The following is a 60,948-nucleotide window of genomic DNA, read 5'->3' on the forward strand; positions in this document are numbered from 1 at the left end:
GGGGATATCAACAATTCTTTTTTGCTTGTTGAGAAAAGATCTCTCAACTTGTTGGGAGAGTTCTTTAGGAATGGAAGTTAAGGAAACTTGTTTCAAATTCGGATCAGCTCCTAGGCCGTAAAAGAGTTTAATCATTTCTTTGTAATGGCGGTCTAGGTGCTGTTTTTGAAGAGAACAACATTTTCTTTCAAAGTATTCTCTTCTTTTGAGTTCAAGAACATCAGCAGGTTTTCCTATGAAATATAGATAAATGATTTCAATAACTTGGGAAAAGTCTTGCAGAAGAAGAAAAGTCATTTGATCTGTCTTAGAGGTTGCTTGCCACCAATGTTTAAGACTTCTAGTAAACCTTGTGGCAAATTCTAAAAGAACATCATATTTGCTTTCAATAACAAGATCTCTGGTGTTCAACCAAGTATGGAATTCATCCAATTTTTTTGGTCATTTGGAATAAGGAGTATCATCAAGAGTGAAGAACTGTTTGGATGGGGAAATAGAAATCTGAGATGGGTTATTAATTTGAATAACCTCTGGTTCAGATGAATTTGGTTCCATGTTTTGTTCTGGTGGATCAGCCATGAAAATCGGAGGAGTAGTTGGTAGTATATGGAAAGATTCAATAGAAGGAATTGGAAAAATAGAGGAAGAAAAAGAGGATTAAGAGTCAGATTCCAAGTCTGAATTTAGCAAATTTGATACCTTTGCTATTTTCTGGAGTACACTCTTGTGGATATTGTTCTGAATCAGCTTCTTGATTCTTTTGTTGATATTTGCTTAAATCCCTCAGAAAAGATTCCAAGGGGTTTGAGATCATCATCTGCTAGTCATAATTCTTTTTAGGTTCTCCAAAGGACTCAGCAACAGATTTTGCTTTTTCCTTCATTCTTTCCTTTCAGAGCTTTTCCATTTTTCAAATGCGATTTCGCATTTCTGTCATATCACTTCTGTCTCGTTGGGTAGAAGTTTCGGCTGCAAGAGCAGCTGCAGCAAAGACTGGAGAGTTTTACGGTGGTGGAGAAGAGTATCCTATTCTTGGAATAGAGAAAAAATCAGTAGGCTTAAATTTTCCTTTTTCAAGGAGATTGATTTGTCTTTTGAGTTTCTCTATTTTATTTTTCAGACTTTCAAGATAATGGTATCTAAGATGCTGTCCTAACTCCAGAGCATGAAGCCTTTTCTAGAAATCCACAAGCATCTTTTTTATAGACTCGTCATATCTTCGAATTTCTTGTTGCACATCAACAATTTTGGAGTTAATAGTCTTGAAAGCCTGATTTTGCGCCAAAAGAGTTTCCGATTGCCAATTTAGAACAATCTCAGCAACATGTGTTCTTTTTAGTCTTCCACATTCATCTACATCAGTGGGAGAACGAATTTTTGGAGCATGAAGGTATATTCACTGTGGGTCAGTAAATTTCTCAGTAGTAGGAAAAGAAAGCTGAGAACTTTCAACAGGATTTAAAGGAGGAAAATCAGCTTCATTGAACGTGGAAATAGATGGAAGTTGCCTGGTGCTTGGGTTTTCAGGAAGAACTGGGATTTCAAGTGGATAAGAATTCTTCTTTACCCACTTATAGATTGGTTTGTAAAAAGGGAAAACAATCGATTTTTTATATGGAGGTGAAACTGGAGGTGATGGAGGTGATGGAAATGATAGAGGTGATGGAGTTGATGGAAGTGATGGAGGTGATGGCGAACCATATGAAACCCTAAACTGGTATTCATATGGTTCTTATCTATATGGTGATGCACGATTGTGTGTGTGTGTGTGTGTGTGTGTTTTGGTTAGTGGTAAAATTAATAGTGAAATAAGTTCGATGAAGGGCTTATTGTTGGTTTATAGACACTTATATGCGGCAATACTTGTCTCTTCACGGGAGTATCAGTAAAATCACCTTGAGATTTCTTCTCGGATTAAAGGCAAGAATAGATGATGAACATGGTTCTTTAAGTTAGACCAATTTGGTGCATAAATTTCTGTGTAAAGAAGACCTTAAATGCAAGTTCGTATATTTCGTAGCTAATCATATGTTGTTGTGAATTAATTGCTTCATACCTGTAGAGTAAATAGAGAATGTGACCGATAATTATCGATATCATTGTGATGGGGAATTCCTGGATATGGATAGGTATGAATAGTCAGCATCATTGTCATTACTGTCTGGGATGAATTAAGCCCTTATTGGCACAGTTAGGTTAATTAAGCCCTTACTTTCTTAATAGGCTAATATCACGAAAAACTCAAACTAATAGGACAAATTTATTCCAAATTAATTTTTTTATCACAAAAAATCTCAAACTGATACACCTGTGACAAATTTACGCTCTGCTAGTTTCCGTTAAAATTTACCGTCAAATTATCAAGTGGGATGATATGTGGCAGTTGATGGGTATATCAGTTTGGCCAATGAGAGGATCTATGTTGAGAATCAAGAAAAACAAGGTTAGTTTGCAATAAGTATGCTATCCCGCACGGCGAATCTCTTGTTCAAGCCCTTCAGGGACAGCATTTTAACTGCAAAACTACGCGGAGATTTAATTTAGAGCATAGAGACACTCAGAGTTACCAGGATGATGTTATGCTTAACTGACCGAGCTACATTTCTTAGAGGATCATGCCAAGTTTTGAAGAAAATGATTTTTAGAGAGATATAGAAAGTAAGAACTCTGAAATTTCACAAATTAAATTTCACAAATTTCCTTCTTATTCCAAACTAAAGAATTACATGGCCTTATATAGACGCTGGGGAGTACATTGTTAGACGACGGTCCAAAACACACCTAAAACACATTCGTAGGACACCTAAAACACACTCATAGGGTTAGGTGAAACAGTACCCCGCTATTATATGTTACAATGAACAGTATCGATACTCTGAAATTTCACAAATTTCCTTCTTATTCCAAACTAAAGAATTACATGGCCTTATATAGACGCTGGGGAGTACATTGTTAGACGACGGTCCAAAACACACCTAAAACACATTCGTAGGACACCTAAAACACACTCATAGGGTTAGGTGAAACAGTACCCCGCTATTATATGTTACAATGAACAGTATCGATTATGTGAAATAGTATCCGGCTATTATATGTTACAATGAACAATGCCGGTTATGTGAAACAGTACCAGTTTATCTCCATCCAGAATTATAATCATAGTCTGAGCTGTTTGCATATTCATGTTCTCGCTATTTGTCTCTGTTCGTAATTTGTTCAAAATTGTCTTTAGTAATGATCGGCGTTTGGTTTGAGGAAGAGGATGCATATGTAGAAAAGTCTCGGGAGAGATAAGTTTTAATTGGTTCTTTCAGGCATGACTGGCTGGGGCCAATTTCTTATTTGAGCGTAATAGGAACTTGTACTAGTGTCAAGTCCAATGGATAAGGATAATGGTCCATAGTCGTAGGGATCTTGAGAGAGCAATTCACCCCATGGGTTCTGAGATGCTCGTGCTGGATTTCCTGTGTCTGACATTTCTTGATCTTGTGATGATCCGAGCTGTACTTGTGCCTGATTGTATTCTCTGAGTGCTTGTCTCGTTGCAGATGAAGATCCTTCGTGATCCCATGAAACAGGTGTGGTGTAATCCATGCTTCTTCTGGGATAATAAGATTTTCTTGGCATAGGATCCTCCGGAGTTCCCCGTAATTATATTCAACATGAGCCAATGCGACTAGGAAACGAATTATAAACACGTGCAACTTGAAGATGTGACTCGGGCTTGTAGATAGCAGTACCTACTACTGCAATAGTATCGGAGACTATGCCATTGTTGTGCACAAAAGTCCATGGACGATGGAGGAGTACAACAGTGTGTGTTTCTGGATTATCTAGGATTTTTTTCAACTCTTCGAGAAAAAGCCGTTTCTAATAAACAGGAGAGTAAAACCATTTGAGCACAGTTAAAAGGTTTTTCTTGTGTTCATTTAGCTCAATGTGATCAACCATAAGTAATCCGGTTAATTTGAGAAAAAAATTTCTAGTGGGAAACTCAATAGCTATTAAGTACTTACTGGTTAGGTACCATAATAGCCATTTAAGTTTTTCAGGAAAATCATTTTTTTCAAATTAATGGGTGAATGAAAGGGTACCTCGAGTGTAATCCAAAAGAGCTAAGAATACAGCCTCCATGTAGTCTGAAAAAGGTCTGTGTGACATTGCCACATGAGGTTGTCAAAATTTTCAGTGAGTTTATCCTTTTGAATTTGCTCAACTATTTCTTGAGGATATTCCAAGCTTAGCCATTCTTGAAATCTTTGAATTTTGTACTTGTCTGGCTGAAGAGGAAAGAAATGCCTAAGAATATACACGTTGATTTCTGCCGATGCTTTTGGTCTGGAGAGAAAATCTGCAAGAACATTCTTATTTCCTGCAATATGTTTGGTTTCGAAGGAGTATTTCGAAAACCATTCAGCCCATCTGAGTAGTTGAAGATGAGGAATCTGCTTCTGTTTGAATTTGATCATCTGGGGAAAAGAAGTCATATCCAGTTCTACTAAAAAATGATGGCTAATTAGATGGAACTCAAACTTTTTTATTCCATTTTTTACTGCCAAAATTTTCTTGAAGGTAAAGTGATAGTGCATTTCTGCCTGAGAAAACTTGCCACTTTTGTAAGAGCAAAGATGTCGCTTACCATGAAGTTCTTCGAACAATATGGCCTCCCAATATTCATCACTGGCATTAGTCTGCAAATTTCTCTTTCCTGTGGATGGGATTTGCAGAGAGGGAAGATCTTACATAATTTCTTTGAGTTCCGTAACTGCTATGGTTTGTGCCTTTCCCCATGGCACTGGATGCTTTTTGAACATCAGTTGCAAAGGAATTAATAACTTTGCCATGTTTGGGATAAAATCTCTAAGATAATTAACTATCCTGAGAAATTGTTGAACTTGCTGGGTTGTAAAATCCTTTTCAGGAAATTTTAGTAATTCCTTGGCGATATGGGGCCTTGGATAATATGTACCTTTATTAAGGTGCATGCATAGGAATTCAACTTATGTTTGGGCAACAATCATCTTTTTCTAGGAAAGCATAATGCTATATTTCTTCACAATTTCTCCAAACTGCTCAAGAAGTTGGCAATGAGATTCTTCGTCTGGGCTATAGAGTAATATGTCGTCAATATAAATAGCAGCACTGGACAAGATCGGCTGGAATATGCGACACATAGCCTTTTGGAATAAGGAAGGAGCAACCTTGAGATCAAATGGAAGAACTCTCCATTGAAAGTGTTGGTTTGGAATACAGAATCCCATTTTAGGTCTGTCATCAGGATGATTGCCCAATTGCCAAAATCCGGATTTAAGATCAAACTTTGAATAAATACGGGCTTTAGTGATTCTCGCCAAAAGGGAATTTCGAGAAGGCAAAGGAAATTTGTCATCTTGGTGAAAAAGATTAAGAGACTGGTAGTTGATAACTAATCTCATCTTACCTCTATTTTACTCAACACGTTTATTGGCATATAAAGCTTCACAAGCCCATTGAGAATTTGAAGTTTCAATAAGGCCTTGTTGTAACAATTCTGAGCATTTTTTTTAGCAAGAGCCAAATGCTATGGATTCATTCTCGAATAATTAGCCTTAGTAGGATTTATATCCTCATTTTTCTTGAAGGGTAGTCGAACATAGAATTCTGTATTTTTTTCACAAAGGATGAGAACATTTATGAGAGAATTCGAAATGATTTTCTAAGCATGATTCTAACAGTTTCTGCATGATTGGATCTAGCAGACTCATCTGGATAGAAAAGAGCCTTTGGATATTGACGAATTCAGAGAATTGGTCTTTATACCTAAGTTCTTTTCCAGAAACAATTCTCAAGTCTGGAAGTTGGGTCATAATATCCCGTCTAATAATCAAGTCTTTATTGAGAAGATTAGATCCAAGAATTCTAGTGATAATTGAGCATTGAGGGAAAAATTGAATAGACACAGGTGTGATGCGAACATTTATAGAAAAAATATCTGCTGAAGCAGAGTTGAAATATTGAACACAGGAAATCCAGTATTCTTAAGGAAGAACTTGAGTATCTAAAATTAAAGCACTGGCATCAGTATCTATAAGGGCAATGACCGAAATTGGTTTGGCAAACTTTGAGAGATAGATTCTGACTCGGAAATGGGGACAATGAAGTTGATTGGAATGTATACTAGGGTCCAGATTTTCAGGCTGTGAAGATAGATGGAAAAGTTCTTCAGGTTCTGAGTCAGAGTCTGTTTCATTAGGGGTGAAATAATAAGGAATGATAAAAAGTATTTGGTCAGTGGGATTTTCATTTACAGAGAATAGAGATTCGATATCATTATTGTCAATAGAGATTCCTGTCTCTAGTTCGATATTATGAATGAGATGATTCTGACTCGAAAATAGGGACAATGAAGTTGATTCTGACCTTTTTTAGCCTGAGGATAATTTTTGGCAAAGTGGCCCTTCTTGTCGCAAATGAAGCAACGGTTTGGTTTCTTGCGTCCTGTGAAGTTTCTTCATTTCCGCAGAAATCGCCATTTCTTCTTCCTTATGAAATGCGTAGATCTTTTTACTCGATACTTCTTGAAGTGCTTGTTTTTTTTTTTAATATTCTCCTCAGAAACCGTCGCAATCTTTCTTTGAACATTTGATCTTCAAATATTGTTTGTAGCAAACACCATTAAGTTCACGATTGTCACTGATGTAATTTTTCATCATCTATTTTTAAAGGCAAAGTTCATCAAGACAAAGATGAATTTCTTGTTGTAGCTCTCCAAAGGGGATATCAACAATTCTTTTTTGCTTGTTGAGAAAAGAATCTCTCAACTTATTGGGAGAGTTCTTTAGGAATGGAAGTTAAGGAAACTTGATTCAAATTCGGATCAGCTCCTAGGCCGTAAAAGAGTTTAATCATTTCTTTGTAATGGCGGTCTAGGTGCTGTTTTTGAAGAGAACAACATTTTCTTTCAAAGTATTCTCTTCTTTTGAGTTCAAGAACATCAGCAGGTTTTCCTATGAAATATAGGTAAATGGTTTCAATAACTTGGGAAAAGTCTTGCAGAAGAAGAAAAGTCATTTGATCTGTCTTAGAAGTTGCTTGCCACCAATGTTTAAGACTTCTAGTAAACCTTGTGGCAAATTCTAAAAGAACATCATATTTGCTTTCAATAACAAGATCTCTGGTGTTCAACCAAGTATGGAATTCATCTAATTTTTTTGGTCATTTGGAATAAGGAGTATCATCAAGAGTGAAGAACTGTTTGGATGGGGAAATAGAAATCTGAGATGGGTTATTAATTTGAATAACGTCTGGTTCAGATGAATTTGGTTCCATGTCTTGTTCTGGTGGATCAGTCATGAAAATCGGAGGAGTAGTTGGTAGTATATGGAAAGATTCAATAGAAGGAATTGGAAAAATAGAGGAAGAAAAAGAGGATTAAGAGTCAGATTCCAAGTCTGAATTTAGCAAATTTGATACATTTGCTATTTCTGGAGAAGTGCACTCTTGTGGATATTGTTCTGAATCAGCTTCTTGATTCGTTTGTTGATATTTGCTTAAATCCCTCAGAAAAGATTCCAAGGGGTTTGAGATCATCATCTGCTAGTCAGAATTCTTTTTAGGTTCTCCAAAGGACTTAGCAACAGATTTTGCTTTTTCCTTCATTCTTTCCTTTCAGAGCTTTTCCATTTTTCAAATGCGATTTCGCATTTCTGTCATATCACTTCTGTCTTGTTGGGTAGAAGTTTCGGCTACAAGAGCAGCTGCAGCAAAGACTGGAGAGTTTTGCGGTGGTGGAGAAGAGTATCCTATTCTTGGAATAGAGAAAAAATTAGTAGGCTTAAATTTTCCTTTTTCAAGGAGATTGATTTGTCTTTTGAGTTTCTCTATTTTATTTTTCAGACTTTCAAGATAATGGTATCTAAGATGCTGTCCTAACTCCAGAGCATGAAGCCTTTTCTAGAAATCCACAAGCATCTTTTTTATAGACTCGTCATATCTTCGAATTTCTTGTTGCACATCAACAATTTTGGAGTTAATAGTCTTGAAAGCCTGATTTTGCGCCAAAAGAGTTTCCGATTGCCAATTTAGAACAATCTCAGCAACATGTGTTCTTTTTAGTCTTCCACATTCATCTACATCAGTGGGAGAACGAATTTTTGGATCATGAAGGTATATTCACTGTGGGTCAGTAAATTCCTCAGTAGCAGGAAAAGAAAGCTGAGAACTTTCAACAGGATTTAAAGGAGGGAAATCAGCTTCATTGAACATGGAAATAGATGGAAGTTGCCTGGTGCTTGGGTTTTCAGGAAGAACTGGGATTTCAAGTGGATAAGAATTCATCTTTACCCACTTATAGATTGGTTTGTAAAAAGGGAAAACAATAGATTTTTTATATGGAGGTGAAACTGGAGGTGATGGTGGTGATGGAGGTGATGGAAATGATGGAGGTGATGGAGTTGATGGAAGTGATGGAGGTGATGGCGAACCATATGAAACCCTAAATTGGTATTCGCTATTTTATCCAAGGGTATCAATGGTTGAGCTTCCATTCAAATATCTTTGATAGAAGCTGTCCTTGGCCTTCCTTGTTTTTCGCTTTGGCCTGGTAGCTGGATCTACTTCATATGGGGAATTTGTACATGGAAAACACTGGCAAAAAGGATTTCAGAAACAATGATCATAGGGGTCTTTGTAGTGATGGACAGGATGTCCGTCACTTTTGAAGTATTGAACCAACTTTTTTGGGTCTGGTTCCTCAGGAACTGGATTAGGAACACAACATTCTATCATAAAGATAGTAGGAAAGATGGAAGGAGTTTCTTTTTTTCCTTTACTGAATTTGATGGTTACAGTACCATATCTTTTCCTGACGAATTCGAATCTGAAGATTGCAGAGGTTTCCTATTTTGGTGGAGCTTTTCATGATTTGTTATCCAAGATTCAGGGAGAAGCTTGGCTAACTTTTCTTTTGGAATATGCCGAGGAACGTGGATGCAAGAGGCCTGATCATTTTGCATGGATATGAACAGTGCATCTTCATTTCCATTTTGGAAATTAAGATCTAGGGCATGATTTTGGACTCGATACACCATTTGGTAACGAAGAGTTGTAGCAATTGAATCAGCAGTTTAAGGTGCTCCCGTAAACTGAAGTTGAACTTTCAAGAAGGAAAATAGCTGGGGATCTAAAAGGGTAATATTAAAATTTGGATAAAGGGTTATAAAGACTGTTTCGGGATTTAAGGTAGTTTGAACAGTACCAATACAAGCATGCTGGTATTTTAGGAATCTAGTATCCAAAATAGCCATTCTTGCCACAATAGGCAAGCCTTCTCTCCCATAAAAGGTGAGAGCAAGACAGACTGCTCTATAGTGAATATGCGAATATCCTTGTTGGATCCACTGTTTTGGAAATTCATGAGGAATTTGAAGAGTAACAAAGTACTCCTTTTCAGTGGCAGGAATTGGGTGTTGGCCAAATTTGGAAGACTGGACATATTCTTGACCTCTTTCGGAGTATGATAGATGAGATGTCTTATAGACCTGATGAGGGAAAAAAATGAAGCGGGTTTGGCAAAGGCTGAGTATGGATTCCTGAGAGGAAGTTGTGTTTCGGAAATCTTTATTTCATCGTTAAGAGATACTTCATAGAGATAGTCCATCTTAGAAGCATTTGAAGTACGAAACTTTGTTAATGATGATGAAGAAGATGATGGAGTAAGAGAAGCAGTAAGAGTGATTGGAGTTGTATCTGGATTAGCCATGATGAAGAGAGAGGAGATCTTCGCAGCAGTGGACAATCACCAGCTAAGCACATTAAACGAACCAAGCTAGACATAAAACCATGCTCTGATATCAATAAGGGGATCTATGCTGAGAATCAGAGAAAACAAGGTCAGTTTGTAATAGGTATGCTATCCCGCACGAACGAATCTCTTGTTCAAGCCTTTCGGGGACTACCTTACCAATTTGTGATTTTTTGTGGTGATAATTCAATTTAATGGAGGGTAAATTTATCACAAGTGTACCAGTTTATGATTTTTGGTAATCAAAATATTAGTTTTGGATAAATTTGTCACAGGTGTACTAATTTGAGGTTTTTTATAGTCAAAAAATTAATTTAGGTAATTTTGTAATAGATGTACCAAGTTTTTCGTGGTGTTAACCATTTCTTAAAATATGGCTTAAAAGTGCATGTCATTTCAAATAAAACCCTAACGTGACCATAATAATCTCAAATAAGGTCTAATCTCGTCAGTCAATCAAGGGCATTTTCGTTCACATATAATTTCTTTTTATTTTTCCTTCTCTTCTTTTAAGTTCATCTTCTTCTTCGTTCAACAAGATGAATAGGGAAGAGCCACGTATTTTTTTTGTTCATATTCTTCTTCGTCGAAGGATTCCAAAGATCTAGCATTGCAAGACGCGAAGCCATACGGCAGAGTGAGTCCGGATGAGTAGAAGCCGAGGAGGTCGTGCCTTTCATTACTCGCGATCGACGATGACCAAATATGAGACTTTCGGATCGGGTCGGGTCGTGTCCGATTGTAACCATTTTATGATGTAGATTTGGACCGATTTAGAACAAGTTTAGTGACTCACAAGAAACGGCTCACACCCTCCGTTTGGCATTTGTGAGCGACGGGTGCAATTGGGCCGAGCGTGAGGGCTTCGTTTGGAGAATGCCCGCCGAAAAGAACAAGAAGAAGCCGATCGATGGTGAGCTCAACGGCCAACACTGCACACTCAATCTCTCATGGTGTTCCTCCATCCTCACGAGGTCGCCGCTCTTCCTTGTTCATCTTGCTGGAAGAAGAAAGAAGATGAGCACTTGAATAGGAAGAAATTGGTACGTCGATCAATTGGTACATCCATACCACATTTACTCCGAATTAATTTTTGTGTAACAAAAAATCTCAAATTGATATGCCGACCAATACGAAAAATTTAATTGATCGGCCACGAAAAATTCCAAACTAGTACACATTTACTTCAAACTAACATTCACATAGTAAAAAATCTCAAACTAGTATAGTATGACAGTCTACACGTGGTAAATAACGCAAATGATCGACGTGTGAAAATTTACCATAAAAGGGTATACTGAACTATGGTGTTATGGGAAGTCGGATCTAAAAAAATTAACTACCACTGGGAAATCAAATTTTACTCTAAGAGCTCTCTAATATTTCGAAAATTTGCTAAAACCCCTAATTTTGCCGGGCTTTCACAATAAGATTTCAGTGGAATTCTCACATTGTACCGGTTCGGGATTTTTCGTGACACGAAAATCAATTTGAAGGTAAATGTGCTACTGCGTGTACCGGTTTAAGATTTTCAGCGGCACGAAGTGTATTGATTTGTGATTTTTTTAGAGCATAAAAAAAAAATAAAGCAAAGAGAACACCACGATTGACTTATCAACACTGTCTACAAAAAATCGAGGATGAACTATTCATTTCGAAAAACCAAAAAAATGCATCGTTGATCAATTGAGCCTCCTTTGTCCAAAAAAAAACATCGAGACTACAATTTAAGCACAAAGGGAGGGAGCGACCTGCCGTATTCGCAAGTGCCCGAAACGACGCAACGTTTCGTGAACCGGGACGTTACGACGTCGCACGCCCCCCACACTCTCTCTCTCTCTCTCTTTCATCTAAAACCCCTGAAGGAAAAAGAACGCATTTTTACCTCTGCGATTCTCAGCGCTAGCAAGCAAGCAGCAGCAGCAGCTCCTCCTCGAATCTCTACTCCTCCTCCGTAGACGGCGGCGGCGGCGGCGGCGGCGGCGATGGAAGGCGCGTCGTACCAGCGGTTCCCGAAGGTGAAGGTCCGGGAGGCGAAGGACGACTACCTCAAGTTCGAGCTCCGCGACACGGACGCCAGCGTCGCGAACGCCCTCCGCCGCGTCATGATCGCGGAGGTCCCCACCATCGCCATCGACCTGGTCGAGATCGAGGTCAACTCCTCCGTCCTCAACGACGAGTTCATCGCCCACCGCCTTGGCCTCATCCCCCTCACCTCCGAGCGCGCCATGTCCATGCGCTTCTCCCGCGACTGCGACGCCTGCGACGGCGACGGCCAGTGCGAGTTCTGCTCCGTCGAGTTCCACCTCCGCGCCAAGTGCATGACCGACCAGACCCTCGACGTCACCAGCAAGGACCTCATCAGCTCCGACCACACCGTCGTCCCCGTCGACTTCTCCGACTCCCTCGGCGGCGACGATTCTTCCGAGCAGAAGTATGTTTATTAGCTCGCTCGTGCTTCGCTTTGGTGGTGCTGCTGCTACTTTCAAATTTTTTTTCTCTCGTCTAGGGAAATGTGTCGAGGGTTTTGGTGATTTCTTTTCGGTTTGATTTTTGGGCTTCTGCTTGGAAATGTCATGTTTCTCTCGTTTTGGGTGAATATGAAATTCACCTGCTTTCACGGTTTAACATGTTACCCTACTATTGGCTAAAGATTACATGGTATTCTCACAATTGTAATTTAAAAGCTCTATTGAATGAGCTGCTCATTTGGAAATTGTCTAAGATTGATTTGCATAGCGTGACCTGCTGCTTCTTTAGAGGTTTTGTGAAAGCCAAAAAAAAAAAAAGAGAGGGCTTTGGACATTTGAGTTTTGTTGAATTGCTCGTACTGTGTCCTAAGTTTTGTGGAGGTGTGCCGGTGGGTATGCATGATTGTGTGTGTGTGTGTGGTTTTGGTTAGTGGTAAAATTAATAGTGAAATAAGTTCGATGAAGGGCTTATTGTTGGTTTATAGACACTTATATGCGGCAATACTTGTCTCTTCACGGGAGTATGCAGTAAAATCACCTTGAGATTTCTTCTCGGATTAAAGGCAAGAATAGATGGTGAACATGGTTCTTTAAGTTAGACCAATTTGGTGCATAAATTTCTGTGTAAAGAAGACCTTAAATGCAAGTTCGTATATTTCGTAGCTAATCATATGTTGTCGTGATTTAATTGCTTCATGCCTGTAGAGTAAATAGAGAATGTGACCGATAATTATCGATATCATTGTGATGGGGAATTCCTGGATATGGATAGGTATGAATAGTCAGCATCATTGTCATTACTGTCTGGGATGCATTGAGAGAATGGTGCAACAGTTGCTTTTCTCACTATATTTTCCCATATGTTCTTTTATGTGCACAGGGGAATTACTATTGTGAAGCTTCGCCGAGGTCAAGAGCTAAGGCTGCGAGCAATAGCAAGAAAAGGAATTGGCAAAGATCATGCAAAGTGGTCACCTGCAGCCACAGTGACATTCATGTATGAACCTGAAATTCACATCAATGAAGATTTAATGGAGAACTTGTCCCTTGAGGAAAAACAAAGTTGGGTGGACAGCAGTCCTACCAAAGTGTTTGACATTGATCCTAATACTGAGCAGGTTGGTTTCCCTCTTATCATTGAATATGTGTGTGGCCTGCAGGATGCGTGAATTTCCAATGAACGTGATAACTGAATTTATCATATACATAATATTGTCTGACTAAAAGAAATGATGCTACATATTTGCAACCAGAATGGTAGAACTTTATTGTCCAATGGATTGCTCTGAAATAAGACGAAGGGGGAGAAACTTGATGTGATGCCTTGTATTCTTTCTTTGCAAATAAGTTTTACTTCAACTCCATTATGAAATATTGTACTTGACTCTCCCTGATAACATTCTGATAGGATTTGATCAGTTTGATTCTGCGTTTGAAGGAAAAAATTTCAAATTTTGACGCCTTAACAACTACTTGAAATATCTGTCAACATGAAATTCCTGGATTTAAACTAAACACTTGACTATAATCTTTACAGTTGGGTCAATACATGTGAAACTGTAAAAAAAGTAGGGTTTCAATGTTGATTTTAAGATCATCTTGACTATTTTTCTTCTCAATATGTGAAAATAAGAATCTTCAGCTGCCTTTTTGATTTCATGAGTCCAAAGACACTTATGTGGAAAGCAAATTCTGAGCAGTATCTGTGTTCTTATTGTAATAAGATAACTTAGCGAGGACATCTAAGGCATATACATGTGAAGTTGTATGTGCCTTAATTGGTCATGGTAGTGTGTGCAGGCGAGGAGCATCGGTATGATGCTAGTGCAAATGTCGAAGTACTGAACGACAGCTGAAGGTACCTCGAAATAAGAGTGACTGCAGTCTTATAGAATATAGACTTATATAAGGAAAAACGAATTCAAATTACAATAGTTGTGACCGTAAAAAGGGTAACTTATAATGGGGAATGATAAGGGAAAGAAAACGAACGAGACAAACTTCTTATAATTAGTAGGTGTCCCAAGGTGAGTCCCTGCCTGTACTGACTTTCATTTAGCCTCCTGAGCATAGCTGAGACAGTGACCGGTATTCTGTCACCGAAGGATAATGAAACACTCAAAATGCAAGATATGCTTCCAGTAGCAAGCCTGCATGTGCAAACATTCTTTTGGTAGGAGTGGTTGGCACTGCGAAAACTGAGCCATATTGTACATTAGCTATTCATTTTGCTTTTGATAAGAGTAACCCCATTAGAAAAATGATCATTTAGTTCTCATTATCTGGCGTTGGGAAAACTGTTTGATAATAGTTTATTTCAGAAAGATTCTTTAATATATCAGGATAAATGGAAAGAATGAGATCATTAGATGTAAGATGTAGATGTAGATGGCAACATATTGAGAGGAGTCTAATCTAGCAAAAGTTATAGTTTGCCTTGAAGATATTAAAATGAGAAAGATTTGGGAAGGAAGTGAAGGGGGAAGAAAGGATGTGGGCTCTTTATCTTATCCACTTAGGGTAATTATTGGTGAGTTGGGTCACTTTGCCATGCTTCGTAATTGAAAAATGTGTGCGTAATTGTTGTCGATGGTAACTTTTAGAGGAACCAGGCCTCGGATTTGTTGGGATTACTATTTCTAAGTGCAGTATGGGTACATTGACCATGTCTTGACAAGTTAAGCTGGTGAAAGTAAAATTCTCCACTTGAGTAAGTGGTGCTCAATCCTAAGGCGTCACTCCCATGAAAACTATACTTTATCTGGTCTAGAATGTATCAATGGATACAAATTGCACAGGTGGCTCAATATGTGGGGGAGTTGATGGAATTACTTCTGCACCGAGTTTGAATCAAAAGGTGGTGATATATCTCAAAATTCTTTTGCTGTGCTCTTAATGAAAGTATCAGTATTTTTATTATGTTTTCAATCTTCCAAATTATTTCAATCTTACAAATTGTTCCTGATAATTTTTTGGCAAAAAGAAACCCTTTTAAATAGTTTTGTTCCTTCTTTATTTGCTTTCTATCATCTCAATTCTAATTGTTTCATCTCAATTCTAATTGTTTCAAGCTTTTCTCATTCTTTTTGTTCGGTCATTGGTTAATTTCCAAGAAAATCATTCTTTAATTACTGATATTATTCTTGTTTGCTTTGGTGATTCTTTATGGCAAACTTAACTTAAATCTTGATGCAATAAATGGCTGACATTCGGCAAGTGCAAAGTTATATTTTGAATAACCCCTACAAAATAGAAACTTACTTTTTACTGAAATTAAGAAGATGAGAAATAAAAGAAATCACACAAAAATAAATAGGATGCTTATTACTATTTGAAAAATAATCACTGGCTTTAACTTGGCATATGATTAATGTTGTTAGCTCCCATTGTATTGTCAAGCACTGTGCTATAAGTAGATTTGGTTAAATACACATCAGAAATGCCTGCAAGAAAGCTTTTGTTTTAATGTGTTGCTAAGAATAGGCTCAATCACTACTAAAAGTTACTTTTATTTCTATGTTCTAGTTCTTTTTTCTCTTTCTTTCTTTTGATGTATTTGTTCTAGCTCTTCACACCACTTGTTTTCGTTGTGGCGATCAAGTAACTGGACTAATCTTTTGGTATTTTTATTCGGAAAAACCGAGTTAATTGCCAAATTGGGTGGCCACTAAACCCTTTGGTTTTTGGGAATTCTTTTCTAATTATAGTCAGAGTGGCCATTTATTCAGCTAATGACTTGACTGGTAGAGAGTCTGAAAGAGTTATCTGACCATTAATTTAGTCTGATATGGCTCTTATATGCTGAGCTGATAGAACATTATAAAAGCTGAGAATGATGTTTGACAAAGGAAGAGATTTTATTGTTTCTTTTTCCTTGATCATCGATCATCCTGTGCCTGTAATATATACACTCGTGGAGATAGCTCTGGAGGAGACACTCTTTTTAGTAAATATTGTATAATGATGATTAGAATTGTTGACTCATGAGTGTGCTGAACCTTTCTTCCTAGGCGACAGAATACTCAACTCACCACAGGAATTAGTGCTAACCAGGAATGGTTCCTAGATTTGTAAGATTGTGAGAATAGCAGATTCTATACAAACAGGAATAAATTTTACTTTGGCCTGAATTAAGACATGATTGATACTGTGTCATTCTTGGCATGTTGAATTGGATGCTATATTTGCTTCTCTAGACGTTGCAGCTTGTCTAATTTGTTTATTTAACATAAGATGGAGTTTCATTTCATGTCACAATAATGTTATTCTAAACGAATGATGATCATGGACTTTCTACTTTACGCTATGCTTTAATTTGTTCCTTTGAGCAATAGGCATGGATGGCTGAGTTTAGGCCCTCTATTTCTCATTTTTTATTCCCTTTTAGGTGGTAGTTGTTGATCCTGAGGCTTACACTTATGATGATGAAGTAATCAAAAAAGCTGAAGCCATGGGAAAGCCAGGTCTTGTGGAGATATATGCAAAGGAGGACAGTTTTATTTTCACTGTTGAATCCACTGGAGCAATTAAAGCTTCACAGTTGGTACTCAATGCCATAGAAGTGTTGAAGCATAAACTGGATGCAGTTCGCTTATCAGAAGATACAGTAGAAGCTGATGATCAATTTGGTGAGCTAGGGGCTCATATGCGTGGAGGATGATTGGATTGTACAAAAGCATACTTCTAAACCTGATCTTAAATGTTTTAGTGGATCTTCATGCAACCCTTTTAATTTGTTTTAGCGACACGAAATTATCAGCCTGTGATTTCAATCTTTCTTATGTTCTGTTTGTTTTAGTTTCCGAGAGACGAGTACTTTGGAGATCATATACACTTCCCTCTTACAGGATCATCCCTAACAAGCTTCTGGATGACTCGTTTATTAGATTCTGCATGAGTATTGACATTTTTAATGAGGTTGCCAAATTTTCTCTTCTTGGGATACTCTCAATGTGCAGTTTTACTGTTGCTCTAACAAACTGGGCCTGTAACATTGATTTGATGATTGTACATCCCATCTCTTAAACAGCTTAGCAACTAGCAAGTGCTACACTTCCTCATGCTCCTCAGACATTCTCTCGGGCACTTAGACAAATATATAGACGGTTGATTATTTTTCCATCAATGTTCTCTGAGAATCTAAATGGTAAGACCAGGAGCTGCATGTTCATGACTTGCCCAGAGCTAATTCCTTGAGAAAACATCCTAGTTTGTGGGTGGCATGTCCATTTGATTTACGGGAGTGGATGTAATTCGTTTGCGGCTTCTAGGCACAAAAGGCTCTTATCTCAGTTCCAACTCTGACCACTGATGCAGCAACCATATCCACTGTCCTTAGTCCCCTTGCTGTGAAAATTATAGTAGCCTGGCAAACATCCATTTTCTTTGTATGATTTTTTTACTCTGGGCAAAGGGAATGACAGTGCCCATCTCATCATTGTATATCAGTAGCCAATCAGATTGGAATGGTGTTTTCCACCCGTCACTGTTCTGTGTTCTGTTGTTTGCCGTCTTGTGCCAGGGGGAAACGGACTTGCCTGGTGAAGCAGATGAACATACTTCACATATTTCCTTCGCCGCTCCAATTATTTGCCAAGTACTTGTCCCCTCCCAACATTGTTTTGGTACCTCAGTCATGTATTTTGCCAATCTTGTGCTGTGTGTTTTGACTTCGACTGCAGGATCTATTTGACTCGTCAGATGTTGCAATGTGTTCCCTCTAGTAATTCTGCGGTGATGCAGGGAACCCTAAAGTTTGGGTCCGTCTCATTGCGTCACGGGTATTTGTTTCAGTGGCCCTATAAGTACACCAGCTGGTAACCATTCATGTTCCCGGGCTTGGTCTCTACATGCATTAGTTGTCCTTCCAGTGCACATTTTATGTGTTACGGATTCATGTTCATGTGGATCCCATTGATCATTGGTACACGAAATGGTTAAAAATTTAGTCTTTACCAGGGAAAAGTGCAAAAAAAGTCCTAAACATTTTGTATTGGTACCAATTTAGTCCTAAACCTTTTTTTGGTACCAATTCAGTCCTAAACCTTTTGCATTAGTGCCAATTTAGTCCTAAACTTTTTTTGGTGCCAATTCAGTCTTAAACTTTTTACATTTGTGCCAATTTAGTCCTAAATCTTGTGCCTTTATGCCAATTTAGTCCTTCCGACCAATTTTGGCCAGATTTTGCTGACGTGGACGCCGGCGGCTGATCACCAACGCTAACGTAGACAACTTTAATAATATTTTTTTTTATTTTTTTGAATTTTTTTATTTTATTTTTTTCCCGCCTCTCCCTCCTTCCTCCAGCCGGTGGCCGATGGCCAAAGGCCGGCGCCGGTGAGGCTCGCCCTTGCCGGCCACTAGCGAGGTCAATCTCACTGGCCATTGGCAAGGCTCGCCCTCACCAGCGACGGCAAAGGCAAGCCTTGCCATGGTTGGGCGAGGCCGCCCTCGCCAATGGCTAGCGAGGGTGAGCCTCACCGGCCTCTGGCCTCTGGCCAGTTGCTGGACCGGCGACCGGCTGGAGGAAGGAGGGAGGGGAGGGGAAAAAATAAAAAAATAATTAAATAAAAAATCAAAAAATATATTAAAATATCATTTAAGTTGTTCACGTCAGCGCCGGTGACCGGCCGCCAGTCGGTCGGCATCCACGTTAGCAAAATTCGGCCAAAATTGGCCGGAAGGACTGAATTGGCAAAAAAAAAAAGGTTTAAGACTGAATTGGCTCAAAAATAAAAGGTTTAAGACTAAATTGGCACAAATATAAAAAGTTTAGAACTGAATTGACACTAATGCAAAAGATTTAGATCTTCTTTAACACTTTTCCCGTCTCATCATCTATCAATCATTGGTTTGCTGCTGCTATTGTATCTTGATCACCATCAAAACTGTGATTACAGATTTCTTTTTTTTTTTTTTTTATCTGGGATTTGATTGATAGTCAGATTGAATCAAGTTGTTGGGACGAATCATTAATTACTTGTCTCTGGTGCCTCCTACTGGAAAAATCAAGCCATCACGGGTATAGTTCCTGTGGCTGTAGAGAGAACAGCCAAATCTGCCCATATGTGATATGAGTTCCCATTTTCATTGGGTGTAGGAAAAAAATGTCATTTTGTTTAGCTCCTTAGCTAATTTTCTGTAAAGCTTCCTATCAAACAAAGTTCTTATAGCCCAGTACTCTCTCGTGTATACATGTTAAGAGATGAAAGGAAGCATACATGCGAGAAATCCTACCATAACGATATTGCGAATCAAACCAAACGTGTTAATTGATAACAATGTGAAGCATCTTCGGGTTTGGAAATCAAACATATTGACATTCAGTAGTCATTGGTATCTCATCATGTTAGCGCGACCTTTGTGGTAAACCTTTTCTCTATAGCTTGGCTCGGCGTTTGTTTAACCATCAGACGATTCGTTAAGAATTTTATAAGGAAAAAAAAGTGCTAGTTTAATTAAATATATAATACACAACTCGAACCAATTTTTAATGGCTTCAAACTTTGGTTAAAATCAGATGGTTTCTCAATTCATCATAGTACCTGAGTCCAGAGGAATTGTGTCCAATTCCTTATGCACTCCCCACTGATTTATATGTTCTGCTTCTTTATACTTTGTGGTCTACATGGCTAAAGATCAAATTTACCATTGTAGATTAAATAGTAGATATATCAATCATTTTAATGATATAGTTTATCGGTGAATATTGTCATTTTAACCGCATATTTTTTCTATATTAAACTCTAGCAGTCTAGCTAAATCCAAACCTAGTGAGTTGGCCAAGACTTCCCTTAAAACATCAGTTGATAGGGCACTGCGCCACTGCCACTCCAGCCTGCCTAAAAGATACCTAAATCTCTGTCTTCCTAAGCAGACACATTTCCAGAATTGCAGCCATGTTTTTTCAGAGAGTCAGGACACGCCTGAGCCAGGAAACATGTAGAGAACAATATATTTATCTTTATCCTCTTGTTTTGTAGGACTCAAATTTAGGCTTACGAAGCAACTAAACTCGAGAAATTATCCAAAAAGTCTTAAACCTGTTACACTTTTATCAATTTAGTCATGAACCTTTTAATTGTGCAAATTCAGTCCTAAACATTTTCACGTTTTATCAATTCAATCCATTTGAGCCATTTTGGTTAGAAATCGCTAACGTAGATGTCGGCCGTATGATGTGGCACGGCTGGCGCTGACGTGAATAATTTTTTATAGTACTTTAATATTCTTTTTTTATTTTTTAAATGTTTTATATTTTTATTTTCTTCTTTCTTTTCTTTCTTTTTCTTTTTCCTTCTTTACGCTTATATATATATATATATATATATATATATATATATATATATATATATATATATATTGTTAAGGTTGGCAACCCCTTGCCGGCCGAGGCCTGGTGACCCTCGTTAGCCATTGAGCAAGGGCCTGCGAGCCCTGCCAGCTGCGAGCGAGGGTTTGTGGCCCTTGCTCAAAGCTGGGCAAGGGCTCGCTGCCCTCCTTGGCCGTGCGAGGGTTGTAGCCCTTGCCTAATGGCCGGCAAGGGGTCGCAAGCCCCCGCCCAATGGCCGACAGGAGTTGCGAGGCCTCGGTCGGTGGCCCACGGCCCTTAACAATAAAACAAAGAAAAAAAGCAAAGAAGGAAAAAGAAAAAGAAGAAAGAAAATTAAAATATAAAAAATTCAAAAAAACTTGAAAGATATAAAAATATTATTAAAATTGTCCACGTTAGCCCGCCGTGCCACAAAGGATGGCTGGCGTTCACGTTAGTGATTTCCAGACAAAATTGGCTAGTTGGACTTAATTGGCAAAATGTGAAAATATTTAGAACTCAATTGACATAATTAAAAGGTTTATGACTGAATTAGTAAAAGTGCAATAACTTTAAGACTTTTTGGACAATTTCCCAACCAAACCTTATTCAGCATAAAAAAGTTTGTGTTAACTCATTTGGTATTATCAAGGTACATTACCCTATCCTCACACAACTATTAGATTGAGCACATCTAATCGAGGCAATCAATTCGTTTTACCGAGAAATAAGACATTTTAAGACGAGCGAAAACCTTCCTACTCCCGGCATGTTGTTGCATTAGCTTAAATCGAAGGTCATTGCCCGGTGGAACTTAGAAGAGCGTAAACAAGAGAAGCATGAACTGGTAACCCTTTTACATTTTACCCGCCCCAGGACCACCACCCACAACACTGGACTTACCATAATTTCTAATTGAATGCCTTGTCTATATATGAATCTTCAACATTGTCCTTGCTATATATTGATAAAAATGTTCTGGTATGGTAGGGCAGGCACATTACATCAGGAGTAATTAATATAAGGACCCACAACAACAGATACAGGAGATAGGGATTTGCTGGGCTTTATGATTCTCAGAGTCAGGACATGGCTATGCCAAGGTTTTGAAGAGAGCACACTCCAATGGCCTATAACAATTGGAGCTCAGTTCCATTAAAGTAGTTTTGTTGGGTGAGTTCATTTAGTATGTTTGTTGAGCCAGGCTATTAATCATTGAAGGCATGGCAAAGACTAAACCCTAGTCTTGGTCTCCTTCAAACAGTCCCTTTTAGCAGATTCTGCCATGGGGCATATAATTGCCATAAGTAGGTTAGGTGCTCAGGACATCATCTTGTCCCATGGCTTAATATAGAGGGTTTGCCCGGATTTTGATCAATTGGACCTGATCCATCTCAATCATTGATTGTGTGATTTCATCACATTGGATCCACATGAAACCCACCTATCCAAAGGCTCTGATGAACCGATTCAAGTGAATTCGGATCTAGGCAAGAAATTCCCTTATATGGTACTCAATCTATATGCGTTAATTACTAAGCCACATGCATTGTGGAGTTTCCTCCACTTCCTTTCGAGGGGGAGGGAAAGAAGATTTTTGTTATAGAATATTCAACGTTTTTGCTAATCCTGAAGAGGTAAAATCTAATCGAAAGATTGATGGTCGATACGTTTGTATGGAAATGGAACTCAATCTCAATGATTACCCATTATGTTTGGATTAGTTTTAAATTTTGGCTCCAATCTTCTTGGAAATACTAAGGGACAAGAACTTCAGGCAGATATTCTCTCTCTCTACTCGATGGGTTGGAATGTGATCCATCCAAGGTAGTAAGAATTGGCATTACATGCGGATGGTGACCACATAGGAAGATCAAGGTATCTTCCCAAACACATCGGATGCCGATTGCGTTGTCTGCAGTGACTGCACATATGGATCAAACAAGAGGAAGAGGTTAATGGGAGGAATTGGTTCAATTATGGGAGTCACGCATTGGATGTGCAAAAAATGCGAGGTGTTGCAGAATGCACTGTCATTTTGGCAGAAGTTTTGGGGCCTCCCTTGGCTCTGTTCTGATCCCTTTTGAGGGCCATCCTGTTCCCCTCTTGGACTATCTGCACGAAGGGTCTTAGCAAACAGTCTTGCACTTTTCTCTGGCCACAAAAACAAAAAGAAAAGCAAAAACATTCTTGAAAACTTTTTCTCTTCTCTCCTTTCTTTTCCCCTTTGAACATATTTTGGATTTTCGGCCACTAGTAGGTTATCCGAGACTATTTGAGCATGTAATCGATTATTCTCATCGGTTGTGACCGTCGTTCTGACCCATTAAACACTAGGTAATATCGCAACGCACGTCAATGCTTGGTTGTGCAGCCGAACGAGAGGTAAAGTGCAATTGCTACATTTGAAACCAAAATCTTGAGCGGGGGAAGATGCACACGCCAATCACTTGAGCAGCTCGTTGGGGTTCCTTATCGCACATTTGAAGTTTTAACTTCGTTTGTACTATGATTTGAATTCTCTTGAAAAAATTACCAATAAAGTGCTAAACCTATTATACAAATGCCAATTTAGTCATAAACTTTTTAATTTGGCCAGTTTAGTTCTAAACCTTTTGACAATTTATCAATTCAGTCATTCTATCTAATTTTGGTAGGAAATAGCTGACATGCGCCGATGTGGACAATTTTTGTAATTTTTTTTTAAAAATTTCAATTTTTTTGCTTTTTTTTTCTTTGTGGTCAGCTGCGCAAATGCCCTCGCTAGATGTGGGGGTGGCACTTCCCGGCCGCCTCACCTAGATCTGGCAAGGTCCTTCGCATCCTTGCCCGTGCGATGGCCTCACCCAAGGCCTTTGTGCCCTCGATCGCAGCTGGCGAGGGCCTAGGTGAGGGCCGTGACCCTAACTAGTGGCCGGTGAGGGCTTGCAGGCCCTTCGGCCACAAGGACAAAAAAAGAAAATAAAAGGAAGTGAAAAGAACAAAAATAATAAAAAAATTTGAAATTGCAAAAATTATCCACATCAATGCCGACCGTGCCACATAGGATGGCCAGTGTCCACGTCAGCAATTCCCGGATAAAATTGGCCGAAATGACTGAATTGATAAATTGTCAAAATGTTTATGACGCAATGGGCAAAATTGAAAAGTTTATGACAGAATTGGTATCCGTACAATATGTTTAAGATTTTTTTGGTAATTATTTCACCAATATTTAAACACCCTTCTAGCAAATGGTGATATTGGAATTGTTTCTATAGTTTTCTATCATCAAGAAGTGGTGATTTGGACTCACTCGTGATCCATAAACTGGAATTTATTAGGCAATGTACCTAACCTAGGTTTAGACATGAACTCCCCTAACAAATCTCTATGCTTGGACCTCAACCGAACCCCAACCCTCAGCTTCTTGTGGCATGGAGAGGGAAACCCTTTTATCCCCAGGACAAGCTAAGGAAAGTAAAACAGCGCATGTCAAGATTTAACAATGACTTGTGTTCGCACGAGTATGATAACTTGCGGAAATTCTCTTTGTTTTCATCGCTTAGCCTTTACAGCTGTAAGGGGAGAAGGAAAGGAGCAGAGACGAGGAGCTCACATGGGTTGGTGTTTTGGTCAAAATCTGAGATCAAACTCTCCCTTTTAATTCTCAATGACCAGAACCGAACTAGAAAGGGGGAATGATAGGAGGGTGAGACCAAGTCAAAAGGGTACATTTTCATTTTTCACATCCCTCTCTCTCTCTCTAAGCCATCATATTATTCTACAATTATTGGTGTGGGGACAAACTGAGCTCATGATCTTTTGTCCTTGGGAGCAAGCTGTTTCCCTTGAAAATACAAGACAATCTCTCTCTCTCTCTCTCTCTCTCTCTCTCTCTCTCTCTCTCATGAATCACGAGCACTTATAGCACGCATCTACTTGGACAACCCTCTATCCATCACACACTTGCACACACTACCAACCTTAAAGTGGAGGGAGAGGAGCAAAAGAAGGGGACAAGACATCCTTCCATGCAATCAAAGATTTTGTCTCCCATTTCCAAAATCTCCCCACCTCTGACTTCTCACCTCCTTCTTTAATATATGTTGAGCAACCCCCCATTAACTAAGCAAAAGACCAAGATCTCTATCTCTCTCTCCATCACAGCCACAGAGGACATGTCATTATATTTTCAAGTGAAGCAAGTCCCCCTCATGGATGAAAAGCTTTCACTAGTGAATACATTTCTTGATTAATTTTTATAGTAATGAGTAAGCCTACCTCGAGTACATAAATATCGAACACGCAAAATACATCGGTAACGTCATGAATCGGGTAAAGATAGTTCGGGGTGAACGCGAAATTCGTCAAAGTTTGATCTAACGAAGAGTTGAATCTATGCCATGCACCTAACCCACATATAGAAGCACATTCCTACACCTAATTTATATATAGTATATACATGTTCATTCCTTGCCCATTAAGCCAATCAAGAAATCTCTTAATCTTTCTTTATGACTAAGAAGTCCAACTTTAAGTAAAAAATCTTCATTATTTTTGTTTCCAGTAATTTCATTCCTTGAAAATTATGCGCACACACACACACACAAGTTAGTCTAAATATGTGGGACAAAGTCTTTGAATTATCTTAACACCTTTTGACATAAATATTGCTATGCTAGCAAGTACTGCTAGAAGTTATATCTTTTTTTTTATAGAATGAGATCTTCTAAGAAGTGTAGGAGATGAATTTTAATTTGAAAATCATTCTTTTCGAGATTGAACATGTTAGCATCCTCTTAACACACGAGATATGCCCAATAGAGGCTGCAAAGGCCAAAAGCCTGAGAGAGAGAGAGAGAGAGAGAGAGAGAGAGAGAGAGAGAGAGAGAGAGAGAGAGAGAGAGAGAGAGAGAGAGAGAGAGAGAGAGAGAGAGAGAGAGAGAGAACGGTAAAGTCATGACACACATTTTGAAGGCACAAGGATGAAAAAGAACTCGAAATGCGTTTCGGGCATAATGTCGTCTGTGAATTGTTTATAAGTGGGCAACAATGGCTGGCATGCATGAAACCCTGCATAGATTCACTGGCTTTATAAAAGATCGCATGTTTTCTATAACACGTGAATAAAGCAAAATAGAAAGAATAAATTAAGCTCATCCTCTATTTAGATTCCACGTTGAAAGGAGCAAACAAAAGAATCTACTTAAGGGATTTCATATATATTGGTTGATACGATTATCCTAACTTTATTGGACAAAATGTATAACAGTAAACTGATCAAGCCAGTTAATTTAATTGTAGTATTGTGATTGATTATATCATGGTGAACCCATATAGGGAGGGTATTTACTATTAAGATGTAATTGATCTTTCTTAATGCAACCCTAATTGCGGTTAAGCCATCATAAACACTTGGGTGTTATTGTTTCTCCGACCCTAAAAATCAACACGGTATCGAAGAAGGAAAACACATCAAATCCTTCAACATCTCTATACCAAATCAACACTTACTTTACTCCTATTTCTATCTCAACAATGTTTGATGCATCTCCAGTTTTTTTCTTTTGCTTATGTTTCTATGTGTACTTCGACCGTAATTAATCACTCCCACAAATGCATATTACGCAACCCCCAATTAGGATTAAACTGCCATAAACATTATGTCGTCATTCTTTCTCTTGCTCTAATTATCAACACACATATTGCAAAGCTTAACCTTTCTTTATTTTATTTTTTAAAAATTTCTCACACATTCACGGGCACTTTATTCTGAGTAATATAAAGCACTTAAAATTAAAGTCTCCCACCAATGCGAAAGTCAATTTGTTGGTGTGGTGGAATGATGAAGTAAATAGGTAAGCATGCAAAATTATGACGTGGGACGGCAAAGCGCAAGTGCGCGCCATGAAGAGTTAAAAGCATGGAATTATTACCAACATGTAAAGACGAGCAAGTGCATGTTCATAATGCGTTTCGTTGCCCATTATTATCGGTCCTTTTTTAAAATATTTTTTTTTGGTTATTTTTTGGTGTCATGCTCGATTTATTAATCATGGGATCCAGCTAAAGCAAGATGAATGATGAGATCTATGAGTAGTTTCTGGCAAAAATTTGGAGAAAAAAAACAAAAAGAAAAGATCTCGTGGTCATTTCCTTTCCTTCTTTCGGCTTATAATACAATTTTCTTCAATTTAATAATTGCAAAATAGCTAGTGTTGTTCGTTTCCAATAATTTTGCATGATTGTGGTCTCAAATCCAATAAGAAAAGACCAAAAAAAGAAAGGACAAACGGATGTTTCGCTGCAAAACTGAACCTCGATTGACAACTCGACATCGCTTAGCTAGGCATGCATGCACCGATGGTTCCTGTCAAGCGTTGTACGAACAATAGAGTGTGATCAAGTTCGGGAGAATAACTACAAATTGCAAATATATATAAGTAAAAGAGAGTAACAAAACAAATAGAAAAAGTCCTTAAGTTTCACATTTATAGTTGATATTCATGTTAGAAAGTCAAGCTCAAAATTTTTAAGATCGTACTAAAATTTTAAACTTTTGGATTGGATATTTTAAATACGAATTTAAGAGAAGTATGTTCTGAGTTCAAATCTTTTTCAAACTCTTATCAGCCTTCTTTATATGCATTTTCACACATAGCTTAGATCAAAGTCCAACTTATGCAACCACCCGCCTGGGTGGCGTTGCTGGAGTGCGCACTCTTCCTCTCGCAAAAGGTTGAGTGTTCGAATCCCGGGTGCCGCAGGGTGACTTAACCGGTGCACGTGTGTGGTGGCTAGCACGTGTCGCCCCCAGGGTTTACCTCCCGGTTGTCGGCCGTGCGGGGGTTCCCTGGGTCATAAAAAAAAAAAAAAAGTCCAACTTATGCACGAGGGTGAGTGTTGGAATGTTTATATATTAAACAACGCATTTATCTACACTTTGTTTGTTTCACAGAAAATGAATTATTTGAAAAATGTATTCCTTAAAATAAATTGCTTGTATCGCTTGAAATATCAACAATAAATGTATTCGTTGTCAACAACAATTGATGTCTACATATTTTTGCGAACGATGGAAATATTTATTGTTCGTTCATTTTTGCAAACGATATAAGCTATTATTTTAGGAAAATATTTTTTACATCATTCATTTCCCGCAAGACAACGGAGTTTTAGTGACTTAAATTTTTAGATTGGATATTCTAAGATTTATCATAGTCTGACATAATTTGCATAAGTTGTTTCTTAGTCTTTAAATGTCATACTAATGAATCACTAGGGTTTTCCAATGAATGGCATTAACCTATACATTTTTCTTCTTGGGCAAGCGCCAAACATCTATGTTATGTACATATGTTATTCTCAACATACAGAGTCAGCAGCTTCTTTTTCTAGTTTTATTTTGTTGTAGCATCTCTTGTAATCCAAACAAAATAGAAATTCAATGTGCATGCATGTGAGAATAATAGATGTCGAATTAAGTTAATAAAATCCCCCCATTTAGACGAATAATGATACTTAACAACCTTAAGTTCTTAAGCGATGTCTATTTCATGCATGCTGGATGCATGATGGGCAATCGAATATCGCAGCAAGTCGTGTTGCACGCGAACCATCACAGAGCGACACATGTGGCTCCCAAGATTATATTAAATGAAGAATGTTGTTATTTGAATACGGGATCTGTTGTATCCAAACCAATCTTAAATCACTCAACCAACTCTTTGAAGGTTTAATTTTTGTATTTAAGGTGGCCTTACCATAAAGACGTCTATTTTGTACTTAATACGAAATCTTCTCAATGTATATAAATATGCACGGTTTAAGTCATTCATAGTCAATAGTTCTTTTAAATATTGAAAATCGTTTTTAGATTCGGGTTCTATTTGTTTCTTGAAAAATTTGTAATTTTAAAAATATATTCGTAATTAAGAGATTTTTATTTCGTGGTTTAGAATCTATGCTTGGCATTTTTTTTTTATAATGAAAACACTTTTCTCTAAACCATTTTCCTAAATCAATAAACTATTAAAATTGGATAATTTATTATAAAACTATTGATTTTTCGCGAAAAAAGAGATTACCGTAAGCATTTCGAGAGGATTTTAAGCTCAATCAAATAAGATATTTTACACATTTATGATGTTGTTAGAGATTTTGTTCATCGTATTATCCATAGTGTAAAATGAGTGCACCGTTAAAATGTGATTTGTCATCTTAACTCAATCGCAAATCTGACAAAAATCACCAATCATATGGTTGTCGAGTGGTCTAAAACTTGATTAGCAAGCTGAAGGTCACGAGCCCGACTATCCAGCCTATCCCCGATTTCAAAAAAGTTCAATTTAGTCTACAAAGAGCGGCCACAGGCTTAAGTGCACGCCGGTCTAGGGTTTCCTCATTCACACTTGGTTGGGCTAGGGTGATGGGTACGCGCAGTGGGCAAATGGTGTTTCGTTGGTGTCTACAGTCGAAAATTCTAGTATTGAGTGAGGTAGGTTCCAAAGTCGCCAAAACACAAATGAAAAAAAAAAAAAAAACACAAGAAATGGAAAAGCAAGAAGACTTGCTTTAAACGAGGTCAAAGCTGTATCCAATGTCTCCCACCCGTAATCTAAACCCTCATTTCCGCACTGGCCGACAGCACCTTTCTTTTCTTCACTTCACATGCATAATGCATTAACTCACTCTCTCTCTCATGCACTCTTGTCATGGAAATTCAGGGACAAGGTCACATTTGACTCCAATAAGCTTTTCAATGGATAACGGTTGTGGGTATTAACCTTTTTGTTCATATCTTATCACAACTTATCAGTCCCGTATAAAATAGAGTTTTGAAATTATTAAAACCTAATACAAGTGTGAGTTCTGAAACAAATTTCCTTTACGTGAAATGATGATTCAAATTTGTAGAGATAACTTGAAAGTCTGGTATAAAATAGAAAGTTTTCATTCGGTGATTACAAGATCATCGAGAACAGTAAGTATTTATATATTTATATATTTTTTCGAGTATAATTAGAATTCAAGGTTTTGATTTTCCAACATAAATTCTCAAACTGGAACACGCTAGATATTTCTCATGATGGGTTTATTGAGAAAGTCAAATGCACGAATTTGTTTGTAACAACTCCGAAAAGCGAATTTCTTTTAACTATAGTACGATAAAATTTAATGATTAATATTCCATATGCAAAAGGGATTTGATTATATTTGTAATTCAAATTGAATATATACCATTGGGCTTTTTGAGCAGTGTCTCCTCAAAACCACAAAAAAAAAAAAAGAATTACTGTTGTAATGTCAAAAGGTTAACAAAAATTTGACATGGCCATTTAATTCAAAATAATCTCTGACATGACTTGAACTGACTTGAAGTATCAGTGTACACATACTTTCAGTTTAGATATTCACGACGGGTTAATTCCAATAAAAAGCATTAATTTTAGGTTGAGGGATAATTTTGGCCCGAATTTTTTTTTGTTTCATAAAAAAACATTAACTTTAGGTCGATGAATAATTATGGCCCGAACTTTTTTTTGTCTCGTAAAAAAGCACCAACTTTAGGTCGAGGGATAATTTTGGCCCGAACTTTTTTTTGTCTCGTAAAAAAACATCAACTTTCACTTAAATCCCAAATCTGGCCCTTATTGACTTAAAACCATTGATTTTCCAACTTGACTATTCCACCTTAGCAATAAATCCACGTGACTTGCTGACTGGATTTAAAGCATTATTCATTATCTTATTCTCTGAACTACAGCTTGAAAAATAACGGTGAAACTGTTCGTCTCCTTCACTTCACCGGCAAGTAAAAAATATCTCTAGATTGAATCTTTCTGGCCAAACTTCGTCGTTTTGTCGTAATATGAAGCTGTAGACCACCGTCCGTCGACAGACGTCATGGAAGAGATTCGCCAGGCTCACCACTATAACTTTTTTTTCTCAAACAAGGGTAACTTCAGATAGAAAGTCGATGGGGAGCAAAATTTGGGATTTAAATAAAAGTTGGTACTTTTTTACGAGAAAAAAAAAAGTTCGGGCCAGAATTATCCCTCGACCTAAAGTTGGTGCTTTTTTATGGAACAAAAAAAAGTTCGGGCCAGAATTGTCTCTCGACCTAAAGTTGGCGTTTTTTTTTTTAATTAACCCTATTCACGATAAGATGTTTCCCATCTGATGAAAGTCAAACCCTAATTTCGAAAAAAATGTAGAATGAAATGTTAAGAAACAGAAATCATCTCAAAATCATGTAGGTTTCGTTCACACAATCTATCCTTGATGAACGCTAATAATGAAAAATAAATTTGAATAAATTACTGACTGAGGAATTTAAATACGATCTAAACAAACAATATATTCCGAAATAATTGTATTTTATTGTAATGATGACATAATATATCCCTGTCCATACATGAAGCAAATTCTGAAGTGAAAGGGACACTTCGAGATCATTGAAGAGACTGAGAGCGTGCGCCAAAAAGACATGCAGACGTAAGCGCAGACCCCTCCCGTTTCTTCGACGCAAAGCCCTCAACTTTCACTTCACATTTCTTCACTTTGATTTAATCAAAAGGTGATCCAAATTCTAGAGAGAGAGAGAGAGAGAGAGAGTATTAAATAGGACTGCCATTGACGATGCCCTCAAAGAGCCTCCTGTTCATGAAGGGCAAGTCCAGCATCTTGCCTTGCACCGCCGGCAGCGGCAGTGGCGGCGGCGGCGGCGACGATCTGCTCTTCTTCGGTAGAGGATTGAGATTGCCGTCATCCGTGTGGTCGAACGGCGGGTCGATGGCCCACGAGTCATTCGAGTCGTCGTCGCAGCTGAACGATGCGTCGATCACGCCGCTCGGGCTTGGATGATCGCAGTGACGCTTGCGCTTCAGAGAGTTGTTGATGGACGAGTTCATGGCGTTGCTTTCAGTCTCTGATATTCCCAGAATGAATCTGCAACAGTCTTCTACTTGTTCCTGGTAACGAAGCATAATAAGCAAAATAAAGAGCATGGTATAGACAAAGTCAAGGATAGATGTTGTCAAGACAGACATTAATATTAGGGTTCTAAAGTCCATTAATGATTTTTATACTTTAGTCCTAGATTCGCCAGATTTTGATTAGGTTCACCTAAACGTTCGTTTGTTTCGCGAAAAAATAAATAATTTCAAAAATATTTTTTTAAAAATATCTCCCTTACCACTTCTAGAAATAAATAAACAAAAAATATTTTTATTATACACAAATATTTAAACATAAATTATTATTGATAATCAAAACATTTTTCGCTAACTAAGGAATTTTCCTCGTACAAACATCAAACATCAGTCATCGCTTAAAACACAAAGACCCGATTACGTCAAGAGTCAAATGATACATAGGTATGCGAGCACATATTAATGTACTGATACATACCAATCATTCGCGCGGCTCTTGTTAAACAATCAAGTAAAGAAAAATGCGCACATGTGCATGTAAAATGCTACCGAATTTCTTCACATCTTCATAACAGTTTCCTGACATTGTACTCAGGACCGGTTTGTGTAACGAAAAATGAATAATTTAAAAAGTATTTTTTTAAAAATGATAATTTACATAACTCGAACTAATTAGCTAATGAAAATTATTTTCATTATCGATATTAATTTACATCTAAATTTATGAACATGGCATTATTATCTGTTTATTTATTTTTATAAACAATACGAGGGATCGTACGTAGAAAAACTTTTTGGTCGATGCATAAAATGAAAAATCAATTTATCTTCAAAAAAAGAAGAGATTTTAGGGTAAAGTAGTGGACTACAAATCAACCCCAGAAGAAAACAAAGATTGTATACACTGTGGAAACATGTGTCCTTTCTTTCTCTGTGCGTATTGGACGGTCAAAGGGCAAATGATAAAATCCCCCACTAAGAAAAAAAGTGGCAAAAATAACCGAAGAAGATGGAGAGAACGAAGAAAAGAAGGAAGGAAAGAAGGAAGGAAAGAGAGAGAGAAGGTAGACCTGGCTCATGTGGAGGGCGCTCAAAAGCTGGGCCTTGTGCTCCGGCGAACGAAACGGCTCCGCCTCCTCGACGACGTGCGCCATCGCCGCCACGGCCAGGACAGACGGGAGATAGCCCAGCGATCTCGAATCTGCTCCCCCGAAGTCCAAGAAGACGAACATGGTCAGCCCCGCTTCGTGATGGGGAAGGAGGGATGGGGAGGGGGAAGGAACAGATGAGAGCCGTGTGTGTTTTGCTCCCGTCCGCACTTACCGGAGACGGCGGCGACGAGGAGCCGCTCGCAGCGGCGGAGGAACTCCCGGTGCGCGCCCCGCCCGGCGCCGAGCCTCCGGGCGATGTGGTGGACGAACGACAGCGGGGTCACCGGGTGCATCTCCCACCCGAGCGTGGACAGCACCAGGAGCTCCATCCGCTGCACGGTCTTCGCCTCGAACACGTACCTCGCGTCCCCGACCTGACAGCCACCACGCACGCACGCGTTTGTCACATCAACCGTCGCGGTTCTCAAGATGAACGAAAATGTCTTCTGTCGAAGGACGTGTAAATATCGGTCGAAACAGGATAAAGATTTGACCTCAGAAAACGTCTTTTTGTGATTCGTTTCAGTGAGTGCAATGGAGTGTTCTTAGTTTCCTTTTTCTTTGGGGGGTCTTACTTGGAGATCTAGGAGGAGAGGGACGTGGGTCTCCTCCACTTTGGCGGACAGGGAGAGGCACGCGACGGCCACGAGCTGCGTCATCCACGGCTTGTTGTCCCGCTGCAGGCGGGAGCCGGAGAGGAACCTGTCGAGGTAGTCGACGGCCAGCACCGCCGTGAGCGCCGAGAACCCGTAGACGCCCCACACCCGCAGCATCCACTCCACGGCCTCGCGCCGCGCCGCCGCGAGGACGAACCCGTCTTCCCCGACGTCCGGCCTGGCCCCGCGCTCCTTGGACAAGAGCGAGAGCAGCTCGGCCTCCTCCTCCTCCTCCTCCTCGTCTTCTTCCCACGACGGGTCTTGTTGTCGATCCACTGAGCTTTCAGCGGCGGTCGTTTGAATTCCGTCAACTTCGTCGTCGTCTTCTTCGTCGAATCTGTCCTCTTCACAGTAGAGAGCATCATCGAACAAGAAGGAAGGATGGTCTTCTTGCTCTTGCGGTGACGATGGGTCGTGACCTTGTCGCTGTGCTATTGCCATCTTCTTCTTTGGGGGGGAGAAGAAGTGATCTTTTGGAGTCCTACTCAGCTCATCGTGCACAAAGAAAAAGCCTTTAAGCCAAGCCAAGCCAAGCCAATCTCTCTCTCTCTCTCTCTCTCTCTCTCTCTCTCTGTGGTGTTGCAGCGGAGGCAAAAAGGAGGAGATGGGGGGTTGATTTTTAAGAGGGGCGAGGGGGGAGTGGGTTTTGCCTTGCTCTTTTTCTCCACGCTTGTCCTTTTCTTTCTCTGCAATTATTATAAAAAATTTTGGGTTTCTTTTTTTTTTTTTGGTTTGCAGAAGAAAGAAATGTTTTTGGGTTTTTCGGAAAATCGCGTGTGCTTTCGGTGTGTTGGTGTTGAACTGTTTGTGTTGGGAGGGCAAAAGAGTGGGAAAAGGAGGCACACACACCAAGCCGGGACCCATGAAAATAGCCTCTTGCAGAGAAGCAAAGATAATGGGCCACCGTGTGCAAGATCTCATATTTACTTGTGAGATAGAAGAGAGAGAGAGAGAATTAGGGTTTTGTCCTTGTCCCAAGAAATAAAATTCTAAAAGAAGCACAACCACTGTGGCACTTCCTTTTGGTCAATCCTCTTATTGTTCTTCTTCTTGTTCTTGGTCTCTGGGGTTCTGATAAGCTGTCTTCACAGAGAGTTGTCAATTTTATCAGGTTGAAAGAAGAAGAAGAAATGCATTTGATTATTGGGGGGAAGTTGGCTCCACTTTGCTTGAATTTTCCCACTGGCCAATTGGTCATAAGCTGGACCTAAATGGCAGCAGTTACTGCCTCTCTAGACAAGAGCCCTTCTAACCACTTTGAGTTAGGTGTGGGAAATGGACACCAAATTGACAGAGGGAAGTAAACGGAGGGAAAACTCGAAAGTGATCCACACGTGCTTGACTGACCAGAAATGACTGGGTCATCATCTCATCCATAAGTCAGTCTTGATGATGATATTGAATTTTAGAACCATCCTCTCATGCTTCCAAGGTTCCGTTGTCTGGCTTAGCATCGATAATGCACTTCAATTTCGATCGATAAACATAATTTATGCTTCAGTCGCTCGAGAGATTCGCATCCCACCCCTAACAGAAAAGAGGGAAGATGGACATTGCGTCAGCCATAATCCAAGAATGACCGACCAGGTGAATATAGTTTCCGGCGTTTCAAATGGAAGTCATAAAGCCCATTTTAATGGTAAATGAAAGCGAAAGAAAAATTGAAATAAAATGCCTTACTCATCAACTCATGATTTCTTAAGTTGTATACAAGTCTTTTCCATTTCCCTAGACATTCCAAAGAATAGACTAGAAGTAGGAATAAATGAGCTTGTTGGTCATGAAGATCGCCTGAGAAACCAGTTCAACATGCAGTAAAGGGCCGAATCCACTGATGATAGCGCGACGATGAGCAATGCCACAAGAATCAGCGTGAGAGTTGCTGTTCTCAGCTGCAGCATATCCATGGAAAGACTCAGCTCTTAGCCAGCTCAAGAGTAGTCAAATTAAAGCAAGAAAACATGAATTGCATGATCTGTAACTGTAAAAGTTCAGTTCAACTGTGATGCTACAATCACGAGGATGCAATCTTGTTTAGATATGGTGTTGAAGTGTTCCCCATGAAAATCAGCTTTTATTTAGCAATGTAGCTTATTATGCTAAACAACTATTCTGAATCTACCTAGGCCACAAGAATGACCATATTTTGGAATTACCGTGCTCTGAAAGCTCGGCCATTCTATGTACTTCAGCTGGCTAGGTTGCTCGCACAAAAATGTGAATAATGACTTTAAAGACCTACAATGAAAATCATAAAATTTGTGAATGAAAAGATCAAGCATTACGTGCCATGCAAACATCTAAGATGTGATACAATCGTAAAACATCATCGACTTGGAACATCATTGTCCCGGGGAATGGCAACAGAAGAATCTGAAGGGGAATATATTTCCGAGAATAAGTTAGTACCACACTACTTCTTTGATCAGACTAGACCAAAAGGTTTCAGGATTTAGGTCATCATCATAGCTTAACGCATGGTTATTTCTTGCTGCAGACACCACATGATTGTTCCTGAAATGCCCGGTATCCAAATAACCAGCATTTGTTCTTGAAATCTGCAAAGCGGTCCAATTGTTGCAAAACTTGGAATTACAACTTCATTGATAGGAAATTAAAGAGAGAGAATGGTGGAAGCATAATTACTTTACCACAGGCAAGCCCAATGGCTTTGCATTCATTACTTCTCTTTTGCTTATAGCTCTTACTCCGAAGAGGAAATTTATTACAGATGGGATGAACCACACCTACAAATGCACAGGTGAGTATTTAGGCCAGAGAGGAGAATGAACACCTACAAATGCACAGGTGAGTATTTAAGCCAGAGAGGAGAATGAAAGGTTATGGACATGTACACCAGAGAGAGATAGAAAAAAGGACCTAGATGGATTCCACTTAACCCACTGATTGTCACCATCTTCGGTTTTTGTTACCTGAGAATCCTACAATTGCAACGCGGTCAAACGCCGTGCCTTCACCGGATGTTTGGAAAAAAGGAGAAATACAAACTTACAAAGTTTTAACATCTAACATAACAAAACCTCAAAGTCAAGAAATAAGAACAACACAAAGATGGTGGAATAGTTACTCCTCCATCGGCTCAGAATCTAAACAACTACTAGAAAAAGATAATCTAAACAACTACTAGAAAAATTGAACATCTTTAACTTCCTTTGTGAATAGTACCACCATGTTTTAAAGTGCATAACACTTCATATTGTAAAAACCTCTAGAAATAAAGCAAACTGAAAAAGAGGAACTTGTATGAGTTTTAAGTAGAGATAGATAGAGGGTAGAAAAGAGGCAAACAAATAACTTAAATCAACCGATGAAATAGTATAACTTCGCAGAGGAAAGATACAATAGGACATCAGGCCAAGAAATCATGCTTATCGCTAAAAATTCCTGTCCATGTCATCCACTTCTAAAAGGGCTAACAGAATACGAATGATGTGATATGATTGCTCCAATATTGGTGCACAAATTGGACAGCTTGGACGTTTCTAAGCATTTCCCAAGAAGTTAAATGGTTGACTAAAATGAAATTAATCAGAGGCCAGGAACTCTTAACATCTTTCATCATCATGATTGAAATATCTTTACTTCCAAGACACAACCACTTTTTTGCATAAAGCATTGAGAACTGACATCTTTTGGGAAGCTTGTACTTATCTGCATATATTTCAACTATTTCGCTTCCTCCCCCAAGCTCATAGATGCAGGACAGAAGCATACTTAAACATTCTATTGCCTTCTATTGGTGCCAACACAGTACTTCCTCAAATTTGCACTTGATTGGTAAAACTAGAGCAGCTGCTCCCAATATGAGAGTACCTAGAAATCATTCTCACCCAAAAGAAATGGCAAGGCATGTCCAATGTATTGCCATCTCATATGTGCCCATATGGCATACCAAGAGACAAACAATACCATTTAATGACATTACATCACTCTGAATCATAACATGAAACATCTTTTATGTGTCCACTGAATTTCCTACTAGTGTACATAGACATTAGACACCATATTTACATATCCAATCGTGCATTGAATATTAGTACGTATGACTTGATTTTACATTTTTCACATAGGCCCAATCCACTCTCAATCTAGCGAAACATCTAAGAGACTGAATTTTCTACCCTAGTTTCTTCAATTCAGACCCAGTCACTCTTCCTGTGACGAGACAAGCAAAAGATGACCAAACCAACAGAACATCTTCCTTTGCAATAGACATCCAACCCTGCGCATAATGAGGTAGTAATGTAACCAAACAATACTATAGCCTTATTGAGATTGACATGAGTTCAGCAAATCTAGTGATTAACACTCGCCCTTCTTATTCCAAACGTAAATACAATTGTCAGCAGTTGATTAAATTTTGCTGCTAGCAATAAACTCGTATATCATGTCGTCTACCGGAACCGATGGGTGAGGATGACTGAAGATAAAAGGGGGACAAGAGAAGAAAATTCGCAAGACCAGGGAAAATAAAAGAAATGAAAAGGCATCGATTGCCCAAAAGTAAGCTTCAAAAGAATATCGATTCACTTTCCAAAAGCAATTCAACCTCTGCATGCTTGATTACAAAGTTATTAACAGCGTGATCAAAATGCCATGATTCTAAATACACAAAGTATGGATTTTCTTCTGTTTTGAGGTGATTGTTCCATTATAGTAGTTTCAAAACGACATAGTAACAGAATGCCGCTCTAATTGGTTCTCAACTGCTATTTATTCATATCACAGAGTGGCTTCTGTAATTAATATCTCCCGAGTTAACCATTTGACACACCCGAACATAGGAGCAGTACATCAAAATTACTTCTAAGACAATAGATTTAAATAGAGAACTCAGCGTACTTTCCTCCTGCTACAAAGTTCAGGTTCCATCTGTTGTTAGCAGATGACATGCGAACCCCATTTCTGCTAAAACTCCGTAGATCACGTAATGTCGAAAAATACAAGTCTGATGAAGTAATACACTTCAGATAACTTTTACCTTCTGCGTCACCCACTTCTCATCCAAAACCAAACATTTTCATGGAAAGTGAGAAGAAATATCCAACTTCAATTCCCACAATACACAACCAATTCAATAACCAGATGGTGGCAGTGATGCTCCCCCGAAGTACAGGCGAAGAAAATACGTCAACCACTTGGCGTGCGCAAAAAGAAAATCTTCAAGAACTCATCGGAACAGACGGGACAAACAACCACACCCCAAGCAAAGTAAGTACGCCAGTGCGAATTCGTACAGAAACGCGAGAGAAGAAGAAGCGAGCTCATAAACTTAGCCTCTGGAAAGATTCAAACGACTAGCAAGAGATGTGAAGCAGATAACAAAGAAGCGAAAGGAGAGAAATGGGCATCTGAAAAATACCTCCTTTCTGAAGAGGGGAAGGGTTTGCGGAGGGAGGAGGCCACGATGTGTCAATGGGTGGCCGATGTTCACTGCAAAAGAGAGAACTTTGGGGGCTCGACAGGATGGAGAAGGCCAAAGAACAAACGTAGTGGCGAACCGGTCGGTCGGGCTTGAACCCAGGTGGGTCGAAAGATGATTGAGGCGCTTGGGCCATGTGGTCTGTCGAGGAAGCATAAGGTCTCGAATTTCATCCTACATCTTTCAAAATTAAAAAGTTCGACAACCCAGTAGAAGGTTTGCCGAAAGTATATGGATCGTATTTTATACGGATCATATTCTTCTCCACTCTTGATCCGAGGAAATTTTCTCCAATCATGTCTTTGATTGGCGGGTCACAAATGTAGACATTACCCACTTTTGATTTAAGTTAAGTTTACGTACCGCTGGCATTCATAACTTGTGACGCACCAATCAGAAGCATGGTTAAGGAAATTTCGTCTAATTAGGGATAGAGAAAAAAAATTAGCCATATTTCTATAGCCTCCATATTTGCTTAAGGTGCTCATTGCTAAAGTGAATATTAAAGTCATTAGATCTAAGGAGAAATGCTGCGTGCACTCGAAAAGTGTACTAGATTGAGTTCACTAAATATGGTGGGAAGTGATTATTGGTCAATGAAACGAATCCAAAACCCATTTTTAAGTAACTCATTTTGTATAACAAATTGAAAACTTAGTGCCCTACCAGAACTTTCTATGTGGTTGTATTCATATACATCAAAAACATGTGACAAAAATTTCCAATTTAAACTAAAATAGTATGATTGCAAATGATGTGTGATCTTATTCTTGGGTACTAGTCTGATACTTCTGAAAGTAAGGCAGAGTTTCATTGGCTCTTTCTATAGGTAGATGATCCATATGACTTAATTATTGCCCTGAAGACTCTAATGAACTGCATTTGAGATGATTCGAAATGAAAATTGTAAGTTTTGCAGGCCTCTATTGTCAAATCTCGCACCTTGACATGATCAGTAAACTTCTGAATACAGCATTTGTCAGATTGAGTATACATCTAGACCTAACGCAAGTATCATCCAGGAATTTTGTTGGCTTTATTGTGTTTAAGATGAGCAAAACCTCAAATGTGACATGTTGGCTTCTCAAAGAACATGCATCACTAGCCACCGGCTTATGCTGATTCGAGTAAGAAGGGGCAAGTGGCACTCATTCCCTCTTTTCGGTACTTTGCAAAATGGTCAAAATATGTCAACCTTTCGATCTGTTGCTGCAAAATGAATGCTTGTTGGCCCAGATATCCTTAATTTCGTCCCGATAAGAAGTATACCATATGACATTACAAAGTTATCGCGTTACCCTTTTCACGTGAATCCCCCGACATAAAATGGATGAATTCAAGCTAACAGAGCAAAATACCTGAAATTGTACATTTCTTTTGGATTTACAGAAACACAATGACCCAGACAGAAACAGGAACTAATGTCACAATATCAAACAGAAATGAATATCAACCGCTTGAGTTGTAAACAGTGATTCTGCAGCTTAAGTTCATCAATCTATGTACATAGCCGCACAGAGGTTTCACTACCAGCATGACCAAACCATTGGTCAGTCGCTCTCGTAGTCCTCCTCATCACCAAACGTGAACACAGAAGCATCAGCCGCCATAGCCTTGAACTCACTCTCTGAAGTGGAGAACTCGGGGCTGGGGATGACATCACTTTTTGGCGGGGTGGGACCCGAGTTTCCGAGAGAGACCTGCTCGGTTGCACGTGTCACATTAGCTACTTGATCTGCATTACTTTTATTCTCTGAAGCGGGGGTAGTAGATGTGACAGTTTCGCCAGTTGAAGATGCCGGTTGACTTCGCTTGCTCTTAGAAGAACCGGCTTCCTCTGCTTCGCTGTCTGAAAACACGTCATCTTTATCATTGCTTCCTGGGTCTTTGCTTTCACGGGGATCAGAAGCAGCTACAGCGCCAACAACTGATGCAGGAGCAGTGTCCGAGGCGGCGCTGGAAGTCTTGGTCCCACTTTGAGCGGAGGGTTGGGTTGGAGGCACACCATCATAATCCACCAGCACAATCTCAACCTGGAACCCGGGAGAAGGTAATTTCCTCTGCAAAGTTCATGCCAACCAACCTCATGTTAACACTAAATGGATGATTCTTCGCCTGTTTAAAGTGATGAGCAAATAAGGCCAGCAGAATGCATGGAGCAAGCTGGATCATCACTCTCTAGTTCTTACTTTTTTTAAAGAAAGAAACAGGAATTCTAACGATAACTACAAAGAGTTGATTACCTTATCGAACCCATCAAGATCGTTGGTGTTGAGGATCTTTCTGTTCTCCATAAACGTTGTGTTTAACCAACTGAACAAAATAAGTTTGATTAGAGAGCTCCAAACATAGAAAAGCACAAAGGAGAACATATATCACTAGGGAGACGGAATGTAACCAGTAGAAATCTCCTTGGCGATCATGGAAATGAACCTTGAAATCCCCAGACAACTCTGTCAGACCAGGCTCGCCTGGCAAAGCAAACACCATAATTCCTTTCTTTGGTGCACTGAACCAATAATCTTCAGGCTGTACAAAACAAGCATATATTAATAACTACTACTTTTTTCGGCAACAGTAAAACAACCAGTAACAGGAGGAAAAGTTAAATCCAAAAATTATTATGACCTACCGACAGATCCTTTGTTCTTGGATGCTTCTTAGTGGTAAATAGAATATCTGGAGAGCGAGAGATACAATAGTAAATACTTAAGCAATTAGGCCAACGTACAAGAATGTTGAAGAGATTATAACGCCATTTAAGGGCAAAATTCCATTCATTTCAACAGTAGATTTAAACAGAATTTCATTTCAAGAAAAGCCATCTTCCAAAGTCAACCACATATCAATAGCCAAAAGAAACATTTGATCATGAAATTATTTTACTATGTCCCAACAAGAATAACAATGATGTGATATTGTGCTGTTCATGAGGAAAAGACAAAAGTAAATGTATTTCGCTGCACACAGCTTACTTACGAAGTACTATGCGTGAAACATCAAATTTAGTTATCTTTAACAGAAAAAACATCCCAAGATATAAAGACTCCAAAGATCAGATATTTTGTATTACAATATCATTTTCCATCTTTACAACACGAATTGGTCATGCAGGAATAAAGATGGCACACGGGCCAGCACAGACCATTATGATCAGAGACTGTTATGGACGGTCTGATCCAATAAGGACACCTGTGGAGACGAAATCCCCTAAGCATGCACCTGCAGAAAAGCTGATCTTTAGAATCTGTTGGAAAACTACAAAAGCAGTATCCAGGATCAGCAACATACCTTCGCCCAGGCTGGTTTTCTCCATTGAAGTATGTCAAAACACGTTCAAAGTACTTGACATATCTCTGGAAAGAAAATACAATGATATTATCAAACAGAATGAAAGATGTTGCGGACATTGACCAAAGTGTATCACTAATCTTAATTCAGAAAGGAACTCACAATCTGACTTGGCAAGATAAGCCCTTTTCCATCCACACATCTTTTCTGGTTGTAGTAGTCAATAGACTCCTCAGCGGTTGGGAAGAACTGAAGAGAATGTCCAAGAAATGAACGAAAAATATGAACCAGTGTATTCTATGCTAAAGATAACACTAGCTGTATGTCATCATCATGGCAACTTTTGGAGTCATACCTTCAAATATAGGAGAAGGCTAGAAATCATTAGCCCCGTTCTAGCCATCCCTGCCTTACAGTGTACAACCACTACATTCTCGATATCCTCCTTCAACCATCCATAGGCACTTTTACAGAAGGATGTTATAAGCTGAATGGGTGGACAATTGTGGTCATCAAATGGGAAACTTGCAACCTGAAAAGTTCACCCCAAAATAACTAACTGAGTATACCAACATATCTTAGTTTATTCATATTTATGATTCATCCGCATTCTTTTACCCCATTTACCCTATAAACAAAAGAAACCAGCTGAAACACACCTTTCCTTCAAATAATGATGCATCGTATAGCCTTTCAGAACAAAGATTGTATACTTTGTACTTGTCCTGGAAAAGAAGACAACAAAAGTATGTGAAGCCTTCGTAACCTATTAGTCACAGAAATAGTTATAGCTTTGACTAGCAAAGCCAACATATAACAAGTATATGACCAGATAAAAGGACAAATTTTACCAGAACTTGCGCTTTAGTCCCACTGAAAAGATGAGAATATAGATATTTCTCAGTATATGCTACTTCATAGATTTGTGATATTGCTGATTGATATGACTATGTTACCATCCCAAAGATCTTAGCAAATCAGTAATGCTCTCTAAATATCTTGTTTATTATGCCGAAGCATACTTTACTTCCTCTCTTAATGACAAGGAAGCCCAGATAAGGTGCACCTTAAGCCAATAAATTACTCCATCAACCTCATAGACCAGCTGAGACAACCATAAGCTCAAGTTGCTGGCCCAAAGAGGCATACTATACTTCATCTTGACATGCATTGAGAATCTTCATACAGCAAGCAGTGATCAAAGTACAGGAAGTATCGGTGTACTATTTGGATATTAATGCATATTTGTCGCGTACAGAGGAGTAATGGTAGCAATTGCTTGTGGCCAAAGAGTAAAAGTATACAGGATATAAACCCATTTAGGTCTCCAAGCACTAGTATAGGTCTGAAAAAATAAGAGGAAGCCAACTAATAAGCTGCCAAGCCCATCATCAGCACTCCACGACTGCAAATCTAGTATGCACACTCACGTCAAGATCAAGGACCTAGAATGCTTTTTTTATGGCAAGTGGAACAAAAAGAAGAAAATAACACATTCCTTGCTAATAATATGCTAAAAAATTCTACTATGTCTATGTGCAACTAAAAGACCAATACATGATTAATTCAGACATGTTTAGACATAAACTCTCTTGACCTAGAACATCAGTAGACGATATATTACATCAAATTTCAATGATTGTTTCTGCACTGCAACCATATAAGTAATTCACTTTCAAAATCACTACTACTGGGGACCAATGTATTCGGCTATCCGTAATTGTGATTGCAACACATAGCTTAGCAGCTTCTCCTCTGATTGGTTCTACTACGAGCTTCTCTGAGATGAATGATAAGTGAAGATATATCTAATGGTAAACAGACATCTAGAGAAATAATACTCCTCCATACAAGACATAAAGATGGCTAACATCATGGATGCTTTTAGATATGCTATTCCTGCTACCCAATCTTATAGTACTGTAAGCTAAAAACAGTTCTCTTCTGAATCCATAAAATAATCTATTCTTCATTCCCAATTTGGTAGTCTACCAGCATTCTCCATTAAGAGAAATGCACACATCACAGCAGAGAATTAAGAGGTGCAACTCTTCCAAATTAGAGGCAAGACTGCATATTTTACACCACGACAGCAAAAATTGGCTGATATAATTGAAAACTGAAATACATTGACCTCATAACATGATTAGCCTCCGATAAGACTATCAGATAAACTTTTGACTCATTACCTACCTTGTGATGGGTTTCGAAAAATTTAATCACTTCTTCCATATGATTGCGATAGAACCCCTGCACACCCGTGTAACAACTTCAACAATAACCAACTTGATATAAGAGTACTCACTTGCTTTACTGGAAATAGTTCAATTACCTCTACATATCCAAAGAAACCAGAGCTCATATCCCCAGCAGGGAAACCCATAGCAATGATGTTCTCAGTGATATATGTCATATCCAAATCAAATCCTCCTTCCTGAAGAGAAAGAACAACATCAAGCTCATTCACATTTTATTTCTATTATAAGAATTGAACACTCAAACCACACAGCTACAATCAAGGCTGGTAATGCTTAATCGAGACAAAGCTTCATGTGAAAGCAAAGCTTTGTAAGCTTCACGAAGCATTACAAATGTTGCAGACTTTCCCTGCTTTTCTATTATCTTTTTCGTTTTTATTTATTTTGACAAGAGTATAAGCTGAACCTGAAAAGAATAATAAAGAATACAAGGTTTATAAATTAACTCTTCGATTAACATTCATATGAGATAGCCTATTGATGGACAGTCTTTCTAAAGTTTTGATAAAATGTTTTTCTTAATTATAAGAGGCTTAACAAATTTCATTTTAAGGGAGAACTGTGGAAACAACATAATCAAAATTTCAAAATTTTCATTCCAACTGAAAATTTTAATGCTCACGGATCAAACATATTTTCAAGAACTTTGAAAACTCAAAATAAACTGAAAACATTTTCATAAACCAAACGGCCCCTAGCATTAAAGTGTGATGACCGACTGGTGCACTGACATAAGATGTGGCGCTCTAATTCTGTGATGACAGGAGGGACTATCCACATGTTATGAAATGCAGTTCCAACTTTCAACATGCATGTACTAGGTTGCTGATCCAAGGATTTCATCTTAGAACTTAAGCCTTTTAAGGGAAAAATGAAGAATGTTGAGATCTTACATCAGTTGTTTGACTCCACAAACAAAGGAGATATATGTTTTCATACAAGAAAAATGTTTTCAATATGTGCATATGCATTGCCATGGAAAGTAACAATTTTAGAAATCCTGTAATAAGTATGAAATCTTTGATTTCACGATACCTACAATATCAAGAGCTGAAAGAGTATGTTATGCCATACTTACTCATTTTCCCAAAAACATGACCAGACACTTGTCACTGTACAGTTCTAAAGCTAGCGAGTGAGGATAATTCTTTTCCGACTTTAAATGGGTTCCCCGATTTAAGTGCAAGATCTGAATTAATGGATCCACATAACATGATAAACTGGCTTGTTAGTGCAATTCACGACAAAAAGGATAGCTTGAGCTAACAGAACAATAGTCAGATCACGCAAACAAGGTCCTAGGGTGCACGCACTAATAGATGTAGCCAATTCACTCGAATAGAAAAGTCTTAAACCAAATTAGGATAAAAGGTGAAAGCAACACTATGACACCTGGTATCTACGTTTATTCTGAGAGACAACATGACGAGCCTTGACTTGAACTGCTTTCACCGCACTTTTGGAGGAATCAACCAACCCTTTAGTGATTGTTCCAATGAAACCAGGCTGTGCTGCTGAAGGACTACCAATACTGTCATCCGCTGGAGGAGATCTTGGAGACAATCGTAAACCCAATCCACTAGTGAATCGTGCAAAGGTGGATTTACCACCATTGCTAGCGGCGGAGTCATCTTGTGCAGTTGATAGAGACTGAGGAATCCTCAAATTTTTAGCCCACGATGAAATGCCAGCAGCAGAAAGCCGAGGTGACCCATCTCGGGCAGAACTGTCTGGTGCGGGATCAATGACAGGAGGAGGTTCCACATGACTAGCTGCTGCGGGAATGGACGCATCAGCTGACTCCTTGTCCATTTCACCAGTCTTAGCGCTTTCCATGGAAACTTGGAAGAATATGAGAGTTCAGCATAGAAGATGTCACCGTCGCATGCAGCAAGTAACCCTGCACAACTGAGAGTCAGAAGAAAGAAGAAAATACTAATGGAGAACACTTTTACAATGCTTCAGATCACATAACATCAAAGAAGAAAACCTCCAAGAAAATTATGCCAGAGCCAGGCTACCTATTTAAATTTCCTATATAAGAGCATCGAGAACCATCGAGGGTACAATCAATGATGAGCCCCTTGATGTTCTTCATATTCCCCATGACTGCAAATGGGATTTCCCATTAATTAGGGTGGAAAAATAAAGCAACCCAGAAAGCTTTACCGGTTCCAAAGAGCAACAGCCACCAATGCAGATCCCCAAAACCTACCCAAAAGGCAATCTGGAGAAGACAAAACAGAAACGAACAGTTTAAAAGACACTAATCAAGCCCCACTGAAACTGAACAGACAGGAGCAATTAGCCAACACCCATTCCAGCTCCACCAAAGCCAAGAAAAACCCAAGCTCGGCCAATCCCCAAACCACACAGCGGGCGGCCATTCCGCCCACCCCCAAAACGGGATCATTGCCATCACCCCCATATTCACCGAAACCCACAAGGCGCGCGCGGCTCGAGAGCACGAGCGAACGGAGACCCTCTCGAAACAAGAAGCAAGAAACGGAGATCCAAACGACGCACCGCGCGAAATCCAAAGCATTCCGGAGCTTACCGCCACGAGCTCGACGATACGGGGCCAAGATCGGCGGCGGCGGCGGCGACGACCCACCTGGTGTTTCCGGCGAGCGAAGCGGGGCGGAGGGGACCTGCAGGAATCTCGATTCGGGGTCGCGGGGAAAGCGGTGGTGGAACGTCGCGGTTTCGCTGCGGAGGTCAAACCCAAAAAACCAGGTTCTTGATCAGGACGAGGAGCATCGATAGAGAGAGAGAGAGAGAGAGAGTGTGTCGTTTACACACGACGAGGGGGGAGAAGAGAGGAAGATGAGATGGACGGCTGCGGGCGAGGGTGGCGCGCGATCGGACGGCTCGTGGAGCCCGCGGCCGCCAGGAATTCCCCCACGGTGGGGTCTCTCTTTACAAACTTCGGATGCCGGCTGCAACGAAAATCTTTGCATTCCGTGGGGGCAATTTCGCAAATTAGCCTTTGTGCTCATCTTCTTCTTCGATATTCAATTTAGCCCTTGGGCTAAGGCCCGTTTGGTTCGGCTTTGGGGGAATGCATTTGGGGGAATGCAAATACCTTTGGGCTAAATGGGTTTTCCGAAATGCAAGTAGCGTTTGGTAAGTGTTTTATAAAATCAACTTGGGCTAAAGGACTTTTGCTATTTTTTTTAAAAAAAAAAACTCCGGTGGAGCTACATCGCGAGCCACCGCCTCCGCCGGATCCGGTCGCCGCCCAACCGCCGACGGCCGGATCTCGGTCGCCAGCGACCACCGCCTGGGTCGCGCGACCCGGCGACCGCCGCCCTGGGGTCTCCGGACCTCGGGCGGCACCACCGCACAGGGGTCGCGACCCGGCGGCCGCCTCTGGGGTCGCCGGACCTCGGGCGTCGCACTGGGTCTCGCGACCGAGGCAACGCTTCGCCTGGGTCGCGCGATCCAAGCGACCGCCCGAGGTCCGGCGACCCCAGGCGGCGGTCGCCGGGGTCGCGCGACCCTCCGGACGTCGGTTTGGGGAAGATGAACAGTGTCGATAAATAGTACAAGTTGCATTCCGAAAATGCAACTTCCCAAAGCACCTTCAGAGGTGCATTGGCCAAAGGTCCCTTGGCCAGCATTCCAAATGCAATTGCATTTCCCCAAAGTGAGTAAAAAAAATTGCCAAACGCCATTTGCATTTGGCCAAGGGACTTTAGAGGCCAAATGAGCATTGGGAATGCTGAACCAAACGGAGCCTAAGTCTGTTTCGTGAAAAACGAATGATTTGGAAAATATTTTACTAAAAAAAGGTCGCTTGTATTGCTTATAAAAATTGAACGGAATTGAAATATTTTCGTCGCCCACGAAAATATTTAGATATAAGGGATCGTTTTTAGGAAAATGTTTTCCAAATTATTCATTTTTCGTGAAAGAGATGAAGTCTTAAACTTTAATCTTGATCGATTTGGTCTGTAAATCAATTTGGTTCGGCTAACATCTAACATGCTAATCTTACTCCGAGACGGGGCGAGAGCCACATCAGCATTTTAGTAACATTAAAAGGCGCCGGTTTGTTTTGCGGGAAAAAATCGCCTGTGTCGCTTACGAAAATGAATAAACGAACAAATAATTTCATCGTTCACGAAAATATTTAGACATAAATTGCTGTCGATAATGAAATTTTTTTTTTATTGAATGATTATTTCAAGCCATACAGGTGATCATATATTAGGAGAATGTTTTCCAATTTATTCAATTTTCGCGAAACAAACGAATCCTTAAAAAAAGAAGAAAAAAAAGGTAGAACAAAACGAGCAAAGAGTCGGAGGTAAGGGAGGGGGCGGCGGCGCCGCCCCTCTTCGCGAACGACGGCCGACTAGCCCTCGCATGTGCAGCCACAATGAGGTGCTTGCCATCGCCCAGATCAGTGCAGAGGCAAACAGTGACTCTCGTGATTGAGTTGGATCGACACTCTGGAGGACCAAACTGGTTAAAAATTACAGATCAAAGACAACATCAGAGCAGTGTACAAGACCTATTCTTGCTTTCATCCCTTATATATTCATGGAATACATTTCCGGACTATTCACAAAATTTTAGGAGAATTAATCGATGTCCCTCTGAACTTTGGCGTCATTGCGAAAACAAGGCTTAGCATTTTCAAATGTTATAGATTACGCTATTGAACGTTGACCCGGTATGCAATAATTTTGCGGACTTGGAAAAATTCGCGGATCATTCCCCGAACTTCGATTTTTGCTGCGGTCGTTAGCTTTTCCCGTCTATATAGTAGTTAAGTGTTACATAAAAATCTATTAACCCAAATTTTTCAACCAAAATAACACCTACCACGTGGTTTGACCAAGTTAAGAAGATAAAGACTGATGCATGGTTAATGGAGTTAAGAAGAAAACTTAGTGGAGGTTACTTAATTTGTCAAGAAGATTGAGTTGGTCTATTTTTAATTAACACTTAAAGATTATGCAGACGAGAAAACCAGCAGCTGCTACAAAAATCAAAATTTGGGGGTTAATTTGTACCTTTTCAAAGTTTGTGGACTATTCTCTAACCGTGCCAAAGTTTATGGAGATAATCTGTCTCTGTTTAAAGTTCGGGAGGTTATTGTGCAATGATGGCAAAGTTTAGGGGTCACCCATAATATTTTCAAAATTCTGAGATTATTGCCATTGTTGGTGGGGTTTAATATATATATATATATATATATATGACAATTATTAATTACATAAGTACATATATATGTACTTATGTAATTAATAATTGTCATCGAAGTACTTTCTTATTGTTGTTGTTGGTACTGCTGTTATTATGGTTGTTATATAATATAGGGGGAGCTTTTGTAATTTGTGGGGATAATTAATAAATCAGTCCTAAATTCAATGTGCATATACCAATTCAATCAAAAACTTTCCAATGCTGCCAATGTTGTCCTAATTCTTTTGCGCAAAATTCCAATATAATTCTTCTGCCAATTATTGTAAAAAATTGTTGATGTAGAGTCTAGTTATCCCCGCCATACAATATGGCACGCTAACTTGGACAATTTCTAGCAATCTAGGTTACGTTATGAATGCATTTTTCTTATGAACAATGTCATTTATTGGTTAAACATATGCTTCGATGTCTCTAAAATCTAAGCATAATACACAACGTTCAAATAAATGGTTGTGGTTACAAATTTGGGGTGGAAATAAGTTCACCCTTATGCTTTTTACATATTACTTTGTTTCATTAATAATTTCAAGCGATAGTTTGGATTTATTTTCGTTGTATTCTAATTGATGACATGCGACATAAACGATCATTTTTAAGATAATGTTTTCCAAATCATTCATTTTTCATAAAAGAAATGGAGTGAAAAAACTCTACCCGGACCTAAGTCCCGTCCCACATGACACGAGCCCCAGAAAATCCAACGGCTATGATTGCCCTTGGGCATCAGACATGAGTCTCATTGAAGAACCAGTATCTTTTTTTTTTTTTTGGACATAAGAACCAGTATCTACGGAGCTTGGATCTAGTTCCTCTTCAGCTTCTGCCAAGAAGTGTAGGCTGTCTAACTCACAAACATGGATCCACAAGATATTAACTGGCGCAGGTCATTTGGTTAATTTGGACATTCTAAGGACTTTTGAAGGCAACATTTTGAGAATATTTTTGCACCATAACCTAGTTTTTGAGCAATCAATGGTCACTTTTATAGCCCATTTGATCATCCAAATGGTCACTTTTATAGCCCATTTCAACACTTAAGATTAAGCTTCTTTGATAACCTTGTATAGGATTGATCTAAATGATTCAATCAAGTCAAGACACCACTTTATCTAGTAAGGAAAGGGTTACTCAACTTGTTGATTGCAAAATATATTGTTAAAAACGAAACAACAAACTGAGATATAATACTACAAAACACAGCACTGATCTTTGTCTTTACACTTCTCGGAGATTGATTTGGCGCGCACGCGCATCCCCAGAGAGAGAGAGAGAGAGAGAGAGAGAGAGAGAGAGAGAGAGAGAGAGAGACCTTTTGCATTTTATCTCCACATTAATAAAGAAAACTGCGACATAATGCATCTCAATGGAGTGTTGGCGGCTTTATCTCAGTTTTATTTCAATACCGCTCTTTTCGCAGTATATAGAGCAAGCATAGAAAACTTCGACGGCGACACACTCGTCCGGAAATATCAAGGCGCCCACAACAGGCACATCAGGAAGAAAATAGCAAATAGAATGGATTTTCAAGTATAAGAAATTAAAAGAGGATTCCTGTACCCTTCATCACAAACTCTTCCTTTTGCTAGTCCCTCGGTCTCCGGTAGAACAAGCTCTAAAATGAATGGTTTATTGGTTCAGGCTGCAGGGCTTTCTGCACGAGCTCGGTCTGCTCCTTAACGTGCGCCTGATAGAATCCAGTAGCTGTGGCGGCAGATGGAGCACGACCGGCGTATTTGATGTCCTCGAAAGTTCCTCGGCTCAGTGCTCTCATTGCAGTGCTGAGACGGGGTGCAATGTAGCTGTAAGCACCCATGTTCATAGGCTCTTCCTGGCACCAAACTATTTCCGCATCTGAAGAGAAAAAAGACAGGCTCAATCAATCATCAGGATCAGGGTTTATAACACAGGGAAGTAGTATTGTCAACTGTGCAATCTTTCAGGGGTGAAGGGGGGTGAAGGGGCAATATGAATTGACTGCGCAATTGACAGGCTCCTGGAAACAGATCACAAGTGCTCTTGTTTACTAATTAGTCAATTGAAACGGAGGACCCTTGGAAATGCAGTGTCCAGAACTAATATTATGATAAAACCCTATCACCAAAAGGAGGGGCTAAGGGTGGCATCCAGACATCCACAGCTCCAAACTCTCGCTACATCAATACATTCTTTGTTTTTGCCAGAAACTGAACAAAAATTTTGCTCTTGCTGCTAAAAAATTCTACATTAGCTCCACCATATGTATCCACTCTCTGTTATTCAGTTCAGTTGGGATGCATCCATGTGACATCCACAAGAATGTGATAGGATAGGTGTAAGGTCCGGGCATCTAGTGAGTACATGAAGTAAAGTGGTGAAGCAACAAAGGTAAGAGTAAAGCTAAAGCTTATTAATCAGCAGATAATAAAATACTTATAACAAATAGAGAAATTTTCTAACATTCGAAGGGCATATGTGTTTGTAGTGTTAGTTGCACTAAAATTAGCAAGTTAAGAAAACATACTCGGATATCGCTTCAACTCTCGTTGGACAAGATCATATGGGAAGGGACACAGCTGTTCCACCCTACAGATTGCAACGTCCTTTCCACCAACCTTTTTACGCTCCTCATCAAGCTCATAGTAAATCTGCAGTCCAATAATTCAGATAACGTTTGACTAAAATGTCTTAGGCAAAGAGACCAATGCCATGTAGCTTATCCTTTTACCAGCCGTGACACATAATGAAACAACTTATCAGACTATACACTGATTTATGAAAAGCAAAGACGGGGGATACCTTTCCAGAGCAAAGAACCAGTCTTCTAATGCCCTCCTCAAGATCTGAGTGATCATTCTGGTCCTTGATGAGGCGCTTGAATCTAGTGCCCTGTTTGTCAAAACCTGGATGTCCTTGTACATCATCGAACTCAGATAGATTTGATTTGCACTCCTTGTGTCGAAGTAAGTTCTTAGGAGCCATTACAATGAGAGGTTTACGGAATTCTCTGTGAATCTACAGTAATTGACAATAGCTTCAGATACTGCTGAATGGTAATTTGAGCAAAAATAGGAATATGAACCACCTAGCTGCACTGACCTGTCTTCGCAAGACATGGAAGTAATTAGCAGGAGTTGTGGTGTTCACAACCTGCCAATTGCATTCCTGAATCTGCTTTCGGAGAGTTGGCTCCATCTCAGGTATCAAATACGGGTTATCATCACTCATCTGCCATCAAGTTCATAACCACACATTAACCAAAGATGCATACAAAAAAAAAACACATATTCTACAAGTGTGAGGGGTGAGTGTGTGTGTGTGTGCACAGAGAAAGAGAGATTTGAATAATTCTCATTCTTTCAACCACAAGAAATTAGCAGAAAGTAGATCTTGAGCCTTTGAGCAGCAAGAAATATATAATGGTCATACAATAATCATGCTTTTCAGATGAATACCTGAAGGAATCGCTCCAAACGTGCACTTGAATGTTCAGGGCCCTGGCCATCATAACCGTGAGGAAGCAGCACAACAAGCCCAGTTTGTCGCAGCCACTTAGACTCCCCACTACTCAAAAACTGGTCAAAAATTACTTGAGCTCCATTGGAAAAGTCACCAAATTGAGCTTCCCATAGTACTAGGGAATTCGGATTTTCCATAGAGTAGCCCAATTCAAACCCAAGAACACCAAACTCTGAGAGTGAGCTGTTGATAAGAGAAAGTGATAAAAGGAAAAAAAGGTCAGACAGCAGCCTAAACATTTGTTATTTAGAGAGCTGCTTATGTCCCATATTTTACTGTGAAGGATTAAAGTGAAAGGAAAAAGAAATTCATCGTAATGGACCAGTGTTTGGTGTTCATTAACCTAAACAGGAAAGGATGAACATATAGCTAAAACCAACTTACATTCTAAGCGCGGCATTACATCAAATTCAGTCACATATATTCAGAACCACATGTAGTGAAGAAAAATCACAGCTAGAAGCTTAAAGCACTACCTAAATACATGGTACAAGCAATCTTCAGGTACAGCCTGAAACACAGGCATCATCTAGATGACTAAATGGTGCAGCTATCTCAAACAAGCAGCAAATGAAGCTTCTCGTACTCCTATTTATTAGAAAAAGTTCATCCTCCAGATAAAGTACATGTATATAGAGTGGGATCTGCATTGTGTCAGTTAACAGAAATTTTAATATTCAAGGAGCTTCTCCTTGTTTGTCTACGTCAGAGAATATGCATAAATGGCTCCAAAAGGTCTAGGAAAACACTTTATTAAGGACAGCTCATCAAAAAAGGCCAAAGAAGCCAATAGCAGTCCAAGAAAGAATAGTTAACTCTTGAGAATGAACTAGCAGCAGCATATACCTGTTACTAACTGTAAACATTTCCTCATTTTGATTCATCACCACATGGTCAAGAGGGCAGTACTGCTCCCCAGTTTCCTGATCATGAAGTACTGAATGCCGATGACTAAAGGTACCTCTTTCAACATCCTGACCGCTCAACCTAACATGGTTACCTTCTATGAGTAGTGTGGCAAACGCAAGCGCTTCTGCCACCGCCCAATCAATACCTTCCCCAGTTTCAATCAGCTGGGCTCGTTGTTCATAGACCTTCTTCACTGCTCTGTGGGGCTTAAAGTTTTCAGGAAGAGTTGTAATTGCTTTGCCAACGTTTTTCAGAATCTCTGGCTTCACACTGAATAACAGCAGAAAAAGTTTTAGAACAGTAAGTTGGTAAACAAAATCATTTTACGTATGCATGCAATGCCGAAGAACGTACCCAGTATTTCGGATGCGAGAAACCTGTTCAGGTGATTTGAACCCAGACCAGTGAGATGAAAGCCAGTCCCTCCTTTTGGGAACATAATCTTTGCTGGCGAGGAATTCTTCATTGAGTATTGTATTAACCTTGCTTTGTATCTTCTCAATGTCCTCTTTGGTAACCTGCCCAGACTCTAAGAGTGTCTTTTGGTAAATCTCAAGAGCTGAAGGATGATTTCGAATAACCTGAAACGAAGAAAAGTCGCAAAAATAATTTTACAAACCTGAATAGACGAGAAAAAAATCAACATGGTGGTAGAGGAAAACAATTTACTCAGGTATATATAGACTTCACTGAAATTCAAAGAATCAAAGCATGTGATGCTCAACAATATAAAAGAACCGAAACACTTCTCATGGGATGCAGACCTTATACATTTTGGGCTGAGTGAAAGACGGTTCATCAATCTCATTGTGTCCAAACCGACGATAACACACTAAATCAACCACCACATCTGAATGAAAAGTCTGTCGCCACTCTGCTGCAAGCTCACAGACATGAACAACAGCTTCCACATCATCACCATTCACATGAAATATGGGGGCATTCAATGCCTTAGCAACATCAGTACAGTACTGAGATGATCGACCAGCCCTTGGGTCAGTGGTAAAGGCAACCTGGTTGTTTACAACTATATGTATTGTCCCACCAGTGGAATAATTTGGAAGGGCGCTAAGATGCAGAGTCTCATACACCACACCCTGTCCAGCAAAGCTACCATCACCATGAATCAGAATACCCATATTCTTTGTTCTCTCCACATCATTTGAGTAATACTGCTTCGCCCTAGTTTTACCAACCACTACTGGGTCCACAGCTTCCAAGTGACTTGGATTTGCCACCAATGACAAATGTATTCTTTTCCCACCCCGAGTTGGTCGATCATAGGAAGTACCCAGGTGGTACTTCACATCACCAGTACCTGTGTAAAGCCCGACTTCATCCACCGGTTTTGTACCACCACTGAACTCGCTAAATATTTGTTGGAGTGGTTTTCGAACAACATTCCCCAGAACATTTAATCTACCTCTGTGAGGCATTCCAATGACGATGCTCTCAACCCCAAGATCTGCTGACCTATCAAACATTTCCTTCATCCCAGGAATCAGAGTTTCACCACCTTCAAGACCGAACCGTTTGGCCGTTGTCCACTTGGTGGCCAAGAAGTTTTCGAATTGTGTGCTCCATATAAGCCTATCAAGAATAACTTCACGTCGTTGGCGATTGTACTGCATAGGTGTTGGTGTTTCAATCTTATCTCTCAACCAGTTGCATTTTTCGCGGTCAGCAATGTGCATATACTCAAAGCCAATGCTCCCACAGTAAGCCTGCTCAAGCCTGGTTAAAATGGACCTCAATGTCTGGATTGGTCGGTTCTCAGACAAGAAGCCAGCCATCCTCCACACCCCTAAGAAAAATTCTCTGTCTAGATCAGCTTCAGTGAACCCGTAAAGAGCAGGGTCCAAATCATCTGGAATTTCTCTTTCCTCCAAACCCAGAGGATCCAATTTGGCTTTCATGTGACCATTTACTTGGTATGCCCTCACAAGTAACAACAGACGCATGCTCTCTTGGATTGTCTGCCCCGAAAGGCCGGGAGATGTTGCTGCTTGACCCACAAAGTTTCTAAAAAAGTTGTCCCACGATTCATCGACGCTACTTGGGTCAGCCTCCCATGCCCTTTGAAGCTCTTCCAAGTAAACGCTACTTGTCCCATCCAAGAAGCTATCGGTAAGCCTTGAGAGCGGAACAGGGCGTGGGACAGGAGCAGATTGTGCCTTTGGTCTAAAAGCTGTAGCATGGAAACATCGCTCTTGTGATGGAAGAATTCGTGATCTCGTCACATAGGATCTACCTTGAGAGAGAGCTCTCCTGACAACAAGCTTTGCTGCACTGGAACTTGTCCTAAACCAAACCATTGTTATCCGAGCAACTGACTAGGAAACCAGAGATGGCAACCCCCAAGCTCAAACTACAATCATCTGCTTTAACTGAAAAGAAAATATGAAGATAGTGGGTAACTAAGCCACAGGATAGTGATGATAATAAAATTAGGGAGGCAGATTAGGAATCCCAGTATAAAAAGGAGATCCTATCCATGGCAATTAGACCAGATTCAAATCAACAGAAAAATTGGATAGACAAACAAGCATAAGAAATTTAAGATGCCAAAAAAATATAAAAAAATGTAAATGGTGAAAAGATATGTGAAGCCAAGAAGGTGGATTTCTGATATCTAAGCAGTGAGAAAGGAATTGCAAAACTTTAGAGAAACAACTGGACCATAAGCTAAAACTGTACCATCCCCTGGACAATAGAGGATGAGTAAAACTGCTTAGAAAGGTACACAATTAGAGAGAATGACAAGTTCCCAGAAAAATTCTATACAACAATAAAGAAATGGAGAGATAAAATCCTATGCCCATCCAATCTCTAGCTTTCTTTCTCCCCACTTCTTCTAGAATGTGATCTGTTGCACTTTTCTTTTTTAGTTTGATGTACCAGAACTTTTCCTTTTTCCTGCCATCAAGACATAATAATGGATTGACACATGACCGGGAAAAGAAATCAGCCTTTGGAACAGGTCATTGGAATGAGTACTGCTGTCAGGCAGTCTATGCCCAGTAAAAATCACAAGAAATTGGACTTTCATTGTTGCTCTAATTTCACTCAAAACATTTGAAGACTTTCAAAGGAAACCATTTGAAGAGAAACATTTTTACCCCGACATGTTCCTTAACATGAAGCACAGTCATGCACCCTTTCTTACAAAAGTTCCAAGAACGATGGGCAACCTACAAGCAAGCATGCAACTGATAACTAATCACCGCAATCAAACTTGCTTTACCACCAAAGATCCGCCAGGACCCATATAATCTAACTCGCAAAACTACACAGGGAATTCTTCCCGAGCCTCCTGCAGATCAATAGTATCCTCATCACGAAATGATTTGCACTTCCGATGCCACAATCACACAAAACCATCTACCAGCAGCCCCGGCCTCACCCGGGACGAAAACCGATCCGCCATGCGCTGCGGCAGCCCATATTCCGACGAGGCAACCCAGACCCTCATCAAGAAACACGGAAAGAATACCCAGCAACGGAGCTCACAAGCAAATTCGACAAAAAAAAAAAAAAACCCGCAGCGAAAGCGAAACCAAGAGCGCTACTTCGAGCAGCGACCAAGGACACTCGGATTGATTCGTGGCTCCGTAACCAGATCAGACCCAGACAAACCCACAAAGAACATGAAGCAAGAGACAAAAAAAGAGATTCCCGGAAAATCGGGCAACCAGCGACGAGCTCGGGAAGAGCACTCGACCAAGGTGGTCCGTACCCAGAATCCGAGAGGGAGCAAGACGGCCGGATCGACGCCACAACCCTAGGAGCCGTTCTTGTGCGCGCCACGCGCCCCCCCTTCTTCCTTCCTTCCTCCTTCCCCTGCTTCCTTCTTCTGAATATCAGCTTTCGCTTTTTCTTCTTGCGAGAGTTCTCTGCGTCCCAGATTGTTCGCTTTACGCATCCTCGGGTAGCTTTGACTTGGATAGGTGGCGGGCGAGGGCCCAACCCGAACCGACCCGAACCGAATCGAGATTCGGACACGGGTTGGTGAGATCGCGGGCCGGGCCTGTTTGTCAGGCCCGGTCCAAAGAGACTTGTGGGCCTTCCTCCTCTTTGGAACTTTTTTCGTTTTTTGGGAACTTGTTTGCAGTTCGCGAGCTATGCGCGGCACGCCTAGTTTGTTTCTCCGTTGCGTGTAACGATTCTGAATTTCCAAATGAAAGAAAACCGATTGAGCGTGCGTGGACGAGAAATTTATTTTTCCGGGGGCCGGAAAATATTTTCCTTCGTTCGTTAAGGCAAAAGTTGAGAATACATGAAATATGGTTCGCAACATAAAAAAAAATCTTATGGGATTTGTGGAGGATCGACAACTCGCATCCGTCACTAAACTCTCTTAAACAACGAGCCAACTGAATGCCCGACAATTGTCAACGTCAGATCACGGCTTTCTTCGATAAGCACTTTGACTTCCCACTTCGGGGTGATCTGTGCTTGATAGTCTGTTTATTAGATCAGCACAATTTGACTCGAGTGGGAAACTCTCTCTCTTTTCGCAAAGCGAGGTGCTTTAGGGCTCCCACAGGAGCCAGGGTTTCTAATCGAGTGGTCCTGGCTATTTCACAGATCGAGCGAAAACCATCAGCCAGACACCTTGAGTCGTTCCTTCGGCGAAGGAACCAATGATGTTGATTTTCAGTACATCCTCTTTCGTAGGTTGCTAGATCTGAGTTGAGTCTCTGTTCTTTGAAATTTTTCTATGTCTTTTGAGGTCCATTTCATGATTTTGTCGTGCATTGCAAGGGCTAAGTCCCACGAGATTTCTTGGATTTGGTCCTTGCTTTCTGAAGATGGGAGTCGTTTCTCCGATTCTCCGATGAGCCATAGGGGTGCCCCCAGTAAGTCGAAGAAGGTGAGTTTAATGAGCTGATTTTAAGATAAGAGCCAACCCTTGACTCCATATTTTGATGTTCAGAGCTAGATCTGACCAGACAAGCTTCGTCCAGGGACAAAGGAGGAGCACTTATTCAATGGTTTCGGTGTGTTGCCGACATAGTGAATGGGTAGGCTCAGGTATAGCGTTCCTCTCGAAAATGCGATCTTTTGTTGGTAGTGCATTCTAGCATCCACCCCGTAAGAAAAACCTGATTTTGGAATGGATTTCACCCGCCATACCTTATTCTATAAGCTCGTGGTGTCCGGTGAGAGGCCGGAGCCAAGTCGTGACTTGGTTTATCGATTTCCTCTCCGAGTCTGTTGTAGCCACTCTTCGCTGTATAACATCCCGACCCGGTATTGTTCTATTCCAGTTTATCTTCTGCAAACTGAGTCCTTATAGGAACTGCAAGGATTTCATTCACTGTTTACTCATCAAACTAGTTATGCAGAATTTGTTCATCCCATTGAGCATCATCCCTAATAATTAAGTCAGCAACTTTGTGAGTCTCTCTCCTGGTTGCTGGCCCCCCTAATCACTCTTCTTTGAAGCCACTTATTCTCTCAAATGTTTATTTTCCCCCCTTTTTCTACAGATCACATAACAGAATGGGAGATTGCTCTTCTATACCCATTTTAAGCTTTGCCAGCCCTACTATGGAGAGATTTCTTCCCTGCATGCCAAAAATCATAATGAGGAAAATAAAAACCTTTCTGGTATGTGACTCCACAGTGAGGTTGGAGTTTGTGTCATTCACCAACATTGCCCTATTAAGGTGATCAAGTCCTTGAATCCAATCCCATCATTATCCTTTCTGAGTTTTAATGCTTCCATTTCCTCCAATGCAGGCTAGATTTTTTAACATTGTTTTTCCACCTAAAAGCCGCATTTTTCTATTCAATAGCTCGATAGATACTGGAATTTTCAATATGGATATTGCATAATGTGGCAAGGCTGCACCACAGCTTTTAAGTAAATATTCCTTTCCGACTTTCGACATCAATTTTGCTTTCAACCCTTTGAAGTTCTATGTTCATCCTCGCCAATATCCAAGCAAAGGTTCCAGCTAGCAAGCCATATTCTTTCTCGAATTCTGTGGACAACAGATGCTGAAATAAATCTTTGATTTGTTCAAGTTGATTGCTTGACTAGATGCAAAACAACACTGATTTAGGCTCCATTTGTCTTGCGGAAATTTGACATCTCTAGATTGTGTTTCAAGAAATCATTTTCGGGAAAATAACAATGTTTTTCAGTGTTTCGGTTGAAATTTGAAAATGAACTGAAAATCATTTTCCGTTATTTGGAAATGGAAACTTTCTTTTATTTTCCTATATAAGACATGCACTATTCATGTGATATAAGGACTACACATGCTAGACATTGACGTTTGGACCAGAGTCCTCGGAACTTGGGCACGGGAATCCTGACACCTGTGCTCGGGTTCTTGGTCAGTTGGGCCAGGACACTAAGTACATAAAGGCTGGGCCCAGGTTCCTCAAGGCCGAGTCAAAGACCTCGTTGTTCGTGCCTAGTTTCCCAACTCTATCACCCTTTCTCGGGTCTCTTCAGGGCATGAGAGAAATTAATTTTTTATCAGCATTTCTTTTTCCTTATGGTAGAAATAAGTATTTTAATAGAAAAAAGAAATTAGTTTACTTTTCATGTGCTGCGTGATAGAAGTTTAACCTTTCTTTTCAAGCTAACAGGATCTCAAGTATCATACGATAACAATACATGGCAATTCTCACAATAATAAAATAAAAAGAAGGAAGACTTCCTTTGAAAACAAAACTAGAAACAAAGTATCATTGACTATGCTCTCTTAAGAATTTCTCAATCCATACTCTTTGGAGATTTGCACGCTTCATAATGAATGCCTTTCCCATTTTTTCATTTGCCACTAGATAGTCAAAGACCGTTTAAAGGGTATCTTCATCAAATCCATCAACTTTAATCACCTTGCTGTAGAATTTGGAGGAATCCGTCTTATATGGTCCCAACGACTTAATCGCTGATGCCAATTCTCTAAGTCGTGCTGAAAGTGATGCACACTTATCATCCTTGTGATCCTCCATGAAGACAACACGCTTAGGAAGTTGATAGTTGAAGATAAAATCGAGGAGTTCCTAAATATTCATAGAGGCAATTG

The 60,948-nt window shown here is 39.8% G+C and overlaps 5 protein-coding genes across 13 annotated transcripts; 1 reads left to right on the forward strand and 4 right to left on the reverse strand.

The window, feature by feature from the left end:
• The first annotated feature begins 11,648 nt into the window (after window positions 1-11,648).
• On the forward strand, window positions 11,649-17,165 carry LOC115690406 (DNA-directed RNA polymerases II, IV and V subunit 3-like). The gene is made up of 3 exons (XM_056307850.1): window positions 11,649-12,215; window positions 13,133-13,370; window positions 16,640-17,165. The coding sequence occupies exons 1-3, from the start codon at window positions 11,767-11,769 to the stop codon at window positions 16,910-16,912; spliced, it is 960 nt and encodes a 319-aa protein (XP_056163825.1). The 5' UTR covers window positions 11,649-11,766; the 3' UTR covers window positions 16,913-17,165.
• Window positions 17,166-30,907: 13,742 nt separating this feature from the next.
• On the reverse strand, window positions 30,908-33,862 carry LOC115690396 (cyclin-D3-1-like). Its single transcript, XM_030616720.2, has 4 exons — window positions 33,206-33,862; window positions 32,803-33,004; window positions 32,550-32,680; window positions 30,908-31,518 (listed from the first exon to the last, which is right to left on the reverse strand). The coding sequence occupies exons 1-4, from the start codon at window positions 33,725-33,727 to the stop codon at window positions 31,165-31,167; spliced, it is 1,209 nt and encodes a 402-aa protein (XP_030472580.2). The 5' UTR covers window positions 33,728-33,862; the 3' UTR covers window positions 30,908-31,164.
• LOC115690397 (uncharacterized) lies at window positions 33,611-38,919 on the reverse strand. Of its 7 annotated transcripts, none has more exons than XM_056307834.1 (6): window positions 38,670-38,811; window positions 36,167-36,228; window positions 35,938-36,033; window positions 35,696-35,844; window positions 35,443-35,524; window positions 33,611-35,178 (listed from the first exon to the last, which is right to left on the reverse strand). In XM_056307834.1, exons 3-6 carry the CDS (start codon window positions 35,965-35,967, stop codon window positions 35,065-35,067), a joined length of 375 nt encoding a protein of 124 aa, XP_056163809.1. In that variant the 5' UTR covers window positions 35,968-36,033; window positions 36,167-36,228; window positions 38,670-38,811; the 3' UTR covers window positions 33,611-35,064. The 7 variants fall into 7 exon arrangements, with proteins under 7 accessions (XP_056163809.1, XP_056163814.1, XP_056163813.1 ...); XM_056307839.1 differs by having other exon boundaries at window positions 36,167-36,219; window positions 38,670-38,767; XM_056307838.1 differs by lacking the exon at window positions 38,670-38,811 and adding an exon at window positions 38,289-38,659.
• Window positions 38,920-39,975: 1,056 nt separating this feature from the next.
• Window positions 39,976-47,047, reverse strand: LOC130134440 (phosphatidylinositol 3,4,5-trisphosphate 3-phosphatase and protein-tyrosine-phosphatase PTEN2A-like). 3 transcript variants are annotated; one of them, XM_056307801.1, is made up of 13 exons: window positions 46,893-47,047; window positions 45,671-46,178; window positions 44,353-44,454; window positions 44,214-44,270; window positions 42,680-42,745; window positions 42,376-42,552; window positions 42,183-42,269; window positions 42,021-42,085; window positions 41,875-41,951; window positions 41,362-41,408; window positions 41,128-41,258; window positions 40,973-41,042; window positions 39,976-40,789 (listed from the first exon to the last, which is right to left on the reverse strand). In XM_056307801.1, exons 2-13 carry the CDS (start codon window positions 46,112-46,114, stop codon window positions 40,280-40,282), a joined length of 1,833 nt encoding a protein of 610 aa, XP_056163776.1. In that variant the 5' UTR covers window positions 46,115-46,178; window positions 46,893-47,047; the 3' UTR covers window positions 39,976-40,279. The 3 variants fall into 3 exon arrangements, with proteins under 3 accessions (XP_056163776.1, XP_056163775.1, XP_056163777.1); XM_056307800.1 differs by having other exon boundaries at window positions 46,836-47,040; XM_056307802.1 differs by lacking the exon at window positions 46,893-47,047 and adding an exon at window positions 46,300-46,456.
• A 3,758-nt stretch (window positions 47,048-50,805) lies between these two features.
• LOC115690403 (uncharacterized) lies at window positions 50,806-57,803 on the reverse strand. The gene is made up of 9 exons (XM_030616733.2): window positions 57,636-57,803; window positions 54,664-56,286; window positions 54,254-54,480; window positions 53,837-54,169; window positions 52,927-53,173; window positions 52,571-52,699; window positions 52,271-52,486; window positions 51,996-52,119; window positions 50,806-51,346 (listed from the first exon to the last, which is right to left on the reverse strand). Exons 2-9 carry the CDS (start codon window positions 56,212-56,214, stop codon window positions 51,108-51,110), a joined length of 3,066 nt encoding a protein of 1,021 aa, XP_030472593.1. The 5' UTR covers window positions 56,215-56,286; window positions 57,636-57,803; the 3' UTR covers window positions 50,806-51,107.
• Window positions 57,804-60,948: the final 3,145 nt, after the last annotated feature.

The sequence above is a fragment of the Syzygium oleosum genome, unplaced genomic scaffold (genome assembly GCF_021117445.2).
Source record: "Syzygium oleosum isolate NSW1041296 unplaced genomic scaffold, Sole_v2.1 Sole_v2.60, whole genome shotgun sequence".
NCBI classification, from domain to species: Eukaryota; Viridiplantae; Streptophyta; class Magnoliopsida; order Myrtales; family Myrtaceae; genus Syzygium; species Syzygium oleosum.

Bases quoted from the DNA above. Each gene is read 5' to 3' on its own strand.
- LOC115690406 (XM_056307850.1), top strand. From the start codon at position 11,767: ATGGAAGGCGCGTCGTACCAGCGGTTCCCGAAGGTGAAGGTCCGGGAG. The intron at 12,216-13,132 runs GTATGTTTATTA...TTATGTGCACAG, and splicing joins GACGATTCTTCCGAGCAGAA to GGGAATTACTATTGTGAAGC. The intron at 13,371-16,639 runs GTTGGTTTCCCT...ATTCCCTTTTAG, and splicing joins TTGATCCTAATACTGAGCAG to GTGGTAGTTGTTGATCCTGA.
- LOC115690397 (XM_056307833.1), bottom strand. From the start codon at position 38,885: ATGCTTCCTCGACAGACCACATGGCCCAAGCGCCTCAATCATCTTTCG. The intron at 36,034-38,669 runs GTATTTTTCAGA...GTGCATTTGTAG, and splicing joins TTCCCCTCTTCAGAAAGGAG to GTGTGGTTCATCCCATCTGT. The intron at 35,525-35,695 runs GTACTAACTTAT...TTTTCATTGTAG, and splicing joins CTGATCAAAGAAGTAGTGTG to GTCTTTAAAGTCATTATTCA.
- LOC115690396 (XM_030616720.2), bottom strand. From the start codon at position 33,727: ATGGCAATAGCACAGCGACAAGGTCACGACCCATCGTCACCGCAAGAG. The intron at 33,005-33,205 runs GTAAGACCCCCC...GGTGGCTGTCAG, and splicing joins CTCTCCTCCTAGATCTCCAA to GTCGGGGACGCGAGGTACGT. The intron at 31,519-32,549 runs GTCTACCTTCTC...CTTCGTTACCAG, and splicing joins GCGCCCTCCACATGAGCCAG to GAACAAGTAGAAGACTGTTG.
- LOC130134440 (XM_056307801.1), bottom strand. From the start codon at position 46,114: ATGGAAAGCGCTAAGACTGGTGAAATGGACAAGGAGTCAGCTGATGCG. The intron at 41,409-41,874 runs GTCTGTGCTGGC...CTCGCTCTCCAG, and splicing joins AACAGTCTCTGATCATAATG to ATATTCTATTTACCACTAAG. The intron at 41,043-41,127 runs GTTACATTCCGT...TATTTTGTTCAG, and splicing joins CGCCAAGGAGATTTCTACTG to TTGGTTAAACACAACGTTTA.
- LOC115690403 (XM_030616733.2), bottom strand. From the start codon at position 56,214: ATGGTTTGGTTTAGGACAAGTTCCAGTGCAGCAAAGCTTGTTGTCAGG. The intron at 53,174-53,836 runs GTATATGCTGCT...TCTTATCAACAG, and splicing joins ATGTTTACAGTTAGTAACAG to CTCACTCTCAGAGTTTGGTG. The intron at 52,700-52,926 runs GTATTCATCTGA...ACTTGATGGCAG, and splicing joins GTTTGGAGCGATTCCTTCAG to ATGAGTGATGATAACCCGTA.